Genomic DNA, 72,089 nt, shown 5'->3' with positions numbered 1-72,089 from the left:
TTGTTTCAGCTTTAAAAAAATGGATTTTTTCTTTGTATTTTTAAAAATAGATTTTTCAAAACAGTTTTTTAAAATATTACAAGTTTTTTTTATATTCGTCTTTTTAAAATGAAACATTAATTTTGACATTCTATAACATAAACACACATTATTAAAGACTAAAACTTAGTCAAAATTACAATGTTTTCAAAAAGTTGTATTTCAAAAATAATTTTTATGAAAATCTATTTGAAATAGCTTCAAAATTAAGTGATTTTTTAAAATTTTGATATCCAATTTTTTTTTCCATATATAGATGAAATACCTAAAATTACATTTTAAGAATAACTATTCAAACAAAATTTTCATTAGAAACTTTTATAAATTATAAAGTTTCTTTATAAAAAAATTTTTCACAAAAAATCATGTAACACTATAAAAATCATTTTTAAAAAAAACCAAAACAAACAGGCCCAAGTATCATATAAAAATTAGAAAATATAGTTTTGATTTTGGAAATATATCTCCGATCGCACTCTATATCTTATTAATTCATGCCTAATTGAGTATCACTCTCATATTTTTGTTAAAAGTTTTTCTGAAGATGCATTTTTGGGTTCATTCCATTCAGTTTTAATTAAAATACCCTTTTTGACATAAATTGTTTCGGAAATATATCTATGTAGTCACACTAAACAGAATTCAAAGATGCATTTTGGAACCAACACTAAACAATAATTTTTTTACTTTGTTTTAGAGTTGCATAGATGAAATTGACGATATATTATAATTATATTATCATTTTCAATTTTGTATAAATTAAACCACATTTTTAAAATAATATAAAAATAACATACATAAACTAATAAATTTGGAGTACACAATAAAATCAAAATAAAATACAACTGATAATAGTGTTTCTAATACAAATACTACTATGTATGATAGGCTCATATCTCCTTTGTTTCTACACTGTTGTCTGTACTGCAGTTCCTCCCTTTTCTCTCTGTCATGATATCTTGAACGTCTTTCAAGTAATCCGAAAAGAAAACTTTTTGAAATAGAGATTGAAGTTTAAAGAATTGAAAAACAAAAGATATAGGGAAAAGTATCATCACGGAAAAGAGAATTCCCATTACTCAATTAGTAACAAATTCAAATTGAAAGTAGGATTTGATTAGGTTGGATTCTGAATCAGTTTCTCAAATGCTTATTTATAGTCCACCAAAAATATCAGTAACAAATAAATCACCTTTTAAATGTTTGCTATTATGTAGATAATCTTTAGAAAAATAACAAACACTCCTTTATTTTTGGTTAATTCAGTTAGTGGATCAGCATGTCCACTAAATAAAAATGTTACTATAAAATTTTACTTTAAGTAAAATTTAATAAAAATATTTGATGCAGAATTAGTGTATATATATATATATATATATATATATATATATATATATATATATATATATATATATATATATATATATATATATATATATATATATATATATATATATAAAATTTTTGACTTATAAGTTAGTATTTAGAATTAAAATTAAATAAATTTAAAGTTAATAGTAGTACTATACAACTCTATCAAAATATTTGGTTTTATTTATCTCCGTTATATTTTAAGAGTTTAAAGATAGTGCACTGTCGGTGCAAAATAGTTTTACACATACAACTAATTAAAATGTTTTAATTTTTCATGTAATTTCAATTTTTTAAAATTAAAAATGAGATTTATTCTGATACATATCTCTCATTAGGTGACTGTGTAAAAATACTTTATATTTTCGGTGCATTTTCTTTTTTCTGATATTTTAAATCTACATCTAAATTATAACAATTTTTTTTTAATGTTTAATACATTTAAAATTTAATTTAAGAAATACTATATTAATTAGATGTCCATCTTCGCAATGGTTAAGTTTTATTGAATATAGTTAAAAAATAATTTTAATTATAAGTTATGTTTTTTTTTACTTAATTATAATATAATTAGTATAGAAGTATATTCTGAACCCAGATTTTCAAATGCTTATTTATAGTCCACCAAAAATTTCGTACCAAACAAATCACTTATTTAATGTTTATCTTTTAATGGTTGTTTTTCCCCCAAAGATTATCTATATAATAACAAACACTTGCCTTATTTTTTGGTTAATTCAGTTAGTGGATGAGCATGTGCACTCCACAGAAATATTACTTTAAAATTTTAGTAAATAAAAGTTTAGTTTTTAAGTAAAATTGAATATAAATATGAACAAAATCCAATACAATTCTTTAACTTTAACTGTGGTTCTTACTATTTATCCTATAAATATTTGATGCAAAATTAATGTATATTTATTTATTTTACTTATAATTTAGTATTTAGAATTTAAAAAATTTAAATAAAATTTAAAGTTACTAAAGGTTCTATATAACTATATTAAAATATTTGATTTTATAAGTCTAGTATAATTTAAATCAGCATCTAAATTATAACAAAAAATTTGAATGGTTAATACATATAAAATTTAATTATAAAATATATTTATACTGAGAGGAACTAAAGCGAGAGTAATTTTTTATTTATTTTTAATCAAAAGAGAGAAATAGAATTACGAAAGGAAAAGGTAAAAAAAGTGGGGCATTAGTACCAAACTCTCTTAAAAAGGACAAAATTTAAAACTTGACATACCAAGTTTGTCATGTATCACTAGAGTAGAAAGAAAAGCGGGAATGCCATCCTAAACTAAACGGATTTAAGCATTCAAACTCATTGAAGCGAGTTTGTCTGCACATTAGTTTCCTTTGCAGAAAATGAGTAATAAAAAATAACTTTGATTACAACACAACTTTTCAATGCATAACATTGATTACTGAAATGAACTTGATTTCTTGTATGCCAAATATTATTGATAATAGAAATTATAGATTATGATGGCCAAGAGTTTTGTAAAAAAATCAATCAATTGTTCTTGTAATGGTATAGGCAACAACTTCATAACTCCATGCTTGATCTTTTCTCTTACAAGATGACAATCAATCTCAAAATGCTTTGTCCTCTCATGAAAAATATGATTCATAACTATATGTATGATACTATGGTTATCACAATACAAAACAGGAGGCTTGCAACATGTGACATGTAGATCTCTCAAAGTGTAGAGGAGGCAAATCAATTCACAAGTGGCTAATCCAAGAGCTATGTACTCTGCTTCAGATAAGGATCTGACTATAGTTTGTTGTTTTTTGCCTTTCAAGATACAATAGATGATCTAGGGAACAACAAGTCCTTGCCAGGATTTCCTTTCAGGCACCATGATGACTAAGCAGGTTGCATGGTAATGAACTTGACTTGGATTTTGAAGTAATTGGATCAACTGTTGTGTTGCAAGTGTTATATCAGGCCTAATACTGTTCAAGCACAATAATCTTCCAATAAATCTTTTGTACTCAATGACATTATTAAAGGGCTTGCTTTCATCTTGATGAAGTTTTATTGAAGGATTTAGATGTGTATCAGCTGACTTGGATGCAAGCAAGCATGCGTCCTTCAAAAGATCTAGGCAATACTTTCTTTAAGAGATTATAATTTTTTCCTTTGAGTGAGCCACCTCAAGACCAAGGAAATATTTAAATATGCCCAAGTCCTTGATCTTGAAATCATTATGTAAAATGTGTTTGATGTGATCAAACTCAGAAATAGACATGCATGCTAAGATATCATCCTCAACATAAACAAATATGATTGTGATGTGACCATCTTTTAAAAATGTGAACATTGAGTAATATGAGCTTGATTGAGTATAACCAAGTTTGAGAAGTAACGAGGTGAGCTTCTAATACCACTTCCTACTAGCTTGCTTTAATTTATAAAGACTTTTAACAAGTTTGCGACTTGGTTTGGTTGGCTACATGTAATGCCCTGTGGAACACTCATGTAAACATCCTCACTACTACAAATAACGCTTTTTATGATGAAGCTTACATCTTAAACAATAGAAAAATGAGGGTAAAGGTTCTGGGAGCGCCATGTTTTTTATAAATAAACAACATTTCCCTCACTTTTTAAGAAAATCAAGGAAATATAGGTATAAGAGAGTTCGCTTCGACACCTAGGTGCTGCATTATATGTTTTTTCAATTGTTTAATTAGTATTTTTCACTTGGCGCCTTTCCAAATTTCATTTTTATCTTTGTTATTTCTTTAATTAGTATTTATCTCAACTACATGTTCCAACTGAAAGATTATATATTTTGTATTAACAATTTCAAAATACTATTTTCAAAATTTTATTTTAATTTTTTATTTGATATATCCAACCCATCTCGATTTTCATTAAAAATCGACGTGATATATCTTTTAAATGAATTCCCAGTACTATTGTGTTTTTTATATTTTATATTTTGAATTAATACTGTCAAGTCGATTTTTTTATAAAACCGATGTGACACTTATTTTATATGAAATACTTCGTAGAACTAGTTAGTTTCTAACTTTTCATTTACCTATCAACGTTTTAACGTCATTTCGTCATTCTCTTAAAATAATCCTAGGCAATTTTCATTATCACTCTCATCAAAAGTCTTCTAAGAGATATTCATCAAAACTCAGACATCATCTCTATTCCAACCAAAACTCGTTTGAGGTATGTTTGTTCTTCTTTATCACATTTGAGGTTTATATCACTTGTATGTTTGTTCTTCGTTATCACGTTTGAGGTTTATATCATTGAAATAGTTTATATCACAAAAATAATTTACTGATCACCTAACGATTGGTGCATGACCATGTTTTCATATGTATTAGAAAAGGTAAAAAAATAAATATTAAATATAATAAAAAAAAAGTAAATTGTATGGTCATACGGTATAGTTGTATCATTTTGTGTAAACATATCATTCCTCTTTTATTATTTATCTTCTATCTTGGATTGAGCACCATAGGCCATTTTTATACATAATTTCATGTTTTTTAAACCGCTTGGATCGAGAGAAGCACAAATAGAAATGTTAGGTAGCTATGGGAAGCATCAACAAAAAAACCATATTAGTGGACATGTTGGCCATTAGGCTTAGATTTTAAGTAGTATGTGCAGGAAAAGTGAGGTTATAAGTTGAATAAAAAGTCATGAATTTGGTTGATGTGGCAAACATGTACCAAATTTAGAAAACCACAACAGACGTACGAAAAACCATGTTATGTTCCATTTGCATCACCTTAATATTGTTTCCAAACCGAATCTGGTTTTCTGTTACGCGTTTTGCACTTGTTCCATATTCAAAACACAAACATCCTCAGCAACATTGTAAGGTATAACGCATATCTCGATCCAAACAAACATTCAGTTTTTACCAATTCTCTTTGCTTGTTATTCCCACTTACAACACCTCTCTTCTGTTTTTTAGTTTCATGCATTATAACTTCTAATAACCCTTTTTATAATATTCATCGTTACATGTCTCCATCTTCTTATAATGTTACCTTATTGAATAATTTTAACCTAACATGGAAGAAGAGAATAAAGAGGTTATTATGAAACATTCATGTAATTTCTTCTCCCTCTTTATTCTCCTTCTTCTTCATCATCTCTTCTTTATTCCATTCACGTGTGCTTACAATTCCATTACTACTGATTCTCTTACTGATTCCACGTTCACGCCTTCTGTTAATTATCTAATTGATTGTGGCTCCTCCAGTAAAACTCATCTACGAGACGGTAGAATCTTTAAATCTGATCCTGACACCACTTCTTTTCTTTCAACAACAGAAGATATTCAAATTTCAGTTGATTCAATAAACCTAGCAAACACCTCTTATTCATCGGCATTACCTTTATATGAAACTGCTAGGGTTTTCACAGAAGATACTACGTACAGTTTTTACATCTCCAAAACTGGTAGACTTTGGGTTCGTCTTTACTTTTTTCCTCTTCCTAACCCTACATACAATCTATCTAGTTTTGTTTTCTCGGTTCATACCGATCGCCTTGTACTCTTGCATGAATTCTCTCAGAGAAATAATGATTCACTTGTTTTCAAGGAATATCTTCTTAATGTTACTGACCATAGGTTTTCTCTTAAGTTCAAACCGAGGAAAAGTTCGTTTGCGTTTATCAATGCAATTGAAATTGTTTCAGCTCCGGATATACTTATATCGGATTCAGCAATTCAAGTTTCTCCGTCGCTCGGGAAGTTTAGTGGTTTGATGAATTCAGCTTTGCAAGTTTCTTATCGAATAAATGTTGGTGGCCCGCCGATAACTCCTGAGAATGACACATTGTCAAGAACATGGGAGTCTGATGATCCATACAACGTTTTTCCACAAGGCTCTATGAGTGTTTCTATCCCAAGCAAAAGAATAAAGTATCCTCAAACAAGTGATTTTATTGTTACGCCCTTGATTGCTCCGAATTCGGTATATGCAACTTGTGTACAAATGGAGGATCCTGAAGTTATGCAACCGAATTTCAATCTTAGTTGGATGGTGAATGTGGAAGAAAAATACTCTTATTTGGTAAGATTGCATTTTTGCGACATTGTTAGCCGAGGTCTTGATCAGTTGTATTTCAATGTGTACATCAATGGGATTGAGGGTGTGCCAGCTTTGGACCTTTCATATGAAACCAAAGCTCTATCAACAGCTTATTACAAGGACTTTGTGATTGGTCCCTCTAATATCACAAATGGCTCTATCGTGATTCAGGTAGGACCGACGAATCATAAACAAGACATATCCAATGCAATTTTGAATGGATTTGAGGTAATGAAAATGAGCAATAGTGCAGATAGTTTGGATGGTTTTTTCTCTGTGGATGGAGAATACAAAGGACCAAACTTAACAACCAAGCTAAAGAAACTTGTGGCTATTATTGGTTTTTTTTTGGCTGTGATATCATTGTTGTTACTAGGAGTGATGTATGTTAGGTGGTTAAAGAGACCTTTATGTTGGGAAGAAAGTAGAGATTTCTTTTCATGGCTCTTTCCTCTTCGTTCAAAATGTAACATGAGTTGCAGCATATATTCAAACAAATATGAGTCACCTAAGAGCAAGCATGGTGGTGGTCATTCTATTCATCACTCTCCAAGAAGAGGGTCGAAAAGGTTCTTTCATTTCATCGAATTGCAACGAGCGACAAACAATTTCGATGAAAAGAAGGTTCTTGGTGTTGGAGGCTTTGGTAAAGTGTACCTCGGAACGTTGGACGATGGAAGGCGTGTTGCTATAAAAAGAGGAAGTGGTAGTTCAGGACAAGGGATGAATGAGTTTATAACAGAACTTAACATGCTTTCAAAGCTGAGACATCGCCACTTAGTTTCGCTAGTAGGCTTCTGTGATGAAAACTCAGAGATGGTTCTTGTTTATGATTATGTCTCTAATGGCCCTTTTCGTTCGCATCTCTATGGCTCCAACTATTCTCCTTTGTCATGGGAAAAGAGGCTTGAGATATGCATCGGCGCTGCTCGCGGTTTGCATTATCTGCATACAGGTATTACAGATTTTACATTTCATATTGATTGATTGAAAAAAAATACATCAACGTACATACTCTAAGGAACTTTTATATTTCTAATCCAGGTGCATCTCAAAGTATCATACACCGTGACGTGAAGACAACGAATATCCTCTTGGATGAGAATTATGTAGCCAAGGTTGCTGATTTTGGTTTGTCTAAAACAATCCATGACAAAGCTCAAATAAGCACCGCGGTTAAGGGTAGTTTTGGATATCTTGATCCCGAGTATTTCAAAAGCCAACAACTGACTCAAAAATCAGATATATACTCATTTGGCGTAGTACTCTTCGAGGTATTGTGTGCTAGGCCAGTTATTTGTCCAACATTGCCAATGGAACAAGCTAATTTGGCTGATTGGGTAGTGAAACAACATAAACTAGGTATTCTTCATAAGGCGGTCGATCCGCGCATTTCTTATAACATGAATCCTGAATCATACAAGATTTTTGTACAGCTTGGTGTGAAATGTTTATCGGAAAGTGGCGTCGATAGGCCTAGTATGGGTGATGTGTTGTGGCATTTGGAACATGCTTATCAAGTACAGATAGCTTCACCACAAGTTGATAATAGACTCTCAAGTGCTTTTCAAAATGCAAATGAAGGTGACATAAATAATGATAACTCACATGGTATCACAAGTATTGTGCCTAATAGAATAACTTCTGGTTCTCTTGTGTTTTCTCAGATGGACAATTTTCAAGGAAGGTGAAATTAGTAATAGTTTTGAAAGTAACTTGTTTCCCAAGCAAGGACTTGGATTTTTTGTACTATAGTCCTTATTGCTATAAACAATGGGTGGCTTGGAGCAACCTCTAGGATATATATAGTGTTGCATGCAAGTCCAAATTGGGGTAAATTTTAGCTTTATTTTATGTATAAAGAAATTCTTTTTGATTTTTTTTTGGTCATAATGTATGAGAGTTGAAAAAATCAAAAAGTGTATGGAAAATTATGTATGTTAAGAGCATACCTTATTCTAGTTACATGTTAGGCTCTCATTGAATGTCATGTATTGTATTAATCTCTTAAATACAACGTATTGTGTATCTAAATTTGAGTTTGTTTCACTTTTCCCTGTCATATGTATTGTGTTTTCCCCACTTAGAGCTATAAAGTACATTGATTATGGATTTAACTTCTACTTAAGGCATAAAATTAAATGTATGTTTGGTAATATGGTTAGAGCAAACAAAAGTATGTTGGTGATGAAGCTATTTGGTTGTAGTTTATGTTTGGATGAAAGTCTTGAATGTGTAATCGGACCTTTTTGAACACATAGATGATCTAACCATTTTCAACATTGAGATGGGAGAGGATTTAAACATTTAAATTAGGTTATTGTATATGTTACTTCTATATCTTAATCTTTTAATGATTTGAACATTTTGATAATTTTTTGTTCTAGTCTATTATGATTGTTTTTTATGATCCATCTTATTTTTTTTATTTTGGAGATTAGATCTTCCCCTCGTGTTTCGATGATATAGGTTGAGGTTAATTGGGATGATATAGAATAAAATAAAATCTTATTAATATAAAGTATGAAATAAATTTAAAATATATTTTTGGAGTTTAAAGCTCCATTCTATATTTCTCTAACCCTTGTTACATATGAGCTTTATTTCAAATATGATAAAAATATGGTAAATTTTGTGGTATTCATGATTTTTGGTTGGGTATCCATATTTCTAATGGAAATAAATTTAAAATTTAATTTATTTTAAAAAAATATTAAACATTACCTAATATTGAATATAATTGTTTTATTGGATGAAGGTACTAGCATCCAACTAAATTTAAAAGTATAAAGTACAGAAATGTTCATCTAAAAAAATTATTTGGTGAAGTTTATTAGACTTTTGTGTTTCTTTTGGTCAAGGTCTATGGTCCAACTTATTTTGCTCTATTAGTGCCTAACGTCTAATAGGAGCCTGATAAATGGATTGTCATCTTCCTTTAACACTTGAATATCATATTAGATTAAGACCAATTTAATATGGGAATGGCCTTAAAGATTTGAGATTTATGGAATGGTCTCACTTTAATATCGTATTAGATTGAGACCAATTAAATATTAAAAAGACTGTCAGAGTGTTCAGAGTTGTTGAAACCGTAAAGATTGTCATATCGCACTTTTAAGGACCTTTTAGGCATTTTTTCTCCTAGAAAGTTGGAACAAACAAAAGGTTTTAAGTTTTTTAAAACTCTAGAATTCCACTAAAAAATGCGGACTACACATCAATTTCTTGTACACATTGTTCTAACCTAGAAACCACACACTTACAATCATCACTGAATTGAGTACAATAGTATTTGCAGGACCCCCACCTCTTTGGAGCGAGTTGTGTTAACGCTTCATGGCCCACTTCATAGTGCCTAGGAAGAAACTAAAATTAGATGTAGTACGATGAGAGGATGGAAGCTATTGGACAAGTGAATCCAAAATCAAGAGGGGGTGAATTGTGTTGCGTTAAAAATGATTTCTAATTAAAAAATATTTTGATAGAGCAATTATTTAAAACAATTTCGAAAAGAGTAAGCAACAGAAAAAATAAATAGAATAAAACCAAAGTTAAAAACAGATTTGAACACAATAGAAATAAGCAACCAATGAAAATAAAGAGAGATAAGGGATAAGAATAATGCACTGGAGATTAAAAGAGGTTAAGCCTAACCACTTGGCCTAGGACCTAATCCATTAGCTAAGCAAAAAAGTTTCTTTTTATAATTTTCAGAAAGTCATATAGGCTTTTTGATCATTTGAAGGTGTGTGTGTGTGGGGGGGGTGTGTGATTTGCCTTAATAATTTAAAATATAATCTTATACCTTTACAAACACATATCACTCAACACAGACAATGCGAGCTTTCACCCTTCCTTGCTTTCACAACTTTGAAGATTCAAGATCCCTTACTTGATATATCCATGATTCAACACTTCATCAGGGACTTAACTTCTTCTAACTCATGAGGCTTGATATGACTTCCTTGATAGACATTATCACTAGAGGTTGCTTGAGCAGAGATCTTCACTAACTCCACCAAACTCTTCTTAACATAAGGTTTTGTCATTTAGAGATAGACTTTGACATCTTGATCTTCCATGCATAACAACTTAATGATCACTTCAGATGAAGACTTCATCTCATAGTGTTGACATCATCAAAACCATAAAGGTCAACAGATTGTTGCAGTCATAATACTTAGAAGCACATAGCTCCACATAAGCAAGTAGAGAAATATGAGAAGGAGGACAAAACCTAAGGGATACAAAAGGACCGAGGGAGATAGGAAGATGGAAAAAGAAAATAAGAACGATTCATGACCCGACCGGGAGAACACAAAGGCGTCTTCATCTAGATACTGCTTCTACCCGCCTATGAACACCTCGAGAGATCGTATCCTACAAGAATGTGTCAATATGGATTTATTCAAAGAAGATGTATGTGTTCCAAAAAAAAAGTCTAAGAACGTTTGAGACTAAAGATCAAGATACTTTTGTTTCCACAAAGGAACCGCCCCAACATGGAAGAATGCATGTAGTTAAAATACTCCATTTAGGACTTAATTCAACGAGGAAAATTGTCAAGATTTATGACCTAAGAAAGGGGTATGACAAAAGAAATGAGGTTTGGGGATACAGCTGAATTTTAAAATTGAAATAGTTTATTTTCTCACACTCACAATATATCTCGAACACTAATAAATATTAAGAACATAAGAAACAAGGAAACAAATGGAATTTCAAAATCCTTACTTTTATATGAGAGTATGATATGGATTAGGAACATAAGAAACCAAAACTTAGCAAATAAAGTTATATTGAGTAATTACTAACTTTGAAGATTGCAAATATGGTCGGAGCATCGAAGAAATGGCAAATGAGATGTGTCCCATATCGGTGGTCTTCATGTGCGTTGCTTATGTGATATTTTTTTCAAAACAGATAAAAATTAAAGAGAAGGCAAAGTGACTTTTTTTTTCAAAACAGAAAAATTGAAAGAGAAGGCAACGTGACAAATTAAGCACATTTTAATTGATCAAATGGATCAAAAACTCTTAAAATCAGTCTAATTTTCCCGCGTGAAAGTTAGACAATCCGTTTTGATGAAAAGTGTGTGTATATTAAGTATTACGCATATAGAGGTATATATTTAGATCAAATACTCATTGAAATTTCTTTGAATTTGTAAGTGGGGTCTTCCTTTATTAGACATTTTGCTGACTTAGAATAATATATATTCTTTAATATATTTAAAGTAACTTTTATGATTAGTATGTTATATGGTCGCCACTTCAAATAAAATGTTCATGTGGCATGTTCTTTCCATTTCAAATTAAATTTTAGTAGTGAATTTTATCCATAACTAGAAATTGTTTTTTTAATGAAAAGTATTGAATTTAAAAATAAATAAAAAATCAAATGGATAATTATACTAGATCCTTTATTTTTATTTTTAAAAAACAAGTAAAAATATTAGATAAAAAAGTTTGCTTCTGCTGACGATTTATTTTCACTAGAAATTGATTTTTTTAAATCATAAAATTGAATATTAAATTATTGGAACATTCATGTTCTCGATTATTGGCAGAGAGATATGGGATCTGAGTTTTTTAAAATCAATGAAGTAGAGTTTCAAGTGTTTTTTTGTAAGTTGAAGATTAAATTTTACAGAAGGTTTAAGATCGAAGTTGTTTAAATGTGATAAAATATTGAAAAATAATGCACTAAAACATAACAATAGATTAAACATTGACAATATTAAATAGTTATGTGGTATCATCTATTATAGAAAAGGGTAAAAACTCAACTTAGGTAGCTGAAAGTATAAAGTGTGATTGATTTAAGAGAATTATAAGAAACTCAACTTAGGTGGTTGAAACGTGTAAAGTGTGATTGGTTTAAGAGAATTATAGTCGTGAGTGAAGTGAGATAGAAGTAGAGAAGAAGGGGTAGATTTCTCTTGATTGTTAATGGAATAATGTTTCATTGTTATTGTTGTTAATGATATTTTGATAAGTTCAAATATTTGGGAGGTATGAGTATAATTTGGGGGTATGGTGTAGATATGGGCCTTGAGACCTTGAATCCAAGCCATGTAGTAAGTCTGACACTCCGCATATTATTTTGTTAATATCAAAAAATACTCTATTTTTATTGACAATTTCTTTATAGATTTTTCTGGAGAAAAATTTATGCTAAAACACTCAAAATATCCCTAACTTCGGAGATGCATCTCCGAAGTTTTTTTTTTCTTCATATTTTTCTAGAATTCAGAGATGCATCTTCGAAAACACCAATTTAGGGCTGTTTTCGGAGATGCATCTCCAAAATAACCTATTTTTGGGTGTTTCAGAAATTCACTTTCGAAATAATGTTTTCCACCTCTGCAGGTTACCAGTTGTTCTTCGTCGGAAGGACTTGTGAACTTCTTTTCTTTCCCGACAAATTCCATGTATGAGCTTGAGAAGATTCTTCCTTTGCTCACAGAAAACATGGTTGCATTAGGATCTATTATGACTACAGATTCTAGTAACACCCAAGTCCATTTTGTCATTCTTGTAAATAACTGATAGATTTATGTTCTTGGATGCTTGTCGTTCGTTATGAACTCGCGGTACTCCGTATGTAGTAAAACTTGTTATCTCATGTTGCAGATTGTGGGTATTGATGATGATGGTACGGTCATGAAGCTCGGTAACAAAATTGTAGAGGTGGAAAACATTATTTCAGAAGTGCATTTTCGAAAAACTCAAAAATGGTTTATTTCGGATATGCATCTCCGAATGCACCTTTTTTCCTAAAAAAAAAGTGTTTTCGGAAGTGCACATCTGAAACCACCTTTTTTTTCATAAAAAGGTGACTTCTGAGATGCACTTCCGAAATATAGGGGCGTTTTTGGAATTTCTCCGCGGGTTTTCAAGAAGGTTGGGGGTCCATAAAGAAACTGTCTTTTTTTACTAATCAATCTTTAAAAAAAATTATCTCGTGTGCAGAAAATCAAATAGTGGCTACAAAAAATTCGATATATATTTTGACTGAATTATTTGAAATATTCAGTGGGTAGCAAAAAAATTTATTGGAAGTTTCAAAAAATAAAATATACCAAATATTTTTTCTATCCCTTCAAAATTTGGTAGTATTATTTTTGTGTGGTGGTGATTGTGGTGACCCTTTTGTATGATTTTGATTGCATCGACAATTTTGTGTGATTAGGAATGCTTTAAAACTTTTATAAATATGTCTCTTATGTTGCTAACAAAAATACCTTGCATGAGTGGGAATCTTTAATGGATTGTGATCTTGTAACAAACAAAGCATAAATAATCATTTACATTCAATTAACCCAAAAAAAAAATAAAAAACAACTTAAATTAAAATTTTTATATCTCTCTTCTATAATCTTAATGTCACGTGATTAACATACCCTGTGAGTAAGTGGAGTCAAAAGTCCCTCCAAGGAACCTCTCATATATGCCAACCTGATCAGACACATTTGTATCAGTCTGAGTCGGCACCTTCATATTAGTGAAAATAAGAACCTCTGTATCAGTCTTAATGTGCATCTTAGTATTAGGAAACTTAGAATGCGTTTAGAAAAGGTTTTGTGCATTATAAAAAAAAAATTATGCATCAAAAATCAATTTTTATGTGAAAAACAAGTTCGTGTGTCGACACATACGTTCTATGAGTCGACACATGTGGATGATTTTTAAAGCATGTAGCTTTTGTAATGTATGTGTCGACACATGAAACTTTCCAAGTCGACGCATAGAAGAAAAATTCTTCTATGAGTCGACACTTATGAAGAATGAGTCGACACATGCAGATGATTTTTAAAGCACATAGCCTCTGTGAGCATGTGTCGACACGTGATCTATACAGGTCTACACATTTGTCAAAATGAGTTAACACATGACTTACATGTGTCGACACATGTGCTGAAATTTTTTTAAATCTGCATTATTTTTTAAATCTCTAGTTTTCTTTTTGCCTCCAACTTGCACACATATAAATACCTCATACATGCATCATTTTAAATTTTAAGAAACCATAAACATAGAAAGAGTTATCTTCATCTTCAATCTCACATCTATGCATACACAAAAGAATTACACATAATCATTCTTGTTGGGTGCCATCTAGAGTCGGGTTAGATAATGTCTAATTTAGGTAGTTGAATTGTAAATTATGTTGAGAATATTTAGGGGTTTCATTGATAAAACCAGTTAGGTTTTGTCCTCCAAGATCAAGGTGTTGATTTGGGGGTTTTGCATAATACTTCGCAATTCAAACTCAGCTGAGTGAAGGCTTCGAATGTGGTTTTGTCGAAGGAGTAGAGGTAACTAGAGGATCGTTTGGAAGTCTTGGATCAAGATAATTCGCAATTAAATTCATTCGAGTGAAAGCTTCGAAGAAAATGGTTTTGTTGAAGGAGTAGCGGTAACCGGAGGATCAATTGGTATTATCGGGTTAATTGATCGAGCTCAAGATCAAGGGAAGATTAAGAGTTAGGATCAACATCAAACATAGGGTTTATAGGGTTGGATTGCTACTATTCTCTTGTAAGCGATTTTTGCAAAGTAAGATTGATTATCTTAATTCCGTTTGGAATTGGGGGAAGACATAACCATAGCAAGGACGGTTGGGGAACTGCCTAAATAAATCCTTGTGTCCTCTCTCTTTCTATCTATCTCACTTACTTTCAATTGCAAATTGTTAAATTTGTTGATTATGTAATCGACACGATTATATAAACTTGTTATCATTTCAAAACTGTTTTGTTCAATTTATTACAATCCATAAGATTGTAATTGAATTTCAAATCAACAAAACCATAAGAAATATCTGATGAACATCGATTGCACCTTAAGTGTTTGACAATTTTTCTCTTGGTGTTTATTGATTTATATTTCATTGGAAACACATTACTATTGTAATCATATTCAAACATGTTGTGTGTTTAATATATTGCCTCTATTGTTTTATCATTTTCATTACAATTCTCATAACAAATTTCAAAACAGAACTTTCACTAAGTCATTTTTAACTAGGGAACTATTCGCCCCCCCCCCCCCCCCCCTCCCCTCAAGATAAGTTGCATTCGTCTAACATATTCGTGACACCTATGATGACTAAATTATATGACTTCTTCTAGTTAGAACTAATTTTTAAATCTCATATATTTTTACCTACTTTGTTTTGCATGAAATTTAGTTACAGTCAGCATCATTTATTTTGATGTTCTATCAATTATTTGATCTCTTTGTGTATGTAATTTGATTTATTATGGTTGTATAATTCTTCAGTAATTTGTTTGTAATATTATCCTTTATTTTTTAGACATGTACTTTGAGACACCTCTATACTTTTTCAATTAGAATTAGGCCCATATAAATGTGTTTTTAGCCTTTTGCAGTTTAATATATGTCAAAATATTGAGTGTTACTTGAATCTCAAGTTAGAAGTCTTATATCAAGGTTTTTGAAAGTCTTGGTTCGATTCATACATGTTGTGATTCGAATCATAAACATGCTTGGAAGTGAAATTTTTGTCTCCGCCCGTCTAATTTGAATCAGAGGAGTATGTGATTTTAACCACAGTACTTCCTGACTTAAATCAGGGGAAGTTAATTCAGATCATGGTCATCAAAATTTCTTTAAATCTAAATGTGATTCAAATCATTGAGGATTTTGAGTAGCAGCTGTTGAGTAATTTGCATCAATAAGAGGAAATATTGTTTTGGATATGTGTTGGCTAAGGCACTGTGTTGTTAGTGTAGATTGATAATAATTCGTTGTTCCAAAATACTTGCATCTTGAACTTTAAATATAGTTGATTATGATACATCTTTATTTTGGAGAAAGAAATACCGCACAGATATTAGGGTTCCCAAAAAGTGTAGTTCTTTTCCACCGTCACTGATTGCAGGTAGCATCAAGGGTAATATGGGGACTAGACTGCCACCATTGTCAGGTTGCATATGGTGGTGTGTGGCCAATAACTCAAAGGAAGATTCCTTAATATCTAGGAGTTTTAAGGAGCAAGTAAGAAGATCACCCAGGAAAACTTTTTCTCTAATCCTAGTCGCCGAGGAAGGAAACTAAGTTATCGAATTCATCGATATCATGTTTGAAGGGGGAATCTATCTGAATCTGAATAAATCATGAATAATACCTCAAAGGAGTACACGATTGCAAATTCAAACTCCATGGTAGAATTGTCATGATATAAGGGGAACGAGCACTCACAGCTAAAGAAATCATCAAGAAGTTAAATGTTGTTTGGAGATCATTTCTCTGTGGCAGCTAACAACGTTGGGGAAGTGGTATGTTGGATAAGATTTTATAATGAAGATGACAAAAGGTGAATGTGCTAAATGGATTTATAAAATATGAGGTCGGGAATCATCATTTTTTAAGGGAACGGTATTTTAACACAAATTCACAAAAACTAACTCATGCCCAAATATGGATTCAATTGATGAATTTTCCACAGGAAAATAGGAGGTTTAAAACTCCCATCGAAATTGCAACTGGACTGGGTAGGCCGATTTCAATAGTTGAGGAAACACGGCAAAAGAATTTTGGCCACTATGAACGTGTTCGAGTGGAGTTAGAATTGTCCTCGTGTTTATTCCATGAAATTCTAGTTAAGCGTGAAGGATTTTCCTTCTATGTATAGGAGGTCTATAAACGAATGCAAGAATTTTGAAGTGATTGTGTTATGATAGGGAATTCTATCCAAGTTTGTCAAAAGTTTAATCCTTAACTAGAGATGCTTCTGGAAAAAAAAAATGTTGAAGAAGTTAAAAGGATCATAGAGGGAAATTCAAAAAATAAAAAAGTAAAGTGGGTGGTAATCCAATACGTAGCTAAGAATAATCAACAAGATATTATGCAGCAAGGAACTAGAAGATTAGCATGAGAGAACAAGTGAGACCAAGGAATCGACCAAAAACCTGTCTTGAAGAATAATTCGGGCATGGATGGAATTGTTACAATGGCTCATAAATCAACTGATTTTGGCATTAAGAAAACTACTAATGGATATTAAAGTTTGACCACGTCAAATAAAGGAGAGGACTCAATTTTCAAAGACAAAACAATTGTGGAATTTTCAAAAAATAAAAAGTACATCTTGAAAGTAACCAACAAGTTCAACAAAATGTAACTGTGGATAAGTTGAATCATAGAATCAATAAGATATAGTCAACAAATATTTGCAATAATCAAGCAAATGAAAATGACTGGCACTTTTATATGACAGGATTGGCACAATAGGTTTCGAATAGAAGAACTCTAACTCCCAACAATAACTCAGAAAACAAAGGAAATATGAACCAATAATACTTCAAATAAACTAACAAACATGTAGAATAATAGTTACACTTTTCTTATTTTTGTAGGTACAATAGGGCTAAAGGAGGATTCATCTCAAACAGACTCATTTATTCATAAGGATAATGTAATTCCTGCAAATACATTAGGCGCGGTTTCAAAATCGAACAACCATGGGAAGCAGGATGCCATTTATTTTAAGCCTTCTACAATGAACACGGATGATCACGAAATAGTTATACAAGTTCCAGTTCTGCAAAAGAACTTTATAACAAGAGCTTGGTTAAACACTCGTAAGCTATTTCCAACAAAGAACCGGAAGAAGATGTACTTCAAAACCTTCAAGGGTTGTATTTGTGTTCTCAAATGCAACATCATGTTAGGGATATTAATTCAAAATGAGTTTGGTTAAATTGATTGTCAATGCAACATCTTGTTTCTATGAAAATAAGGAAACATATAGATTGAAATCCATCCGCCAAATTTTTGCTTCCGCTTATCACATTTTGCGTATGCCCTTTAATCCTGATTTTGTATAAGTAATTTTTCTGTCTTAAATTGGTTTTTAAAAGGACGAGTCTCTTCAAACCCCCTCTCTATTCTAGACCGTCTCATCTCTATATTTTTTCCCAACATTGCATCCACGTCATCAGTTTTTTGTTAGCAATTTGATACTCATTGATTGGCCACATGAATTTGAGATGATGTCAATTAGAAAATAATATCACATTATAATTGTATTTATCATCATTCTTATAATATATTTGACAAATTAAAGACAAATAAGGAGTTAGTTTAATCCTCTTAATTATATTTATCATTTTTCGTATAATATGTTTGACAAATTAGAGGAGAATTTTATTCATTTTTAGCATTATCTGTATTTATCATTTTTATTCATTTTTCCTATCCCATTTTCCTATTACATTTTTCCTGTTAAATTTCTTTATTCATTTTTTCTATTGTATTTTAATGTGTTTAACAAATATAACAAATAAGGAATTAGAATAGGTTTAATAAAGTAGAAACAAGTAAGGAATTGGTTTATTCTCCTTAGTCATATTATCATTTTCTATAATAGATTTGACTATATATATATATATATATATATATATATATATATATATATATATATATATATATATATATATATATATATATATATATATAAGGAATTGATTTAGTCTTTTAATTGTATTTATCATCTTTCTTAAAATAGGCTGAACAAATTAGAGACAAATTGTGAATTGTTTTATTTCCTTAATTTGTAATTAGTGCATTAAATAATGGAACTATTATAAATTTAATGAAATTTCAAATTAAAAGGCATCAACACAAAATTATTTACAAGTTCTTTTCAGCATGAATATTAATACTGCTATGTTGATTTACATTTCTTCCGACAGTTCTACAGGTTTGTTATAATCATCCATCTTTTTTTATGATACTCTATTTTAATGGTAGTATTGTAGTATCTTTTTTGGTTGGAAGTGTATTTAATTTATTTACTATGCTTCAAAAGCGATAAGGACTACTAGTACCTAGTACCACTGTCATTTAATATTGTTCATGTTCTTTGCTTGTTTTCGAAGTGCAACAATAGGGCTTATTATGCATAATCTCTCAGGAAAAAACAAAAATTTGTTTTTTAATTTTCTTCACTAGCAAAACTAATTTTAATACTTGCTAACAAGTTAATAGTTTACTTCTGCACAAGAGTCACAAATTTATGTAGCTTCGTTGTACCACTTTTTAAATGACTATGGACAATCAGATGGGGATCTTCTGTTTGACTCAAAAAATGATGAGTATGCATGTGAAACCCCACACCGGTGCCTTCGAAGAGGAAGAGTCAACCGAGTAAACATGTTATGGAAAAACTAAGAAGTTGTTTTGCCGCTATCAATCCTTTCGACATCAAACTTGTTTATTTAAAAAGGGGTCTAGTTGAAAAACTTTTGAGATCAAAGTATTTAGAAGTTTCATAAGAATTAAGTGTGACCCATATGACTACCTACAAAAATACTCACACCAGCTTCTGCAAATAATAGGTGGTTTGATAATTTTTTGTTGATCATTCCATTGCATTCTAACAGTAGGTTATTCTTTTTGTTATGACTTTTAATTGTACACGCTGCTTTTGAAGGTATTCTCATCAACTACATTACACTGTTGTTTATTCTATTTTGACTATGACATTACTATATATCACTTGTTAAGTGTTATATTATTCTAATTGAATGCTTTAGACAATTTACAATATATATCAGTGAACTAAATAATCTTATTCCATTTGATCTCATTATGAAGTCATTTTTAGTGCTACAAATGCAACTATTACTTACATTTAAGTTTATATCATGAGATTTATTTTTCTAACCAGCTGAAAAATAGTAATTTCTTGGCAATATTTTAGGTATAAAGAAGAGCTCGGGAGTGGATGGAGAAATTTGCTTGCAAGCTTCCGGGTTCATTAAAGACATCATTATTAATATGCTATCAGATGATAATTTCTCTGAGGTACGGCTGAACTTTTCTTCCACTAATTTTTATGTACTAAAAAAAGTTCAGCTCCAGCTTGAAGTGTTGAGTTCACCATGTGTAATAATTTCTTTTAATCAATTTCTAAAAAATTAGTGCTAGAAATTGGCTTTTACATAAGTCTGGATTAACTGGAAATTGACTATTTATTTGGTATTTCTGCATGTTGATTCTCTTTAGTACGATCATTACTAACCTACGTAAATAATATACATTTTGAATAATGTAAGGTTTAGTCATGGATATAGCAAATTATAAAACTTAATATTTCAAAAATGAAAATATCTATGCAGCATAAAATTACAACAAATGCTAGTTAAAAAATGGATGGTGGGGAACCGCTATGCATCGTAGTGTTGTGGGGTTGTCTGTTATGCCAAATATTAGATTGACCCTTACATTGTATCAGTTTTATTGTGCTTTAAAATTTTGGTTTTTTTAATATATGACTTTGGTTTCCGGCAGAGTGTGAGGATTTGCATAAAATAATAAAATACGTCTCAATCAAGAGACCCACGCTTATATGTTTTTTTACACTTTAACATTGAATCATTCTGATTAATGAAATTCAAAACTAGAACAATCATTTTTCTTACTGTAAATCTATGTCTAGTGCTCTACTGAATCTAATCATTATGACAATTTTTTTGTTTCATACATGGTAGGTGGATTTGGTCGGAAAGGCTAAATTGTTGCATATCGGTACCACTAAACATGTAAGCATTAAGATTTCATTCCTCGTGCTTAATTTCAATGAATTTTACTTTGCTAATTATTGTGTGGATATCATTTCATAATCTACAAAATCATATGATATTGTATGGATATCATAAACTACAAAAAGAAATTATGATTTTGTATATTATAACAAAATTTGAATATCATATCATTTTTATATGACTTCTTATTGTATGATCTGCTTTGGAAGGTATGCTCATCAACTGCATTAGAGAGTGTTAATTCAATTTATCTTATTTTTAAAATAAAACACATAGGTTTAATGTTTGTGCTTTTGCAAAAAGTAGCAACGGAAAATAAAGTGTACTTATTATGTAAACTTATTTACTTCAAAAAATAGTGAAATCAATAAAGTAGACAACTTGCAACCGAAAGTTGTATCTAGAACCCCGTGCTGAGTAGATTCACATAAATGAAGCAAATATAAGGTTCTTATAGTGTACTCTTTTTTGAAATCACTAGTATAGGTGCTTGATTAGTTCAAATTGAACATATTTTACTATTCAAAATTAATCTGTCAATGATAATGAACAAAGTCGTAGAATACAATGTCTTCAACTTGCGTGGGACTGTGGGTTTCAAATTAGTCAAGATAACCAAACTATGTGTGTTTCTCATTCTCTTTTGAAATCATTACTATGTGTCACGATTTGGATGTTAAAAATTATTCTAATTAAATGATTTCGACAATTCACAATGTATAGTAGTCTTAATCCATTTAGTGCTACAAATACAATTACTACTTGTGAGCTTGGTATGTCAATTGACATTTATATTTATGAGGCAGATACAAAAAATTTAGATCATGAAATTTATTTGTTATAATTAGCTGAGATATAGTTATTTCTTGGCTATATTGCAGGTATAAAGAAGAGCTCGGGAGTAGATGGGGAAATTCACTTGCAAGCTTCTCGTTTCATTAAAGATATCAGTATTAACATGTTATCAGATGATAATTTCTCTGAGGTATGGTTCATGTTAGTTACACTCTTCTTTGGCAAGTCAATCGTAACTTAAGTACCATTGTCAATAGCTTGAACCATGCCCCGCACTTATAATATATAAGTGTTGAGTTCACTCTGTGTAATCATTTCTTTTAATCTATTTCTAAAAAATTAATGATGGATTACTTATTTGGTATTTATGTCTGCTGATTCGCTTTAGTACTGTCATTATCACCTTAAATAAATAATAACTTTTTTAACTAATGTGAGGTTTAGTCGTGGATGTGGCTAGTTATAAAACTTAAAATATCTCATTATTATAAAATTCAATTTTTACTAAAAATGGTAAGGGCCCATATTAGACTGACCTTTATATTATATCAGTTTTTTGATATATGACTTTAGTTTCAGGCAGAGTGTGAGGATTTGCATAAAAGATTAAAAGATGGCTTACTCAAGAAGCCTTCGACTGTATGTTTTTCTTTCAATACTTTGACACTGAATCAATTTGATCAATGGAATCCTTGCAGAATTTGAACAATTAGTTTTCTTGCTGTAAATCTATATCCGGTGCTTTATTGAATCTAAACATTATGACAATTTTTTGGTTCTCCTAGTTGGTGTTGTGGAGACTGTTGGTAAACCAACTTAGTAATGTCTTACTACTTTATATTATTGTATTACATCACAATACTAATTTTTATAATATGTTCACGTTATTTAAATTTTAATATCTACCATTTAATATAAATGTATAATTTTTTTAAATCAAAGAAATTCAATTGAAGAAAAGGGAAACTACAAAGAGAGAGAGAGAGAGAGAGAGAGAGAGAGAGAGAGAGAGAGAGAGGAGAACTAGGTTATGGCATCCTTAAGAAGGAACAAATATAAAAGCTTTCATTCCAAGCATGTTCAACAAGAAACTCTTAGCTATATGTGATGGAATGTCAACCCAAAACTAATATACGTTGAGATTGGGACCAATTTTAGGCAAAAAAAATTAAAGCTCCTAATTTTATACATACAATTTCTAATGTTAGGCAAGGAAATTAAAGCTCCTAATTTTATACATACAATTGTTCTATTTATTTCTAAGCTTCCAAGAAATAGGGTTTGGGAGGTAAAGGCTATAAACACCAACGTTGAATTTGTCTCAATACATAAGGTGTGATAGTTCATCTCCTCAACCACCTCTATTGTCCTAACTACACCACTCAACTCAACTTGATAGGAAAAGCACTTGAAAATACTTCCAAAAAGTTGCGGAAATGCAAAGCCCCGTCTATTTTGCATTTTGTCTAGCCAACAATAAGAGATTTCCATAAGACCTCTTTGACCCGAGAAGCTTTGGGAGGGTGCAGGTCCACCTTGAATTTTTCAAGGATAGAGAAATCAATCATTGACGATGTGGATGCCTTCTTGATTAAATTACTTGTTAGGGATACTTGAAAATAATTAAATTGAGACTTCCAATTATTTCTTGTTAAAGTACCTATATTGGTTCTTGGCATAGTCATTTTGTGTAATTAGCGAAGAATTTAGCGACTGATTTTTAAATTTTTTGTCACTAATTTGACTAAAAATATTAACATAATACATTTTAAATAGTTAAGAGATCAATATAAATATTTTTTAAGTTAAAAGAGAAATAAACTCAAGATTAACTTTCAGATTAAAAAAAAGATCAAATTACATCCGAAGAGTTACACCACGAGTTACACTCGTTCGTAACTTCATTTCAAATAAATATTTTTTAAAATCAACTGTTGGATTGAAACGTAATATCATATAGATCATACCTATAAAGTTTGAGATTAATCTATAATGAACTACTATGTCATTGAATTACATCAAAATTAACGTTATATGAAAGTTTATTTTGATGTTAATCTTTGGATATCTTGATAGTATAGTAAATTATTATAGATTAATTTTAAACTTTATTGGTATGGTTTATATGGTATTATGTTTCAATCCAACGATTAATTTTAAAAAATATTTATTTGAAACAAAATTATAAACGAGTGTAATTCGTGGTGTAACTCTTCATATATAATTTGATCCTCTTCTAAAAAAAATTAAACCTTCTCAAATATAAAATTTTGGCTTTGACAAATTATCTCAGTTAGTTTCGGTTATTATCAATATTTATTTAGATATTAAAATAGAAAATTTCTTTATCAACCCCCATGTCTTCTTGGTCACCTCTGGTGAAAAACTCAAACTACCCCTAACTTCGGAAATGCATTTCCGAAATGCAAGAAAAAGGTGTTTTCGGAGATGCATCTCCGAAAGCGCCTTTTTTTTGAAAAAATTGTCTTATTTCGGAAGTTCATTTCCGAAAACATCATTTCGGAAGTTCATTTCCGAAATACTGCGCGTTTTGCAGATTAAGCAAAACAGCCCCCTCCCCCTAATCATTTACCCTAATCTTCTTCCAAACTCACACCCCAAGAGATTTTTGTGCAAACCAGTTCCAAGCTACCTCAAAGGCTCCATCTACTTGCTCTATTACATTCAAAAGTCCTCCAATCTATTCAATCGGTAAGCATTTTGATTTTAAGATCTATGATTAAAATGTATATTAGGGTGTTTACAAATAGCAAAAAATGTATTAGGTTAGGTTTATACTGATATTTAGGATGTTTAGAATGTGTAGACATAGGTTTGATGTTTGGTTTAGGGTCTGCCATGGAAGTTGCAGAAAACTTCCTCGCAGGGGTGTTTCGGAAGTTCATTTCCGAAAACACCTTCATCCCAGTTTCGGAAATGAACTTCCGAATTGTATCAGAAGTTCAATTTTTTTAGTTTTTTTCTTTTGTCTCGCATATTAATCGATTTCAATTGTTTACAGGAACATGTCAGGCAACCAACCAGCACGCATCAGACAGGGTAGGGAGACCCAGACTGCGTCGGCTAGACGCGAGCGGGCGGCGGCGCAGCTGGCGTCGACACAGGGAGGGGGCAGGGTCGGGGACGACGTGTGCAAGTTCCCGTGGGCGAGGGAGAGGGTACACCTGCTTCAGGATCTAGGAGTCGGCTGGCTCGGGTATCTTCTTCCCGCCAGCGAGAGGAGGATGAGGAGGAGGTGGCGGAAGTGCCCTACCACGAGCCGGAGGGGGTACCGGATGTTGACCATCCAGCCGGGGAGGAGGATGAGCAGGATGACAGCTATCCGGGAGGGCCCTTTGACACTTCCGTGCTGATTCACTACCACGATCACGTCGCTCGGCGTATCTGGGAGGGAGAGGTATTTTTAATAATTTAACCGTTTATTTGTCACCATTTTTTATAATTTAACCGTTTATTTGTCGCTTATTTAATATATGTCGCTTATTTGTTTTTTTTGTATCAGGAGAGAGAGCCCTTGAAAATGGTGAACCACGCACGGAAGATTTTCAGTCTGTTTAAACCAGCAGCTGAGTGGTTTAACGGCCATGTGCGAGGTTCAGGGCTTAGCGGGCTCTGCATGACGGGGTACACCACCATCAGCACCGGCATGCAGGGGGCATTTGTGGAGCGCTGGCACAAGGAGACGTCCTCTTTCCACTTGCCGGTTGGGGAGATGACGATCACCTTGCATGACGTGCAGTGTCTTCTCCACCTGCCGATTAGGGGGCCGCTGTTGCACCACTCCCGGATCCAGAGGGTCGAGGCCATTGAGTGGATGACGCTCTATTTGGGCATGGAGCACGAGGTTGCTCACTTTGAGTGTGTCACGACATCTGGGCCTCATGTCCGGTTCACCACACTGAGCTGCAATTTTGAGCACCACCTGGACGCGGCGGCCGAGGCTGAGGAGGCGGGTGACGAGCTATTTACACACTATCACCGCGGCTGCGCTCTCCGGTGTTGGTACATGCATGTGGTAGGCGTTGCATGCTTTGTGGACAAGAGTGCAAGGTACGTCGACGTGACCTACCTCCGATACTTCATGGACCTGGATACCGTTCACCAGTGGAACTGGGGGGCAGCTACTCTGGCATACCTCTACCAAAAGCTGAATGAGGCCTCCAACTGGAGGACGAGGCAGTTGGTCGGATCCTGCACACTACTTACGGTACGTTTTATTTTAATACATTATCGTATTTATTTATTATTTATGTTTCGTATTTATTTTTAATACATTATCGTGTTTTTGTTTCAGAGCTGGATCATCTCCTACTTCTCCCGCATCCACGGCTTTCACATCGATCCTGCGTACGTGGACGCCATGCCTAGGGCCGCCAGATACGTTCTCCAGAGGGGGAACGATGCGATGGGACCATACCGTGGATACCTGGACCGCACGATGCACGACGACGTCACCTGGAGGTCGTTCAGCGACTACGCTCAGATTGTCCCTTTTGACGGCATTGCTCTATATTCAGGCTGGCTGGCATGCGGGACTACCATCATGGTCCGGTATCTCCCTGAGCGGTGCATGCGTCAGTTCGGATTCGTGCAGCGGATACCCAGGTCACCCTTTGAGGCTGCTCCCGACACAGTGACCCGAGTGCAACTCACTGTCATATGGGAGGACTGGCAGCATCATGTGGTACCGCAGGAGTACCGTCTCACTCGGGTCACACAGGACTGGCACAGTGAGGAGGGATACGTCACATGGTTCTATCGGGTGTCACATCCTCTGCTGAGACCCGGCGCTCCTAGGCCAGCACACGAGGAGATCCTAGAGAACCAGCAGGCCGAGGATGACCACGCCATTGATCTCATGCCGATCTGCCAGCGGATAGAGATGCTTGGGCGGGACGCGTTGGATCGAGGTGTCGTTCAGCAGGGCGGTCCAGAGGCTGTGGCCGTGATGGAGATGATCGTCACTGATGCGGGCCGTGCGGCGGCATACAGGCGGCAGAGGAGGTCCCAGGGAGAGAGGGTTAGGCACACCCAGTAGTGGTCGGGTTTATTTATTTTTTGTTTTCGGATTGTATCTTTAGCACATTATTATTATTATTTGGATTCAGATCGGTTGTATATATTACTTTTTTTTATCATATTAGTATTTTCACCTTTATATGTCTATTTTATTTCCCGGTTTCTTTTAATTAAAAATACAAAACTGTTAAGAAAAACATTAAAAAAAATCTCTGTTTCTGCATAATTCGGAAGTGCATTTTCGAAACCCCTCAAAATCTGAACAAAGGTGTTTTCGGAAGTGCATCTCCGAACACACCCCCATGAGGTGTTTTCGGAAGTTCATCTCCGAACACACCCTCCATGAGGTGTTTTCGGAGATGCACTTCCGAATTGTGAAAAAAAATTTCAAAAAATCAAAGCTTCGGAAGTTCATTTCCGAAGTAGGGGTAATTTGGGTTTTTCGCTGGGGGTGACCCCCATAGGGAGGTGGCTAAAGAAATTTTCTTAAAATATGTTAATCACAAACACGTATTCATTATTTATATAAAATTAAAATATTATTTATTTGTTCTCTCTTTCTAAAGTTCTCAATTATCCTTCGCTATAAACTCTCACAAGCATAATCATCTTCACTTACTATACTTGCTTTGCAATTAGTTGGGCTATCACAATTAGTGAACCACTAGCTTTGGATTGTATCAAATCAAGTTTAGATTGGTTTCTACACAAATACAAGACATTTAATATAAATTCTAATTTGACCGGAATATTTAATATAAATTGACTAAACTAATCTTAACCATAAATAAAAGGAACCGACACTTTAGATTCGTATAAATACGGTGAATGGTTCATAATGCTTGCAATTAATGGGTTTGTGTGAAGACTATAGTAAGTGTTGAAAAAAAATAAACTAAAACATATTAATGTTTGTATTTTTATTAGTTTGTATATGGATTAAAACATTATAAAATAAATTGTCTAGTTAAATAGAGGGGACAAAGTGAGTAGGCTCGTCCTATTTAGCCTCACTCCTCTTAAATCTTTTGAGAAAATGGGGTGGGATAAAATGAGCTAACTTAATTAATCGAATCTAAAAATTTCTCACTTGTATTTATTGGCAGTCTAACAAGTTGATGGATTAGTTAGTTAAACAAAAATATTTAATTAAAAATTATATTTAAATATTTAAATTTTAATTAAAATTAAATATTCATTAATTAAGATATGATGAGAAAAACATAGAGAGAAAACTTTATAATTAAAAATAAACAGCAGAATATATATATATATATATATATATATATATATATATATATATATATATATATATATATATATATATATAGCAAGTGAGAGTATTTTATAATGAGAGATGAGAAGAACAATTATAAATCATTGGATTTATCCAGACAGAAAAATTAATAACCACATTAATGTATTAACATTCTCTCTCTTGATGAATCTAATTGTTAATATTTGTTCCTCTCATCTCTTATTATAAAATGCTATTACTTGATATGTTCCAAAAATATATATATATATATATATATATATATATATATATATATATATATATATATATATATATATATATATATATATATATATATATATATATATATATATATATATATATATATATATAACACTAATTCAACACAAATTTTATAATCAGTGTTTTTTTTTTGCAATTATTTATCTGATTTGCTGTTTTATATTTGTCGTTGATTCTTAAAATTCTTACTACAAATGTGAAATTTTATTTCCGTTACTTATTAGTTTATTATGGTGTTTTAATTTGTCATTGGTTTTACATAAAAATAAAAAAAAAAAAAGGCTTGGTAGATTTTTTTTAGATTTTCATCTTTTTATCTTTTTAGTCAGATTTTGGTCTAATCCCCGCATTTGGGTATTCCTTTTCTTTATCAATTTATGGTCCTTATTTAAATTAAAAAACAAGGGTAGATTCTTGATGATTTAATATTTTATCTAGTTATTATTTTTGTTTTTTATTTTAAATTTGTTTCGAGTATACTTTGTATTCTTATGTATCTGATTCTTTTATCTATAATTGATAAAACCATATATGAAAGAGAAAAGAGGATAAAATAAAGGAAATAAATGAATATAAAATAATATGACTATGATTGATTTGATATGAGAGAAAATAAAAAGAAACAATGAGATAAAAGGAATGTATATATTGTAAAATGATATAGAAATTTGGAAGAAAAAAAATCATATATGATAAAAGAAAAATTATACAATCAAGTAAAGTCAGAAAATATAAAAAGAATTTTTATAAAATTTATTTAATTTATTTTTATTAATAAAATTTATTAAATTTAAAGTTTTATTATATTTTTATTTTTATTCTTTTTTGTAATTCATATTTTTTAATATTTATGGAATATTTATTTATGTGTATTTTCACTTAATGGTTGAAATTTGACACGTTAAAGATAAATAAATGAAATGTTTTACTAAGTCAATTGATAATTGTGCATTAATATCAAATTCAAAGACGCAAATTCGAGCTCTCGACATACCACTTATTCATCTCTAAAGAGAGAGTATCAACTATTAGATCACTTGATAAAAAATAAAATAAATGAAATGTCATGAGATTGAATATGCATTGTTGCATTGTCTTAACTATCTGCTGAGTTGACTTACGGTATGTATGACTAAACAGGCCAGACGCATTGGACTAATTTAAACAATTGGTTATTCGATTCCACTAATTGATTCGTCTTAGACTAATTTAAACAACTGGTTATTTGATTCCACTAGTTGATTCGTCTCGTTGAAAAAAAGTTAAGTAGAGCTGAGGATTGTAACGTCCCAGAATTTCATCCAAAACATAACTTAGAAATTATTAAAATATTTGCTTAAACAAAATAAAATATTTTGAAATTAATCAAACTCAATGACCATTCAAGTTCATAAGCGGAAAAAACACCGCATTTCTAATTCATTCAAAGGAAGATAAATAAATAACTCAAAATATAATATGAGTTCAATTTCTAAATTACCGGAAAAAAAAATTTGAAAATTCCTTCGTCCCTGCAATCACGCATCAAGCAAACACAAACCACTCTGAGAACTCCACATCAGTACCTAAAATGTTGTTGTAAGGGTCAGTTATCCATATAAAAAATAAACTAAACAAGAGTTAAAAGTTAGAAAAATACAGATACACCTCTCATGCCCAAGAGAATTAAATAAACGAAAAATTCACCAAAATTATTAATATAGAAGTATAACCATAACCGAATGCCCATAAATTGTTATTAACTCAAGATTAACAACACCAACAACCACAAAGAGTTATATGCAAAATTAAGCATGCTCTTAAACTACATGATCCGGATATTTCAACCCGCCACTAAGGCACCACACAGATTTCATCTCATATCAATGAGGAAAATAACCCGCCACTAAGGCACCACACAGAAATGCCTATGCCATGTCATGATGAAATGCAAACACACCACTAAGGCAAATCCCGCCACTTAGGCAATCACACAGAAATTTTTACCCATCACTAAGGCAGTCACACAACGCATATGACAAATCATGCATTATAAAAAGTGATAATATATAATCTCGCGGCAACCACAAATTCAAAAATTATATTTACTCTTATTTTTATCCACTTAATTTAAGATATTTTTAAAATAACCAAATCGATTTAAAAACTAACTCTCTATTTAATTACATAAATAAATTATAACACATGTACATGACGATAGTGTATTATAAATTTATTAGGATTTTGTCACTTGAATTTACTAATTATTGGCACACAAAGTATCATAAAGGCTTTTTGGTCCCACCGCATTAGCAAAACCATCTTTACTTACTGCCCTATTATATTAGAGTATCAATCACACATAACAAACACCTCACACCCATGTCTTTATAACACGTCTTATATGTAGCTACAACCAATATAAAATTATAAAGCCAGCAAAATTTTATATATCTAAGACAATCAGATAATATATATATATATATATATATATATATATATATATATATATATATATATATATATATATATATATATATATATATATATATATATATATATATATATATATATGTGTTACTAAGAATTCACCAAACGAAATATTTGTATATTTCTGAAACTCAAATTCCTATATTAATTTTTAATGAAATCCCAAATTTCATACTTCATCGTTGTAAGACTAATCATTCATTCAAAGAAAGAAAATACAATTCCACATATTATTTTAAATTTAGATTTTCAATTATTTAAAATTTCTAAAAGTTAAAATTAAATCTCTAAACATTGAAATGTATAGAATATTCACTTTTTAAATTCATTGAATAATTAATGAATTTAGAAATATATAACCATTAGGGTTAGCCGTGTAGCCTGTAGGTGAACCTTCCGGTTTGTGAGAAGGTCACTGATTTGTCCATCTCGAAACTTGTAGGTTAGAGAAGTGTTTGTCCTCACTCGAAACCTGTAGGTAAGAGTTGAGTATTGTAAGCTTGATTGAAGCTATGAAGCAGATCAAGTATGTGTTCATTGTTAATTGTGTAAATAGTTGTTGCAGGGTTGTAATAGTTAGGTATCACCAGGGAGTGAGCAGAGGTTTTCTTATCTTGGATGGAGTTCTGAGATAAAGGTTGCATTGGGTAGTGACTAGGTAAACCAGAGGTTGTTTACCTAAAATAGTACTACTGATAGTGAAATCTTCTTCCTGACTTGGTAGCCCCCAGAGTAGGTAGTTAAACCGAACTGGGTTAACAATTAACTGTGTCAATTATCTTCTGCATTGTATTGTTTGTTCAGTCGTGGATGTTGTAACATCGTGTATAACACCAGATCCAGGTTTGATAGTTGTTCCTTTACAGAACCAATAAAGTTTACAATCTGGTTATGTTGACTGAACATATATGATTCCAGCTCTCATTGACTTCTTCTAAGGGGTAATTAAAAATTGAGGGATCTTTCTGTTCTGCCTCTGCTACGTTAATAACAGATCAGATGTCTTGACATCGTGAATGACATCATGAGTCTGTCATACCAGAATTTTTTAAAAAAGATAAATATTTTAATGAGTTAATATTACTTATGTGCTCATAGACCTATCATTCAATTTGCTTGTTGAAAAATTTATAATCAACATAACTAATAGTAGCAATGTTACCTTTATAAATTAACGAAATTAAATAAATTCATCAATATAAAATAAATCCAATAACATAAACAAATCTAAAAATAATACTATTAATAATAAATAAATTTTAAAATTAAATTGATTATAATATAATTTTTTCAACAAGCAAACTGAATGATAGGTCTATGAGAGAAGAAAGAGTTCACATCAGGAATATTAACTCTTTAAAATATTTATCATTTTTTTTATTTATTGAATTAATTTATTAATGACTCATTCTGTTGTTTTGTTAAATAAATCATTATTAAATTAAAATATCTATATAAAATAAATATTATTTTTTATTTAATTTGTGGGTCCATCTGCTTCATCCTCAGCCCTACTCAATTTTTTTCAACGAGACGAATTAATTAGTGGAATCAAATAATCAGTTGTTTAAATTAGTTCGAGACGAATCAATTAGTGGAATCAAATAACCAGTTGTATAAATTAGTCCAATGCGTCTGGCCTATTTAGTCATACATACCGTAAGTCAACTCAGCATATAGTTATGCAAGTGCAACAATGCATATTCGATCTCATGACATTTCATTTATTTTATTTTTTATCAAGTGATCTAATAGTTGAGATTCCCTCTTTAAAGATGAATAAGTGGTATGTCGCGAGCTCGAATTTGCGTCTTTGGATCTGATATTAATGCATAGCTATCAATTGACTTAATGAAACATTTCATTTTTTTTTACAGAAAATAAATGATATTCATTCATTCAAATCGATAGAGTACATCGATTCATTTAATATCATTTTATCATTTCATTTAATTATCTTTAACGAGTCAAATTTCAACCATCAAGTAAAAATACGCATAAATAAGTATTCCATAAATATTAAAAAATATAAAATACAAAAAAGAATAAAAATAAAAATATATTTCATAAAAATATAATAAAACTTTAAATTTAATAAATTTTATTAATAAAAATAAATTAAATCAATTTTATAAAAATTCTTTTTATATTTTCTGACTTTACTTGATTGTATAATTTTTCTTTTATCATATATGATTTTTTTTTCAAAATTTCTATATCATTTTACAATATATGTAGATGTTTTGATTGGCTGCATTTTGTGGTAAAACATTCATGTGTATTCTGTTGTCTTGACTAAGGTCATGACATGTGGTGTGTAGTGTTAAAGGTTATGCAGGTTCTGGTTGTGTAAGCTAATACATGCTGTGAGTTGGATGTCATGCTCGACGTCATGACATCAGTGTTTGACAGCAGTAGCTGCTACAGTTTCTATTCTGTTTCTATTATGTTTCCTTATTTATCTTAGTCTTTATTTTGGGAAACTAAAGATTGTGCTGATTGTACATCAGTAATAGAACAAATCATGGGCTGTCTTTTTGGCACCCTGATATGTGAGAAGCTGAGAATTGAAGTGAAGAATACTGTTTGCTGTGATTTATGCAGAACATGGAATGTCACGACATGCTCTGTGACATCAGTATTTGACAGCAGTTACTGTTATATTTAGCTGTCACGCGCCTGCTGAGCTGGAATATAAAGATTCAGTTTTGGTTTTAAAAGATGCAGAATATTCTTTTGAATATTATGCAATCCTATGTGGCAGGTTTAAAGGTCAAGAGAATCAAGATTAGAATATTGGAGAATTATGCAGTTTCCAATTATGAAGATAAATTAGGAAACTTATGATTGAAGACCTTGTTTTTAGCAGAAAGTTTTCTGTGATTTGTAACAGCAAATAATGTTGTGATTGTAAGCCCAAGTCCGGTTGGGAATAGGTTATAAATAGGAAACTTTGTAACCTAGTTTAGAAAAAGCTAGCCGGCGTTTAGAAAGATGTAACTATTAGGGTTAGCCGTGTAAGTGAACCTCCCGGATTGTGGGATGGTCACTGATTTGTGCCTCGAAGCCTGTAGGTAAGAGGTTTGTTTTATTCACTCAGAAGCTGTGAAGCAATGAGTGAAGATTGTGTTCTTGGAACTACGCTATTATGTATATTTAAATTGTTGGTGATTAAGCCGTCGATGCAGTGGCTGAGCTGTTAACTGCTAGACATCATTGCTATGGTTGGGAGTGGAATGGAGATATTCCATATCTAGGGAGAACCTAGGTAGAGGGGTCATTGGGTAGTGATTAAGTGAGGAGTTGTAAACTGGGAGTTTAGCTCTGAATTGATACTGCTAATAGTGGACTTCATCCCTGGCTTGGTATGCCCCCAGAGTAGGTTGATTGAACCGAACTGGGTGAACAATTCTGTTGTGTTGTTTATGTTTCTGCATTGTTTATTTGTAAGTTCAGTTTGGATGTCATAACATCGTGCACGACATCAGTGTGTGATTTAATGACTGTGCTAACACAGAATCTCTGCTAAGCAGATTTGTTAATGTTAACTGAACTGATATGGGATCCCAACACTTCCAGACTTCTGGATGTTAGATGTAATAAATAATTGAGGGATCTGTATGTACTGCCTCAGCCAAGTTGATGACAGACCAGATGTCACAACATCGTATATGACATCTGGGGTCTGTCTTACCAGAATTACAATATATACATTCCTTTTATCTCATTGTTTCTTTTTATTTTCTCTCATATCAAATCAATCATAGTCATATTATTTTATATTCATTTATTTCCTTTATTTTATCCTCCTTTCACTTTCATACGTGGTTTTATCAATTATAGATAAAAGAATCAGATACATAAGAATACAAAATGCTCCAAACAAATTTAAAATAAAAAACAAAAATAATAATTAAATAAATATTAAATCATCAACAATCTACCCTTGTTTTTTAATTTAAATAAGGACCATAAATTGATAAAGAAAAGGAATACCCAAATGCGGGGATTAGACCAAAATCTAACTAAAAAGATAAAAAGATGAAAATCTAAAAAAAATCAACCAAGCCTTTTTTTTTTATATAAAACTAACCCCATGAATGATGGCAAATTAAAACACGATAACAAACTAATAAGTAAGGATATAAAATTTCTCAAATTTGTACTAGGAATTTTAAGGATCAATTACAAATATAAAACAGCAAATCGGATAAGTAAATGCACACAAAAAACACTGATATTTTAATGTGGAAAATTCTTCAATATGAGAGTAAAAACCACTAGTCATCTTGACCAAAGAAATAACTCTACGTACTATAATCAATTGAGGGTACAATAGAGTTGTACAATAGAGTATTAAAGTGATTCACAAAATAGTGATAACAATCGCAAATCACAGAGCAAACTAACTTACAAATAAGCATCAAAAAATTGAAAATTTACCCAAATAGAGTATTTGCAGAAGAATGGTATTCTAGGTTAAGGTTTTTCTCTCAAGTGGGTTTTGTTTAGTCCCCTTTGTATCTTTGTATTGTTTTAGTTTTATTGATTTTTCTTTTGGTTAAAAAAACATCAATCGTTAGTTGGTCTAGTGGTGATTGACGCTGAACTTTTGATCCCTGCAACTACGATCGGGGGCTGGAACCACTTGATGCCAGAATTGACCTCCAAACCAGACTAAATCGGTGGTGATAAACAAAAAAAAAAATGCAAAACAGCAATCAAACAAATTGTTAAAAAGATAGGGATTAAATAGTCTAATTTATTTTTAAAAATAATAATTTTTATTTTAAAAAAACAAAATATTAGGATTTCTGTAGGGATTAAAATTATTTTCACTCTATAGTTAATTAACCATTTATTTACATATTCTTTCCATAGTACTTTTTTATCAATCTTTCCACAATTGAGAATATTCACACCCAAATAGTAATAAATTATCATAAAAATTTTACAGTTGTTGCTTAAAGTTCCTTTTAAGTTTGAAACCGCTTCTTACGGAAGCCACTTTTTACTTTTGCTTTACATGCAGATAAAGAAACAAACCCTAGGATTCCAGATTAACCTTCCAAAGCCTATAATTTTGTATTTAATCACCTAATTGCTAATTGCACTTAATTTTCAGTTGGAATGTCATTAAATATGCTGACATCTCACCAAAGAAGAAAGTGTTGCGAAACTGAACTAATTAGACGTTGTTTAATTGAACTATTAAAAGAACTAGAATCAAATCAAGAAATATAATTTGTATTATTCAGCTAACCGACTAAATCATATTTGTATTATTCTCATGATAATCACCTTAGTTTTCCCTCTTCTTCATTGGGTCACCAATGACATCACTTAATTTATGATAGAAGCCTCTACCCACACCTCATTATTTAATTTTTTTCTAATAGTTTATAAATTAGAATTTCAAATTTTAAAATTGAATACATCGAGTGTCACGGATTTTTGTTGAAAATTTATTTTTTTTAACAAATTATTACATAGAGAAAAAAAGAATATGTACTTGTAAAGTAATTTTACAATGACAATCAATCATATTAAGTTCGTCAAACCACACTTTTAATTTTAAAATATTAATATAACATTATAATTTTATTAGATGATAATGTAAAATTAATTTACATTAACGGTATACGTTATAAATATATATGACACATGAATTTAAATTTTTAATTTGATAGCAAAACAAAATCAATTTAATGATTGCAGTGTTAAACATCTTTAAAGGAGTTCCAAAAGGAGAAGAATGTAACGTAATGCTCAATAACAAATTAGAAAACTAATTAAGGACCAATATTTATATATTTGCCTTAATTCCTTAACTCAAAGCCACAAGTTTTTCATCTACATTTTTTTTCTCATCTCTTCCAAGACCAACATCAGTTACTCTCATGTCCATGAACACTATATTTTTTTCTCAAATCTATGTTGATGATATTGTGTTTGGAGGAATGTCAGACTAAATGGTGGAACATTTTGTCAAAAAAATGCAATCAAAATTTGAGATGAGTCGTGTTGGTGAATTGACATATTTCCTTGGATTTCAAGTAAAATAGATGGATAACTCCATCTTCATCTTTCAGAGCAAGTATGCCAATAAAATAGTGAAGAAATTTGGTATGGAAAATGCAAGTCACAAAAGGACACTTGTTCCTACTCATTTGAAGTTATCAAAGGATAAAGAAGGAGTTGCAATTGATCAAAGTTTATACAGAAGCATGACTGGAAGTTTACTATATCTGACAGCTAGCAGACCATATATTACATTTGTCGTAGGTGTATGTGCAAGGTATCAAGCTGAGCCAAAAACAAGTCACATCAATTAGGTGAAAAGAATTTTTAAGTACATCAATGGAACAAGTGACTACAGGATGTTATACTCCCATGGTTCATGTTCTATGTTTGTAAGATATTGTGATGCAGATTGGGCTGACAGTGCTGATGATAAAAAAAGCATGTATGGTGGATGTTTCTTTTTGGGAAACAATCTAATTTCCTAGTTTAGTAAGAAACAAAATTGTGTCTCTCTATCTACTGCTGAAGCTAAGTATATTGCAGCTGGAAGTAGATGTTCTCAACTAATGTGGATGAAACAAATGTTGAAGGAATACAATGTAGAACAAGATGTCATGACATTATATTGTGATAATCTTAGTGCTATCAACATTTCAAAAAAATCCTATCCAACACAATAGGACCAAGCATATTGACATTCGTCATCATTTTATCATAGATATGGTTGAAGATAAAGTGATCACTCTGGAGCATATACCCACTGAGAAAAGACTAGTTGATATTTTCACCAAAGCTTTGGATGCTAATCAGTTTGAAAAATATGGTTTTGAAAATTGTGTGGTTTGGAAAAATATGGTTTTGAAAACTTTCCAAGATTAAAATCAAAGTTTGAAAATATTTTTTCTATTTCTAAGCAGCGGAATATAAAAAAAAGTGTAGAAATTAGAAGAGATAAGGGAAGAAGAAAAACTATAAGAGTTATAGAGGTTCAGTCAAAATAAAAGACCTACTCCTCTCCACAGGAATTTATCTTGAGAGTTTCAATTAAATACTTGAGAGTTTTTAGTGGGTGAAGCTCACGAAACCTCTTATACAAGGAAATGGTGGTTGCCCTGCAACCATGATAATACAATATAGAAGATATGATTGTTTGCATCTTCTCCGTTGAAATATTGAGACTGAAGTGACCAAGCTTCCTTCTCAACTATAGAGTGAAGTGATTAATCTCCTCTCCACAAAATATCTAAGCTCAGTTTATTTTAACAAAATAACCAATAACCTCTTGAGATTTTAAAAGGCTGATTTTCTAACATATGGTTTTAACGGGCTAACCATGAACCTAATGGTAAGTTCATTAATATTGAGAAACTTCATCGTTCAAATGAACAAGGCTTTCCAAGAGCCTTAAGGGAATTTCATCGAAATTAACGATCTTCAACCTAAATAAATATCAGGAACCGATCACACAATATCAAGAACTAAATAAATATCATTGTAACGCTCGTTTAGTTTATTTAATTATTTGATTATGAGTTATTTGGGGAAAATATGAATTACATGGTGATTATGGTATCGGAGGGTATGTATCCGTAGGATAGAGGGTAGTGCCTTTGATTTAGAAGTTGTAGAATTGAATAAATATAATTAGTTTTAATTATTTATTTCAATTGATTTATTAGAAAATTAGATGATTTAATATGATTAGAATAAGAATTATTATTTAGATTTAATAATAGTTAGTTGGGTCTATGTGTGTTAGCATGAGGAATAATGGGGGTGTTGTGTGTTAAGCCCATTAGTAGAAAGAAATTAGTGAAGGGTTAACTAAAATAGAGAAAAGTAGAGAGAACATGAAATTGGACAAAAGAGAGAAGAGGAGGCTAGGGCTCAGGAGAAGAGGAAATCTTCATTGTTAAGGTTGGGGTTTTTGCAAGAACTCTAAGGTATGGGTGGAATTTTAACCATATAAAATTGGGTATGATGATTAGTATATAGGAATGATTTTGAATTTCTATGTTGATGTTTTAGGTTTTCTTTGATTTCATCTTCTTTATGCTTCGTATGGATTTCACATATGAATGATGTTGTTGATTTGGTATTGGTATGATGATTATCTTGATGAATGTATTATGTTAAGCCCTCTAAATAGGTGTTATAGGTTGTTATAAATGTTAGGTGTTATAGGCTGTTATAAATGTTATATAATCGTAGGATTTCGAATTTTGAAACTGGGACTTTTTACGGAATCAAATTCGGAGGTACGGAAGGCCTCCAATGGCAAAAATCGCACTTTTTGGGTTTGTTGTGCTGTCAGGCTCGCCGGGCGAGGGGTTTGAGAAGGTTAGCTACTGCCTTGCTTCGCCAGGCGAGCCATCCCATTCATCGGGCAAACCAAGTCAGAATCGGAATTTTGTAAAGGCCATAACTTGAGTTTTCGGATTCCGTTTGAGGCGTCGTTCGAAGCGTTGGAAAGATAACGCAATGAACTATAACATGGTGGAATAAAATGATTCATAGGATGTAGTCTCCTAGTAATTATATTAATATTTAATGATGAACTATGTAGTGTTAACATAGGAAGTGTTCCCTTTGTTACGAATTGACGTAGCCATGTCGTGGTATAACTTGATGTGTGTTTTCCTTATGAAGATACGATGTTATGGAGATGATGAGGTGTATTTTCCTTATGATGAGATAATGATGCGTTATGATTAATTAACAATAAATATGATTTTATCAAGAAGTTGAATTAATCGTGTCATGTCGTTACTCGACTTGTGTGTTATAATGTCGATATTATTGTGATGATATATGTACTATGAAGCATGTGATGAAGTATGATTAATATGATGATGTTATGATGATATGTGTAATAAGAAGCCTGTGATGAGGTATGAATAACATGATGAATTAATGTTGTTATGAAGATGAAGTGATGGCCTATATAGACGTTTGTTGAAGGCTTATGCTTTGTGATTACATAATTGTTGTTGTGTTGCATGTTGTGTATCAAACACTGCATTCGCGATGGCCTGGATTGGCAAACTACGATGGTCTGGTTTGGAAAATTACGATGGTTTGGATTGGCAAACGAAGATGGCCTCAATCCTATTGTGTGGATTGAGTGCAAATTGTGATGAAGGTGTATGCCTTGTTGATGCCTCTATTTATTGGCAATTTTGCAATGAGGGTGTATGTCCTATTGGTACCACATGCATTTGCATAGTTGTTGGTCTCATGGCATTTTGCATGATGATGAATGATGATGAGTTGTTTGGTGATGAATCTTTGTATAACTAATGATGTGATGATGATTTGCATGTTGTTGAATACTTGTATACTAATTGTTGATAGACGATATTAATGTGTTGTGAAGTGGTGAACTGTGTATGACCTTATTCTCATATACTTGTTATCATACGCTTCTTTATATTGTTATGATATATCACCCCTTCTGATTGAATGTTGCCTCCACGTGGGTAACGTGCAGGTATAGAGGATTAGTGCGCTTTGGAGTAGCTTAGAAGATGTTGATCTTCCTGTTGCTTATGTTGAGTCGGGGGTGCTCTGATACGTAACATCGGGGGGGATGAACGCTTAGTTACTCTTGTTGTCTTCGATGATTGTTTGGAGTCTTATGAACTCCATATTATTTAAATAAATGTTGTTTATGCTGGATGCAGATGATAACATTATGTGAATCTTTTCTGTTGCGTAATAAAATGAGAAGTTGAGAATTATGAAATTTGTTTTGGTTCATCCGCATAATGTGTTATGTATCTATTTGAATAATTGAGAAAGTTTAATATGTTTTGAGAAGGGTGACATCTTAACTGCATGTTTATTATTTGAAAATTTTGATTTTATATTAATAAATGTCGGGGAAATTAGGGTGTTACATTAAGAAAATTTCATCAATATTAACGATCTTTAACCTAAATAAAGATCAGGAACGGATCACACAATCTCCAACCAAAGATTTTAAAATGTTTAGCTTCTAACCACATATTTTTATCCCTAAATAAGTTGTGTTCATCCAAGATGCATAAATAACATTCTTGGAGAGCTTATACAATGCTACCCATCCAGAATTACAAGAACACCTCAAAAATGTGTCAATCTAATCGATTGAGATTAGATTCAGTCAAAAATATTTTCTGGCTTTTGAATGCTCACATCATTTTCTATGCAACTTCTATATATACTTCTCAAGGTTTATTCTTTTTAAAACATTTTATAAAAAGATTTTGTGTGTGTGCGCGCACTTATAGTCATCTACTTCTACGAAGAAAAAAATTTTGATTTTACATAAGTTCCACTCACTTACTAAATTGGGAGATTAACTCCATTAAGCCTTGTCTAATAGATTTTTTTGTGTTTGACACTTGCTTAAGATTCCTCTTGAGGATTTTGAGGTAATATCTTTGGTTGCCTAGCTTTGTCTGAATCTTTGTTGATGTTTGAAGCTTTATCTGAAACGTTATCAATCTTTTATCAAATCCATGGTTTGCATCTTTAACTACTTAAATGCATTGGTTGACTTTATCTATGTCCGAAACTTTGTCAATCCTTATCAAATTGATGGCTTGCATCTTTAACGCTTAAGTGCATTGATTGACTTTCTTGATTATTACATCTTTACTATGCTGAATGTTATCTTTTTTCTGATCTTTTATAATTGTCATCATGTTGCATATTTATCATGCTGAATATTTATCATCTTCTTCATAGTTGTCATCATCAAAAGAAAATTGATTACCTGCAAAACAATGTTCCACAGTTTCGTCAACAGTGGGGTAAAGGGATTTTGTTTACAAGTGATCATTGTAGGCTCTAAATGGTAGATTGAGAAGTTTTCTAAAGACAATAATTTTTTGTTGTGGAAAGGGAAGTTGCAAGCAATCTTAACTTAAGAGAAGTGTGTTGAAGCATTGAAGAGTGAGCCATCAATGTATGCACGCCTAACAGAAGCATGGAATACTGAGATAGTGGATAAGGCCAAAAGGGCATTAACTTGTGCCTCAAGGATAAAGTTCTAAGGTGCCATGGAGAAGACTACAACTTCACTTGTGCCTCACAGAGCAAAATGACCTTCCACATTGCATGCAGAATAGATGTGGTATCCTATACAAGAGTAGGTGATTTTAATCCAAGATCAATCTAATTGATATTCGCGTTTCATGTTGATAGATCAACAAGTCTTATAACCACCCTACTGTATAAGAGGGAGAACGCGTCATTTATCAAGTCATTCGAATTCAAATCTCATTCACTTTATCTTACTCTCACACTGCCTTAGTCCACCATTGTGATACACAATGATCAAATTGTTCGATCAAATTGAAAAAGCTTGAATCAATTTTAATAAAAATAAAAATAATAACAATAATAGATCTCGATTTGTCGATCATTAGTCTAAGATCTAATATCTAAATTGCTAACATTAAAAAAAATATTATTGAGACAAAAACTAAAACCCACTATGATTGTGTAATGTTAGAATTAATTTTATCATTAAAAAAATAGCGGCAAAATTGTTGTTTGGTTGTTTGTTTTCTATTTCTTTATAATTTTTATTATTTATAAATTAAAAATAATATTATTCTCCCTCAAAATTTAAACCAATTATCTTTGAACACATATGTATCTGTTTTTTACTAGTTAAAAAGTAACACATATGTGTCTCTTTGAAGCTACGTAATCCTCAATTCAGCCATGCCAAAAGCACCAAAACTATCCTCCTGGTCCTACCTTAACCGGTATATGCATCATCACAAACTTACTCCAACTTTACAATAATTAATTTATTATTAGTAACACTTTTTATTCTATTACGACATCCTGAATTTAATTAAAATTTCCACATTCCTTCTTCGTCAAGGTGTATCAATCCTTTTTATTTTACACGCATGTCATAAAATAAAATGACGCTTTAACTTCAAGAATAATGGGACCAACTTCATTACTCCATTTTGTCATGATTTTACAATATAGTTGTTTATAGAAAATTGGAAAAAGTGTTGTTGTTGTTGTAGCCATCATCAATTATATAAGCTATAAAATAATGTATAATCTAAGCAATAAAAAATGAGAAAAAGACCCATCATCATAAGACAAAACTTCAAGACCTGTCATATACCTTATTGTGAAACCATATGCTATTTTTTTTCATCAAATTAATCCATCTAATATCATGGTTGTTATGTGTCCAAAAATTAAGTTAAAAACAAAGTTCAACCAATTTTCAAGGAAATTTTTTTAGATTCTGTGTAGATTGTACACAGTTTAACTATGAAAAAATAATTAAAGGATCTATTTAATCATTTTATAACAAAAACGGTGAGTTTATCAGGCTTTACTTACGTATAATTTAACTGTGATAAATTTTGGACTCTGTGCAGTAGTGTGTCTGACACGCCCTCAAATACGGTCCTGAAATTCACCTTATACAAAGTCAGTTAGTTTCTTCTTGTTGGCCTATCTATTCATCAAAAACACCAACTTTTGATCTCTCTAACCAACCATTATCATAAAAAAGAACAAACTCATTTAAGAAAAACTATGACAGAAAGAGAAACTCCAACACCTCTTCATATTCACACTCATATCCTTTCTATACATACATGAGTATTATATTCTATAGTTTGAACTAAGAAGCAACTTGATTCAAGATTCAATATTCCAATATGGAAGTTTCATGCAAGATTTTGAGAAGATCAGTTCATGGTTTTCTTCAAAACTATCATTATTTCACTTCATATATAGCTTTTCTTGTCTTTCCTTTCTCGGCTTCGATACTTTTGTCACAAGCTTTTGTTCCTTCTCCTTCATCTCTTTTGCCTCAAATATATAACCGTTTGAGGATTCTCTTTGATGCTGCAGGCTTTCCTTCATCTTCACTGTTGTTCAATATTCTTAATCTTAAGGTTTCTCAAACAATCACTTGTTCAATCTTTTCTCTTCCTTTCACACTCACTTTTCTTCTTGTCGCAAAAGCATCGATAATTCAAGCGCTTAAAGTCAATCACAGTAAAGCAGCTTTGTCTCCTTCGCCCGCGTCGATCATAGCACTTTACAAGCCGCTTTTCCATACATATATCTGCAACTGTTTCTTGATTCTGTCAGCAAATGCATCTTCTTTTTGTCTCATGTTTTTGGCTTTCAGTTTCGTTGAAACACTCGGATACTCGTCGCCTGGTTTTGTTCTCTTCATGTCAGCGACCGGAGCAGTTCTCTTTTCTGTGATTCTTGCCAATGCACTTGTGATATGCAACATGTCACTTGCTCTATCTGGAATGGAAGGACACGGAGGATACTCGGCGATTCTTAAAGCTTGTATCTTGATGAAGGGAAAGGCATCAATGGCTTTGTTCTTAGCACTTCCTGTTAATGTTGCCTTGGCTGCAATTGAGGCCTTGTTCCACTTCAGGGTTGTAAGGGAATATCATATTGATGGAAAGGCAAGGCCTTTTGTGGTTTTAGAAGGGATTTTCATTGCATACTTGTACTCAATCTTCATCATCCTTGACACTACTGTGAGCTGCTTGTTTTACAAAAGATTGAAGACAGAATCATGGATTATTCAAGATGAGGACAATTATGGTTATATTGGCGACAAGAATTTCGAAGAACTGCCGTAATTAGTAACATGAAGTAGCATTTTATTAGTTTGGCCAAGGCTTTTTCTTCGTGAAAAAGGAAGCTGTATCAGTTGTTTTAAACAGATATATATCAGGTATTTACCAAATTTATTCTTGTTGGTCGAAGAAATCGAACAACTTTGAAGGCATAAAATGTTTCGGTTGAACAGCCTCAGCTCAGTTCTGTGCAAAGACAGGAAGCTAGAGGAATTCAATTCATATTCTGCAGTGTTTTATATAAATGTCTCTGATATTCTTAAACTTTGTAATTTGATTTCATAAATTCCACTTTGTAGATTAGCAAAAATTTACAGTGTGAATAAGATACATGATTCAATGTTAATTAAAGTTAATTTCCTTATTGTGTATTAATTATTATTATTATGCATCAGTTATTATGGTTTACTAGTGTGTTTTTAACTGTATAAAAACACCAAAGATGATTTTGCAGTCCCAGTGAAGAAAATAGTTAATTGCAGAAAAAAAACTGAGTTGCTATTATTCTGTTGAGTTGCAATTAGCTTATACAATAGCATTAGGTTCTGGTTAATTCATGAGAAAGTTAAAGACTTGGAATTATTTGTGCTCAACAGAATATTACACTTGGTTATTGTATTTCACACAAAAAATGAAATTTGAATTGCATTTCTAATTAGATCTTCTCTAGTTCTCTTCACTTATATATTACAGTTACAACTTACAAATAATACATTGGCCTGATTTCTATTTTCTCTCAACCTAGAAGCTATACAAGAATTTTTTGAATGGTGTCTACCAAAATTTCCATAAAAAAGAAATCTAATTTCTATGTTAGATGAAAAAGAATTTGATCCTAAAGAAAAGGGTTAGTGCTTTGTACAAGGGTTTTATGGTACTAGAGTTGCAGGGCTTGGAAAATCCAGAAAGTTTCTGCTCTGGTTCTGGACAAAATAAGGCAAATGATCGATGCAAGCCGAAGCCAGTTCTACAGCAACAAAAAGCATGTCCTGCCACAAAATTCTTGAACCGTCGTGAGATGGACTGGATCCATCATTTTCATAACATTCATTGGAGGATGCAGATGCATATTTGAGCAATCACAGTAAGCATCCGTGTCAAGAAAAAAGCGCTTAAGTTCCATGATAAACATCCACCACGGCATCTCTTAGCTTGGGAAAGATCCAGAAATCCAAAACTAGTCTTCTGACAAAAAGGATCAACTGGCCATACAATTCTCATTCAACAGCATGCCATCAAAGAATCAACTCCTAAGCTTGTTGTATGTTCAAAGGTTCCCATCTGGCATGAATTTTCTATTCCACCTTCAATAGATAAGATTGAAAGGCTCATTCCCACATCATCGTCGTGGAAAGAGAAGCTTCGAAAGTCGTATGTCAAAACTGGCCTCAGAAGCATTCACCTGGCGTGGTTGGATTCCCGCTCTTCGGTAAGAGCAGGTTGTCGGTGCAAAGGAGCAGAAAACCTAGTCATCAACTATCTTTCCCACTCTTTTTTGTTAAATTAACGCCCTTAGCCTTCTCCATCTCAGCCTCTTTCTCAGCTTTCTTTTTCTCTAATTCTGCTTGTTTGCAATTCTCTTCATGTGCTTTTCGGAACAACCTTATAAAATTTAATAGAGTTGCGGTAACTGCAACGATTAAACCAGAAACAAAAATAGGTTAGCTTTATTATTATCAAAATAAACAAGAGAACATACAAACATCTTCTACATAAAGCCTAATTTAATAGAGTTGCAGTAACTGCAGATTAAACCAGCAATCCTAGAGAAGAAAACCACTTTCTACATTGAACTTAATTTCTAGAATATAAAATACACACATGTCCCAACCATAAATGCAACAGATGATGAAAATGTACTTTCCATACAAACATCAGATGAATAAATTTAACGAAATAAAATCTGGTAAAATAAATCACCAGTAAACTAGACCAACGGCCATATGTTATACCACAACATGAATCCGCATTAATGATCAATTTACCTTGCTCGCATGGGCATCGAGAAGGCTCCTCACCGAAATACAGTGCAAGTGCATCAGCATTTTTACCCTGTCCATACATATTCAAATTACTCAATCATTTTATTTCTGTGTTGGTGTTTAATTTACCAAACGCATGGTTAAGAATGTTACCACTGTAGAATATAATTTTGTTAGATCTGCCACGTCTGACTCAGCTACAGTAATGAATCCTTTCAATGTCTGAACAAAACAACAACAAAAAAATGTAAACCAGATAATATGAAGGAAAATTTGATTACTGGTCAAAAGAAAGTGTAAAACTGTCAGTGCATGTCTCCATTACATTCTTAAGTGAACTTTGTAACTTTCCAAACTGGCAATAGGAAAACCTTATTGGGTAATTATAGATTAAATGTAAATTTTCAACTCAGAATATTGAGATAAAAAATCCAATTCACAACTATTGAATACAAGAAAGAAAACAAGATGCAAATCCACAGATCTAACATGAACTACCAGGATAGGTATGACCATTTGACTATAAATTATTAACTAATTTTTGTATGAAGAAATAATTATTAATTAACTGATTATGATAGTCACAACTACAATCAAGTACATCCAAGACGGGGAAACCGGTACTTTGAATTTAATTTAGAAATTGAATTTTTTTTGTCACTGTTGTTATATTGCTGATATAACGAGGAATCAAGAGACTGAAATAAAATAAAATAAAAAAAGATAAACACCTTACGGAAAACTTCGGATACGGGTCCATCATTTTCTGATCCAGCAAGCTCTTGTTTAACCTTTTCTAATCCCTTGGTGATTGCCTGCATCTCTTCAGCTAATGATTTCAATTGTATCTGAAAGAATTCATGTTTCAATTCACATTGTAACATCATTACCTCATTCTCATAAGTTATAAAGTCCTATCTATCCCAAAAAGTATTTTCTTTTGGCTAAAATGCAAATAGCCATTTCAATTTTGACCAATAGGTAAATCAGGGGTACATTCAACATCAAGAAAATAACTACTTGGATCCATAGTCTTTGCCGGACGGAACTTTATCCGGCATGCTCGTGAAATCTATCTTAAGTTTGTAATTACAGACAATTGCATTATCAAGTAAGGTTTCTGAATTTGGATACTTTATGATTAAAAGAAATAGGAGAACTTATATTTTAAGTAGAATCCAAATTTGAAACCAAATGGAGATATTTGCCAGTGGACCAAAAATGAAAGAAGTTATGTGCATTTTGGTCTTTTTCTAATTTGGTCAAATGGAGCTTGCCACCCTAATTTAAATAAGTCCATTTACATTTTTCCCAAAAATCAGGAAGTTATTTTCTAAAACTTAGTTATATCTTACTCATTAAAACAGGAAGGAATGTGCTTAATGTTCAATTTTACAAGCAAGGGAAAAAGTGAAACTGGACCAACAAACTAGGGTAGTAAACTGCAGTTGATCTTTTTTTAGGGGAATGGGGGGCTATATCGAACCAAACTAAATCATTACCTTAGTGGCGCCTTCCAGACTAACGAGATCTTTGTGAAAATCAAGAAGTCCAGGCGACCTTTCAGCTAGTACCTAGAAAAAGAAAAAAAGGGTTAGCAACCAAATGATATTTTTGGTTATTGCAATTAATACTCATACCTTGCAGAGATAATGCATTAATGTCATCTTATTGTTAGAAGCGCGAGTATCGGTGAGCTTTGAAAGACTGTCCAACTTAAATCCAACTGCAGCTCCTGCAAAAATAAAACATTTGACATTAAAATAAACTGGGCATAATACATTAGATAAGATATAATAGAATAGAGCTAGCACCAACAAGCCTATCTCCGTTTACTATGTCGAGAAATGAATAATGATAAGAAATTGCCACAAATAAAAAAAGACTGACCCCTTGCCGTTCCCTGATTCAATGTATTGCCCAAAAAAAGAATTTTCTTCATGATATCCTTCAGTTTGGTGGATCTTCGGACCTATAACCAAGAAAAAATGCACAAGGTTAACGGAATACAAACATCATGATGTTTGCAGTTGCTTAAGAAAAGTACCTCTTCACAGGCAGAGTTTACCGTGTTTAAACTCTTCCTAAATTCTGTAACCTGCATAAAGTGAAAAGTATAATAATTGAAGAAATATACCGAATCCACAAAACAAAGAAAAATATTACAAACACCACCAAACCTGAGCCTGAAACTGAATTTTGAAAGCGAAAACTCTTAACTTTGACTCCACCCTTGGCACCTTCATCAGCTCCAAAAAAAACTGAAACAACAAAATAAATATAATATGATTAGAAACACATGTATATAATAGGAACTTAAATCAACAAAGACTAAAAGAATTGGCTTATGATCAAAATATCTAAAGGGAAAAATGGAGATTTGTAAATGCTAAATCAATTTTCCTTCACAAGCAACCAAACACTGTCAACTTATCTGTGGATAAGTTTTAATTTCATACACATTACAGTTTTGGTAGCAGGCTATTCTGTCATCATTCGTCCCACCTCCTTCCATATTTTTTTAAATCAATTATGAAGATGAACAAACGAATCAAATGTATTACTTAACACTTTATTACTAATAACAATTAGTAAAAGATAACCAATAAAAGATATCCCATATAGTTTTACTCAACACTTTCTATTAATAACAATCACATATATTGCAGACTAAAATAAATCATTGCACACCTGTTCACACTTTCCCAAGTTCTCCTTGTTGCCAGTGTATGCCTAAACAATTATAAACAGAGGAGGAATCAAAATTTGCAAAGCAAACAAATCAGAGTAGGAGAACGCATTTTTGTGTAAAAGCAGATGCACTGAACTAGAAACATAATTGTCAAAACGAGATAAAAGAAGTATGGATAAAGTTATTAAACTTCACCTTCAAAAGTTCCATTTCCTCTTTGGTAGGACAAAACTTAATGAGATTTTCCACCTGATCAACATCTAATACTGACTCATCCAAAGCTAGTACTGCAGCCTGAGAGTATTCATTTCAACATGTTAGGAAAAATGGTATTTGCGACTGAAAATTACAGGTAGAAATTTCATAAGTTAGAAATTTGTAGTAGATATGATGTGAAAAAATAATATTACTGTCAATATCTCCTATCAGCGGCCTATAGTATTAACATATAATATAACAATCCAATTACAAAAAACATTTTAAGAAACACCCTCAATGCAAACAAAAATAGTATTTTCAGTGTAATGTTTCTTGCAAAAGAATATATGTTTTTAATATAAAATGCTTCGATTTTAATCAATCATCTAGCATAATTAAAAAATAGATGAAATAAAAATATCTGCTTACCATCATATCAGGGAGTGGCATCTTAACCTTAGTAAGCATGATTTCCGTATTATTAGCCCTCCTTAGGTCAACCTACCCATAAATAATACAAACACAAGTTATTTTTCAGTGACAGTTATTTAGTAAGCACCGAATAAAAGATCAAATCAATGAGTTTCTAACGAATATTAGCTTTAAGCACTGATGAATAAAAAGAAACATCAATATGCACCCGACAATTCATATAACTTTAAGCATCAGAACTTTAATCATGGAAAATAAAAGAGGCAATGAACTGAAGGGACAATAATAGATCAATAGCCATTGTGGAGATAATCATCACAGTTAGAAATAAATTACTATGGTTTATGTATCAAAGTGGGCTGGATATTTTTATTTACATATGAAAACTTAAGAAAAGTATGCACGTGTCTCCTTAACAAAGCTGACAGTAATTATCTGATCATTCAAGATAGGTGACAATGAAAACTGCTTACTTTAAGGACCGAATCACCAAGTATAAAATTAAAGATATATAATTCCTATTTGGACAGAAATGTACTGTTTAACTATGAAAAGCTTTTATGAAATAAAGCTACAAATCATGGTGGATTACATTTCTAGAAGGAAAGTCCAAGTGAATAGCATCAAATAACCTCTCACGCATGCCTTATTTCAAAAATCTAATTTCATTAATATTCATATAGAAGAATACCAATTGAACTTTGTCGGGTTTAGATCCAGTAGACTTGCGCCTCCCTCCAGATTTTGTATCGGTGGGTTTTGGAACATTTGTAGAGAAAAGTTTCTCTAGCTCCGAAACATCAAACTCTGGTGCACTAGAAAAGAACACGAAATCAGTCATTACAAACGTGGGAATACCGATAACAAGAAAAACAGTGTACACATACAAAATTTAAATGATTAAAAAAGGCACATGCAAAAGTGGACAAGAATTACATTAGCGGTTCTCCATGTCTTTGTAATTCTTCCCATAAACTTCCTTGCAGTGCCCTCGTAACCTTACTCCAATGTAAAGGCTTTAAGGAGGATCGTCGAGGTGCCACTGCAGCAGGGCGGGCATATCCACGCCCTCTCCCGTTTAGGTCAGCTCCAACATTTGCACCTTTAGAACCCAAGGGCGGAGGTGGTGGAGGTGCACCACCAGGAAAAGGTGGAGGAGGTGGGCCTCCTCGACCACCAGGAGGAGGAGGTGGAGGCGGGCCTCCTCGACCGCCAGGAGGAGGGGGTGGAGGCGGGCCTCCTCGACCGCCAGGAGGAGGGGGTGGAGGCGGGCCTCCTCGACCACCGGGAGGTGGTGGTGGTGGTGGCGGGCCTCCTCGACCACCGGGAGGTGGTGGTGGTGGTGGCGGGCCTCCTCGACCACCGGGAGGTGGTGGTGGTGGTGGTGGCGGTCCTCTGCCACCAGGAGGTGGTGGTGGTGGTGGCGGGCCTCGACCACCAGGAAATGGTGGTGGTGGTGGTGGTGGTGGTGCTCCATGCATCGGAGGAGGTGGAGGTGGCGGGGCTCTAGACATCGGTGGAGGCGGAGGAGGAGGGGCTCCATACATTGGAGGAGGCGGAGGAGGAGGGGCTCCATACATTGGAGGAGGGGGAGGGGCTCTAGACATTGGAGGAGGTGGAGGTGGGGGTGGTGGAGCTCTAGTAAAAGGAGGGGGTGCAGAATGAGATGTACTAAAAGGGGGTGGAGGAGGTGGAGGTGGTGCTGGTGGAGTCCTAGTAAAAGGTGGTGGTGGAGCATTAGTAAAAGGAGGTGGAGGCGGAGGTGGTGGAGCATTACGAAAAGAAGTTGGAGGTAGAGGTGGTGTAGGTGAACTTGTATATGAATTAAAGGGTGGAGGAGGTGGGGGTGGAGGTGGAGGTGGAGCTTTTTGAGATGTAGTTGGAGACGTGCTTGTTGAAGACATGGGAAATGAGGGGGGAGGAGGAGAACGAGGAATTGATGATCCATGCTCTGCAGGAGGTACTGTTGATGGTGGTGGAGGAACGGTTGAAACTTCGTGCCATGGAGGGAGGAATGGTGGTGGTGGAGGACGCCTTAATGGGGCCACTACAGTAGGTACTTCAGAAAATCTTGATGTAATTCCATTGCTTGCAACTATTGATGAAGCCACAGACTTCCAGGAGGGTTGAGGTGGTGGCGGAGGTGGAGGTGGGGGAGAAGTTGCAGGCTGTAAATTCACCCTAATGTCTTGTCTACTAAATGATGTGAAGGGTGGTGGCAAAGGTGGTGGTGGTGGAGGAGGAGGAGGAGGAATAGGACGCTGTGCGGGAGGCTGTAGCAATTGCTCTGAGCTCTGTTCTTGTACTTGACTTGCTGTCTTAAGAGATGTCTCTTTAACTGATGGCGGCGATAATGGACATTTTGCATCAATTTCTGATACTACTTGGCCGAAAGATTTTGAAGTGGTCACCTTCCGACTTTTCAAGTCATTTTTCATGTCAGCAGAAACAGCTGTTGCAGAGCCATATGGAGCAGCTAAGGATTTTGTTTTGTTATCGTCCATTTTCTCCTTTGAAGTGGTTATATTTGACAGTCCAGGTGGTGCACTATTAATCCTTGATGGTGGATAATATACATGCATTGAATTCGTGTAAGAACCCTTGTTAGAAGGAATCCACCTCGTCACTGCAGTTGGTTTAGCTTGTTTTGCCTGAAAAGCAGTGGTTTCTTTAACCTTTTGTTTTCCAACAGTATCTCCTGGCTTTGAGTTTGATGGAATTTGTTTCTTAGCAGTAGATGGAAGTAGTTTACCAGATTTTTGTTTGGAACTATCAGGCATGGGCTGCCCTTCCTTGTAATCTAATTCCTTTTCTGTTACTTCATTATCTTCTTCATCATATTTGTCCTGCATAATTGCCGATCCCCGATTAGCATCCTCAATGATTTCCTTTGTTTCCAGAGGTATCTTCATATCATAAGTTATGGCAGTGGAAGCTGACTTAATTTCTCCATCATCCACGGCAATATCCTTCACTGCCTGAGGATTTGAATCCGTGCTCGCATCATCAACAGAGATATCTTTCACAGCATTAACGTCGGAATCCATCTTTCCAGCCTGTGTGTGAATCCCATCATCTGGCGTGCAATCCTGAAAAGCTTGAGGACCTGAATCCTCCCTCCAGATCCTTTTATGATTTCCATCAGTCACTGCATTGTCATGAAAGGTATGAGAATTATCCTCTGCCTTACTTTCCTGCACATCAGCTGCATTGCTGAAAATCTCTTCCACTTCATAGAATTCCTCAGGTGAAGCACTTTCTGTTTCATTTGCATCTTGACTCACCGCCGTTACTGTGTTCAGATCAGGTATAACAGCATCAGCGTCCAAAAAAAGCACCTGATACAGTTATGAGTATGCGTTCAACTCCTATTGCTTAAGAAAATGTTTTTTTTGCAAGAGTAATCATAACTTACCTCTGCTTTGAAGTCCTTGGGATATTGATCCTTAGCATCCCATAAAATATCAATTTCATCACGGCTCAGCATCAATATATTTGACCGCACAAATGCAGTATGGAACATAATTCTAAACATCGTCTCCTCACTAGTAGAATCTTCGTTTAAATTTATGCACTCAAGAACCACATCGCCTTGAACACGACAACGGAGATCAATCTTCACAAGCATACACTCTGCCTGTGATGAAATTTTATTAAGAAAATACACTCTATCTAATGAATTCACAATTCAGAATTGATAAGGTAAATTTATACAGCACCTGTTGATAGTGTCGAACATGCTTTATGGAGTTTGAGGTTGAGAAAAGAAGCTTCGAACTTCTATTGGCAGGTTTTGAAGGGTCCGGACCATAAACACGCACAACAGGTCTGCAACCTTTTCCATCATCAAATATTGGAAGGTCTCTAAGAATCAGACAGTCCAGATACAACGGTGTGTCAGACGGCGGCCACTCAGAACCCAGATGTCTCCTGGAAATATACTGAAGGTATCTGAACTGAGAAGGTTGCGGGTTCAACGGAGTTAAAAGGTGGAGCAGTTCTCGGGGAGCTTGCTTGTAGACCATTTCAAGAGTCTTTTGCTCCCCGCTGTACTGTTTCCGGTATAACAGAAGACCTGCTAGCATGAATGCCAGCACAGGCCATCCTCCCCTTTCACAATGCATCAAAAGCACATTCTGTTGCCCCTCCACAGACAACCAGCTTTCACTTGATCGAAGAAAGTGATGGATCATTTCTAAAGGCAGAAGAGGACAACCCTCGTATTGCCGAGGGTACTCCATAACTGTCATGTCATACTGAGAAAGTATGTCTGAGACTTGAGCGCGCCTCTCCCCTTCTCTGAAGTTGAACACCATGAAAGAAGCATCCGGAAAGTGATCTTGTAGCTGAGCTACAACTCCCCCCATATAAACTTTGTATTCACCTTCTTCCAATACGTCCGGGGAGAAGCAACAATCAAAAACTGAAAAAATAAAAAATAAAATAAAAACACATTATAAATAATCAAAACTTAAGGATATATAGTAAAGCAGGAGCATAGAACTTAAAAAGTTATTCACTAACTGTTTCCATTTTAACAAGAAGTTAGAAAAGCTAAAAACAGTAAATAGAGAGGATATTAATTTATTCTATACAAACATAACAAGATCAAGCCTACTTAACTACAAATTAACAGTAGAAGCCATTTCATTCTGCCAACTACCAACTTTCCTACAATGCAAAATAAAGCAACCAATACAACTTGCAAGTCAGTTAAGCCTAAAGAGGACAACTAAGCATATGTTTGGTTTTGCGGTGAAAAAAATTAATTTTAAGTCAATTGATTCTGTAAAATTGATTATGGTTATAAGTAATTTGAATGTAAAGTAATTTATGTTCGGATAACTTTATACAAAATTGAGTTGAACAGTACATATCAGTGTAAAAATCATGTTTAAACTCAAAAGCTACAAATTCTAACTTCAAATAGAATCAATTCCAGAGGCAGAATCAATTATATTTTAAAGAGCCAAACACCTCAAAATCATTCCAAACTCAATTCTACACCTCTAAAATTGCTTTTGCCTCTTTTAAAAGATAAACCAAACATACACAAACTCAATTTAAAAAGTCTTCCAGACTTCAATAAAAAAACCCTAAGTGATAAATAACAATGGCAATGGCAAGAGAGAAAACAAGTTAAAAGTTCAAGCAAGTTCCACATTGTTCTGGCACATTACCATAGCACAAATGTTTAAACTTCAAAGTGATATCAGTTAATGTTTACTAATAAAGCTTCTAAACATTAAAGGAACTACCAAAACTAAAAATTCAGTTATTTTGCAATAAGTTCCCTGAATTGATGAGCTGAACTATGCAAAGAAAGAAAGAATCAATTGCCATTGAAAAAAAAAAAAGTAAAAGAAACAAATTTAGAAAGGAAGCACAATACCATAAACCCTCTCAGAGATCTCCAAAAGGCGATCCGGCGGCTTCCGGTAAAAGAACCTTCTGAACAGCGCCATGGGACGGCGCTGTTTCTACCTTGACCAGATCCAAACCGGTAATTCAGTTTGGTAAAGCACAAAGATCAAAACTTTAAACCCAAAACAAACGATGGTGTAGATCTTGGCAATACCCAGTTCAATCCAACTCCAGTAGAATCCAGAAATGAGGAATTCAGAGGAGGAAGTGAAGATTGAAGAAGAGATAGAAAGTAGATGAGTTGATAAGGTCAAATAATTGAGAATACCAAAAAAGGAAGATGAAAGATGAGAAAATCTAGGGGTAAGAATTGTAGAAGGAAAAAACTAAGATTTGATTTGAAGTGAAGTTGAAGTACGTATGTTAGAAAAAAGGTGAAAAAAACCTTTTTTTAAAAAAATAATTAAGGAGAGAAAAAAAAAATGGAGAAAATGGAGTGAAAAGGAAAAGATAGAATGTGTCTTTGTCTGTGTCTTTTATTTTCTGGAACAAGAAGTTGGGAGAGAGCGGATAATAGACAACATGTTTGGGGAAGCTCTGGTGTTTAATGGAAACTCATACGACGTGGTCTGCGACGTGTGGAAGATACTAATAGTATTAATTAATTATTTTTACAAATATTCAAACTAGATATTTTAATATATATGTATTGTTTTTTTAAAAGATTGACTACAATTGATTTCATGAGAATATACTAGTATTTTCTATTTATTTAAAGGAGCTTCTCAATAGTGGTTCACGGTTCAAAATAATTCAGATGATCATACGGTTTTCAATATGTTCAAACTTGGGAACCACCACCGCCCGGATGGCTCAAATGTAATGTGGATGTGGGTTTTAATAAAATTAGAAGAACTTCTAATAGAGGTTGGTGTATCCGCAACAGTTCAGGTAATTCCCATACGGCAGGTACGGCTTAGGATGTTGGTGAGTATTCTGTTTTAGAAGGGGAAACGTTAGCTCTCAAGGATGTCATTCAAATAGCTATCAACATGCAACTAGATCGGATTATCTTCGAAAGTGATTCCCTTCGGGTGGTTCAAGCTTTACGCAATAAAGTTGTTGGTAGGTCAAAATTCTACTCTAGTTTAAAAGTCATCCAATCTATGCTTTGTAATTTTTACAACTTTGAGGTCAAGTTTGTTAAACGTCAAGCAAATATGGTTGTTCATTCCTTAGCAAAGGCGGTCAATTCTTGGGCTATGCGTAGTGTTATTCATAATGTTCCTCCTTGTATCGAACTCTTGATTTATAATGAAAGAAGTTAGTTTTGTTTTGATCAAAAAAAAGGGGAGCTTCTCACTACTTTTTTGTTTTTATCTATCTTCACTGGGCATGACAATAAAACTCGTATTTGCGGGTACCTACCCAAACCTGTTTTGAAGTTAACGGAAAAAATCCGTTTTGACAGGGTTTAAATTTGGGTTTGGGTTTTCCTCAATTACAAATATGGGGACGGGTCGGGTAATAGGAACACTAGTACCCATCCCAAAGCCGCTCCCGAATCTCGTTTATTTCATTTTGTATATTATTATTTATTTTTGACAATTTAGAATATTAAGTATGTGGCCAATGTTTTGATATGTATTATTATTTAAAATATTTTGATATATGTATGAAATTTTTTTAAAATTATTTTATTTTATTATTTATAATGTAATTTAATTTTGGAAAAAAATAAATATTTTTATTAAAAAATAGATTTTACCAAATGGATGGTGGCGAGGATATCCAAACCCGTTTGGGTCGGGTTTGGATTTTAATTATCCATCCCCATTTGAGTTTGAGGCAGAAAACGGGAAATATTTGAGAATTCGGGTTTGTGTTTGAGGAGGTAAAAACCGTCTCCAATCCACCCTGTTTGCCATCCTTAATCTTCACTTCTATATTATTCAATTTTATGATTTAGAATTAAAGGGTTTAATAAAAAGAAATTTGAGGATTCTAATTTGTTTTACTTATTCATGGTTTAATTAATTGTACTAGATGGATCAATAAATATGAGATACTTTAGTTTTAGTTTTTATAAAAATGTTATTTTTTAATTTAATTATGTAATTTAAATTTTTTTAATTTAAAAAATAAATATCAATGTATGTTTATGTTAATATATAAATATAAATAAATGATGACGCCACAAATCAAACTTTTATTAATTTGTTTTTTCCAATAGATTCTTTTATCTAAATAACTGTCGTGATGTGTCACACAATTTATAAGATTAAAGTATATTAATTTATTATATAGTAATTTTTTAAATATAGGTTTAAATATTAAAAAGAAGAATAATAGTGTAAATGATGTGAGGGGACTAGACCAAAACTCGCCCAAAAAGATTAATATCTTTAAAAAAGGTAAATAAAGTCTATTTTTTACAAAATTTGTCTCAGTCTCCAAAAGGATGCTATAAAAATGGTTAGGGAATTAGTTGTGAGGCCTAGGTTGAAAAAAAAAATCAACACAATTGTTTTGTACTTTGTAGATATGTATTAGCAAGAAAGACATATTAGCAGTCAGATCCATACAAGATTTCCAAAGTTTTCTAAGTTGCCAAGGAATGACTGAGGGGTTGGTGTGAGCATGAATAACCAGAGGAGTATGTTTCAATCCATAGCTTCGACTTACCCCTCTCATTTTCACTATAGATTGCTCTAAGGATAACGCAAATTTCATCATGAAAATATGATGTGTAATGAATCTTCTGTAAAAAAGGCAAAATGAAATCTCCATTAGTGTTCCTGAATATGCCACTACATCCAAAGTTTGTGATCTCTTAGTCATGTGCATCGTTGTGATTACATTTAAAACAGTCGAGTATGGAGGCTTCCACATGACTTCTTGGAAAGGATAGGGTGAAAAATGACTTTGAAAGTTTTAATCAGAGAGAGGTCTTGAATTGAGGAGTTAGATGCGAGGTTAGAGTTGTTATTGGTAGTTAAAATTTAGGCTTGTCTTGGTTGATTGTGAAGTTTACATTTGGGACAACATGTTTGTAAATCCTTAAGTTTATAACCTTTCAAATGTTGCATAATGTATAAATAGTAGTTGCTTTAAGGATAACGGGTATGTGAGATATTGGATCGAACTCTAGTATGGTCGAAAGGTAGCTTCTTAGTTCGATAGGATTGAGCATGAAGTCGAAGGTTGTTCACATGCTTGTGTCGAACATGCTAGGGTTGTTAGCATGTTAAATTAGGTTTTAGTGTTTAAACCCTAATTTGTTAAGTTAGCTTGTTTATTAAGTTGGCTTGTATAATGGGTCTTGTGGAAAAAAGCCCATTAGTTAGTATGTTAGGTTTTATTATAAATAGCATACTAGTCTCTCATCATTGCTAAGCTGCAAATCCTAATTTAGGGTGAGAGAGGTTATTTGTTATTCTTGTAAACTTGTAATCTTGTTTTAAGAGAAAGTAAAAGAATGGCAGTTATAACCAATTCTTGTGTTCCTCTTCTTCCTTGTTTTATACTTTGTTCTTGGCATTGAATTCACAACAAATTGGTGCGGTGAGCGTGGAGAAGATGCCTTCAACAAAGTATGAGATTGAAAAGTTCACCGGAGTGAATGATTTCGGTCTATGGCGCTTGAAGATGAAAGCCCTACTGGTTCAGCAGGGTTGTTTGGAAGCGTTGAAGGGAGAGACAGCCATGAATGCAGAATTGACGGCAGCGGAGAAGACAAATATGATCGAGAAAGCACACAGCGCAATTTTGTTGAGCCTTGGTGATAAGGTTCTCCGGCAGGTATCAAAGGAGACGACGGCATCAGGGTTATGGGTGAAACTTGAAAGTTTGTATATGACCAAATCGCTGGTAAATCGACTCTACCTGAAGCAAGCTTTGTATTCATTCAAGATGATTGAAGACAAAGTATTGGCTGAGCAGTTGGATATGTTCAACAAGCTGATTCTTGATCTTGAAAATATTGATGTGAAGATCGATGATGAAGATCAAGCGATGTTACTATTGTGTTCTTTGCCTCGATCACATGCTCACTTCAAAGAAACTCTCTTGTATGGAAGGGAGTCCCTGACGTTTGAAGAAGTTCAATCAGCCTTGTACTCTAAGGACTTGAATGAACGAAAGGAGCATAAACCTTCGACTGTTGGCGAAGGTTTGGCCGTTAAAGGAAAACTCTTACGAAAGGATGGTAAGTTCGACAAGAAGAAAGGCAAAAGTCAGTCGAAGACTTATAGTGGCGAAGCATCTGGCATTCGATGCTACCATTGTAAGAAGGAGGGTCACACAAGAAAGGTGTGCCCTGAACGCTTGAAATATCATGAAGGTAAGGATAATGGCAACGCTGCCATTGTTCAAGATGATTTCGAATCATCTGATGTTCTTGTGGTTTCAAGCAGTGACTCTAAGAAGGAGTGGATTATGGATTCAGGTTGCACTTGGCACATGACTCCAAACAAAGACTTGTTCGAGGAATTATGTGATCAAGATGGTGGATCAGTATTGCTGGGAAACAACAAGGCTTGCAAGATTGCAGGTGTTGGATCTGTGAGATTCAAGCTCCATGATGAGTCAATAAGGTTGTTGACTGAAGTCAGGTATGTTCCTGATTTGAAGAGAAATCTGCTTTCTCTTGGTGAATTCGACAAGAAAGGATATGTTTTCCAAGGAGAGAAAAGTATCCTAAGAGTCATGAAGGGTTCGAAGGAAGTCTTGAGAGGCGTGAAGAAACAAGGCTTGTATACCCTTGAGGCTGAAGTTGTAAGTGGTTCGACAAATGTTGCATCCACGAAATCTTTGTCGAAAACAGAAATCTGGCACATGAGATTGGGCCATGTCAGTGAAAGGGGTCTGGTCGAATTAGGGAAACAAAATCTGCTTGGTGGAGACAAAATCGAAAAGCTGAAGTTTTGTGAACCCTGTGTACTTGGAAAATCTTGCAGAGTGAAGTTCAACAAAGGCAAACAAAGAACACATGGATCCCTTGATTACATCCATGCTGATCTTTGGGGGCCTGCAAGGTGTCCATCACATTCAGGAGCAAGGTATTTTCTATCCATAGTAGATGATTATTCCAGAAAATTATGGGTATTCATCCAGAAGACTAAGGATGAAACTTTTGAGAATTTCAAAAGTTGGAAGACTCTGGTTGAAAATCAGACTGGCAGAAAGGTCAAGAGGTTGAGAACCGACAATGGCCTTGAATTTTGCAATGAGGCATTCGACAGTTTTTGTGCTGCCTCTGGTATTGCAAGGCATAGAACTACTGCAGGTACTCCACAGCAAAATGGTTTGGCTGAAAGGTTTAATCGAACTATTTTGGAGAGAGTCAGATGCATGTTGACTAGTGCGGGGTTAACAAAGGTGTTCTGGGCTGAGGCTGTTTCGACAGCAACATATCTGATAAACAGATGTCCTTCGACAGCGTTAGATATGAAGACACCTGAAGAAGTTTGGTCGGGACATCCACCAGATCTCGACAAACTAAGAGTATTTGGCTGCGTAGCCTATGCTCACATTAGGCAAGACAAGGTCGAACCTAGAGCTCTGAAATGCATGTTCATGGGATACCCTGAAGGAGTCAAAGCTTATAGGCTATGGTGCCTAGAGCCAGGTCACAGGAGGTGTATCACCAGTCGAGATGTAGTTTTCAATGAAGCTGAAATGGCTTTTAAGAAAACTGATGATGTTGGTCGAAGTACAGAAACATCTGACGAAGAGCTGGAACAGGTAGAGATTCCTGTTGAGGTGGAGCATGTTGATGCTGAATTGCATATCCCAAATGAAGTCGAAGAAGAAGCAGAAGATGCTGAAGTTGAGGAAACTGACGATGACTACCTATTGTCGAGAGATAGGTCGAGAAGAGTCATCAAGCCACCTCAAAGACTTGGATATGCAGATCTTATAGCTTATGCCTTAATCTCTGCAAGTGAGGTTCTAGACGAAGAACCTAGAGACTATAAGGAAGTTATGAGGAGTTGAAATAAGACTGAATGGCTGAAGGCCATGGATGATGAGATGAAATCTCTTCATGATAATCATATTTGGGAACTGATCAAGAAACCTGATGGGGCAAGGTTAGTCAGCTGTAAATGGATTTTCAAAGTTAAGGAAGGAATTGAAGGAGTGACGTCGAAAAGATACAAGGCAAGGTTAGTTGCAAGGGGTTTCACTCAGAAAGAAGGTGTCGACTTCAATGATGTGTTTTCTCCTGTTGTGAAGCATAGGTCCATTCGAATGTTGCTTGCCATGGTGGCACAGTTCGATCTTGAACTGGAACAGATGGATGTGAAGACTGCGTTCTTGTATGGTGATCTAGATGAAACGATCCTGATGAGGCAACCTGAAGGGTATGTCGAAAAGGGGAAGGAAGATTATGTGTGCAAGTTAAAGAGATCTTTGTATGGGCTGAAACAATCTCCTCGACAGTGGAATAGGAGATTCGACAAGTTCATGGCACGCATAAGTTTCATTAGAAGTCAGTTCGACCACTGCGTTTACTTCAGATTTCGACCTGGTAATTCATTTGTTATTTTGTTGCTTTATGTGGATGATATTCTCATAGCAAGTAACAGTGTTGAAGATGTGATGAGGGTGAAGGCTGAACTCAATAAGGAGTTCGATATGAAGGATCTGGGAGCTGCTTCCAGGATTCTTGGAATTGACATTCGGAGAGATAGAAAGAAGTCGAAGATATGCTTATCTCAAGAGGCATATCTACGGAAGATTCTTGAAAAGTATGGTATGTCGAATTCGAAGCCAGTTGTGACTCCAACAAACCCTCAATTCAAGCTGAGTATTGATCAGTGTCCCAGTACTGATGTTGAAAGAGCCTATATGAATAGCATCCCATATGCTAATATAGTCGGCTCTTTGATGTATGCTATGGTCTGTACTAGACCCGACATAGCTTACGCAGTCAGTCTTGTAAGCAGGTACATGGCGAATCCTGGAAAGGCTCACTGGCAAGCATTGAAGTGGATTTTAAGGTACATAAATGGGTCTCTGAATAGAGTCCTAATTTATGGTGGAGCCTTGGGTGAAGATAGTAAAGCAGTAATAGAAGGATATGTCGACTCTGATTATGCAGGTTGTATGGATTCCAGAAAATCTATTTCTGGATATGTTTTCATTATGTTTGGCACTGCAATTAGTTGGAAAGCAACACTTCAGAAGGTTGTTGCTCTATCAACCACTGAAGCGGAGTATATTGCCCTAACTGAAGCTGTGAAAGAAGCATTGTGGCTTGAAGGTTTTGCGAAGGAGCTGAAACTTCAAGGTCGAGGTATCACTGTTAAATGTGATAGTCAAAGTGTGTAACACGGTGAACTGACTTTTTAATAATCGAAATGTGCGGATAGCAAGAGTCGCCACCGACTTTTATTTTATCCAAATATCGGAAAGGCTAAAAGAACAGGAAAAACCTTTTAAATAAAAAATAGGGTTCGGGGGGTAATTATGCAAAGGGAAGGTGTAAGGCACCCTTTGCATCCATGGTTTTCCATGGGCTCTTAATTGCTTTGCTCTTTGTTTTCAGAAATGTAGAAGAAAAGAATAGGGACTTTAGCTCGTAAATGAGCGTAGCCCTTTTGAAGATTTATGAGAAAGAATATATAAAAAACTTTTAGAGCAAGGCAAAGCAATTAAGGGCAAATTACCTTATAGTTTGAAAAAAAAGAGTTCTTTTAGCCTTTCAGAGTGAAAGGGTCTATCCTTGCCATAAGAGGGCAGGAAGCCTTTCATTTGGAGGTTGAAGGGTCATCGAAGCATCCTCTGCCATAAGACTGTCCCATGCCATAGAAGGGCAGGTAGTCTAAGGCAAGGACCAGAATAAGCCATTTCGTAGGCAGCCAGAAGATACCTCAGCCTTTTTCCGTAGGCAACTTCCGAGGGTCGAGGTCATTTGTGTATCGAAGGCAGCATCATTTAGGGTCGTGACCTTTTTATCGAGGCAACATGGCTGAGGTATCCTCGTATTCGAGGGACTTGGCTTATTCTGCAAAAAACACAAAGGCAACAGGCAGCAGGCAACAGGCAACAGGCAACAGGCAACAGAGAGGTTACCCAAAAGGGTGCGTGTGTGCAACAATCACGTGATTATGTTCAGATATTTATCTTTTAATTAGTTATTCTAATTCAGCTTAAGGCTTGCACTCCCTAAGATTACTAACCACGCAGTATATAATAACATAAAGCAATAAAGGGGGCGGGAAATTGTAGCCAGCGGATCCCTTATCAGGGTTGACACAAGTAATAATAAAATAGAAAAAAAACATTTAAGATAGGGTTCAGGGTTACCAGACTCGTCGCTTTGGCATTCGACAAACCCTGAAAAGGCAAATAAATAACAAAATTGGGTGAGTGTATGACTAATTCAAAGGCGGGCGGGGGTAACCCTAAAAAATAAAGAATAGATAAATAAAGATAAAAAAAAACAATGATCAAATAGGCGAGGGTACTTAGCTTTGATTTGATCTGATATGGTTGGTTGCTAGGCGCTTTTGGGGGTTGACCCTGAAAAGACAAGGCAGAACGAGAAATGAACGCAAGGCAAACCCTAAAAATAAACCAACATAAATAAAATTTAAATTGAATAAATTACTTAACTTCGGAGGTTCGTTGAAGGCGCGCGCTCGGGGCGAATCATATGGCTAACCCTGCTTATGCACAAAAGAAAATGAAAAAAATCAGTGTAGGGAATGATCGTTGCGAACCCTGATTAGGGTGCCAATTGAAAGGAATAATTTAATTAATTATTGGTCTAATGACCTAATTAATTAAATCGAATCGAAAAATAAAATCGGATACGAAATATATTTTTTGGAAATTTTTTGGGAATTTTAATGAATTTTTATGAATAAAATAAAATATGCATGATTTTTGAAAATTAATATATAATAGATAAATATGTAGACAAAAAATAAAAAAAGAATAATTATAATAAAAATAATTATTGTTAATAAAAGTTTATAATAGTTTATATATAATAAATAGAAAAAGAAGTTAAATAATATATATATATATATATATATATATATATATATATATAATAGGTAACGTAATTAAAAAAAAAAATTTATAAAAAACTTAACTTTTAATTCGGTGTGGCGCAGGCGTGTGGCCTATGGTAGACCTGCAGGTTCTGGTACGTTGGATTGAGAGAGGAGGAGATCTGATGGCCTGGAGAACGCGCGTGCATGGTAATCCATACGTCTTGATGCACTGGATCCTTGGGCTCCTCAGAAACGCGCGCGCGCCAAAACCATTTGAAACCGGCCAATGGAGAGGTGCCACGAAGTCATCTTCTTCGCTGGCCCGTCGTCTTAGGCCTGAGACATGGCTTTACCTACGGACGCGAGGTGTGGCTAAAACCTGCAAGCTACGAATCCAAGCAAACATGGACAAAAACTTTTCGCGAGGCCATGGATCAAATCGTCCAGACCTCACAAACATGATTATGGCCCTTATTCAGACCAATTGTTCCTGCAAACAAAAGCCCTAAACAGAATCCGAAAACCCTAACAATGGCATATGTTTCATATGGTCACCAAAACGTAATTGAAGTTCCAGAAACAGTCACAACATTAAGGCAAACACAAATACACAATCAAATATGAGTAATGATGTTCATGTTATGCAAATCGATGAAAAATAGAAAACGGCAAACCTAGGGGTATATGTGACGATTCAGAGTGCGTTCTTCGTGTGTGAGGATTGGAATAGTTTCACTGAACACCTGGGAACGTTTTGCAATCAACAAGAGCACCTGAATTGTCCTCAATTCCAGAATTGAAGTTTGGATTTTCTTGCTTTCTTGCACTCGGATTCAGAGTTCTATGGCTGCCAAAAAATCCTCCCCTAATGCTTTGTATTTGTTGTGTATATATAGGTGAAGAGATTAGGTTAACAAACTTGGAGAAAATCAGTTTGAATCTTTGATTTCTATTTTAAAAAATTTGATTGAGAATTTGTTCTTAATGTTTCCAATTTTGGCCTAAACTCAATATTTTCTTCACCAATTTGGTTCACACGAATTTGTAATGAATATTGAATATATTTGGTGATTAATGATGATTGTATTTGAAGAGAAAACCAATCTTTCCAATTTTTTCATTTAATTGATTAAATATATGATTTTAAATGATTAAAAATTCAAATAAAATCAAATATTCATTATATTTTCGTGGCAAATAGATTTTGGGCTCTAAATGAATTATGGATTAAGATTGAATCAAAGTTACTTAGGCCCATTTGCAAAAATATTTGGATTTCTTCACATTTTTCCCTCCAAATTGGCTCAACTTTGACAAGGCCTATCTCCCTCAATTTTTGAGGTATGGAGGTGTTCTAAGACATTCTAGAAACCTTGGAGAGTCCTCTAACCAATGTCTTTGGTCCTATATCAAAATCATTTTCCATTCTCATTTTATGACCTTTTGAAAAAAATGTCTTTTTGTTGACTTTTGAAAAGGACCTATAATGTATGAAGCCATATCTCTTAAACCATTGACCTATGGGCTCTGATTCTTGGACCATTGGATAGAGGAATGAATTCTCTTCAAAATGAGCTTTGGTGGGAATTTTTCTGATGAAGTATGAATATTTGGTGAATTTTCAAAGTTTGGTTGACTTTTTCAGTTCATGCCCAAAATAGTAACTCTTGACTTTTGACTTTTCTGATCTTTCCTTGCATCATCATGATCAATCCTTGATCAAATGATGATTTTAGGGTTATGAGGATGTTGTTGACCAAGTATCTGGAACTTTTGACTGTATTTTGGCTTGAAATGACTGTTTTGCCCTTGAGAGTCGACTGTTGACCTAGTCATGATTTGTGGGACTAAGTTTGCTCTGTTTGTCTTGAAACTTTATATGGAGATGCTTTGGGATGTTAGTGACCTTATGGAACCACCTTGAGCCATTGATTCAATGATTTTCCTCTGAATTATTCAAACCCTAGTTTAGAACTTCTGTGTGGGAGACTGTGTTTTGGAGCTTTGTCTTTTGATTTGGTTTTGTGTATGAAAAATAGCATGGGCAAATTTTGGGGTATGACAGCTGCCCCTGTTCAATTATCTTAAACCTGAAGATGTAGAGTGGTTTGCGCGCCAGTCGGTATCTGAAGGTGGAAGATGATTGAACATAAGAATACCAAGAAATTTGCCCTATTTGAAGTAGGGACTTTTGTCGGAGATGGGCTTGTGGATGCCATCTGGTAGTTGAATTTTGAGAAGATGTTGTTTGCGCGTTGATCGTGTCATTACCGTTCGTGGTAGATGAATTAGATCCTTGGGAATTGATCGTGTCAGTATCGTTCGTGATACTTGAATTAGATCTTGGAAAGATGATCGTGTCTACACCATTTGTGATGATAGAATTAGATCTGAAGAGATAATCGTGTCTTCATCATTTGTGATGATAGAATTAGATTCTCTTGTCGTGTCAGCACCGTTCGTAGTGACTGAATTAGACTGGGAAGGCCAGTGATCGTGTCCACACCGTTCGTGATGATAGAATTAGACCTCTGATCGCTTGATCGTGTCAGTACCGTTCGTGGTAACCGAATTAGATCCTCGAGCATTGACCGTGTCAGTACCGTTTGTAGTAGCTGAATTAGATCTTGAAAATGATCGTGTCATTACCGTTCGTGGTAGATGAATTAGACCTTGGAGCATTGACCGTGCCAGTACCGTTCGTGGTAGCTGAATTAGATCTTGAAAATGATCGTGTCATTACCGTTCGTGGTAGATGAATTAGACCTTGGAAAGTTGGAGTTTTCGTTCGTTTGTCTGTACCTGTATTCTGCAGAAGGTAAGATTAAATTTATGCAATGTCATGATGCATGGATTACATAATGAGTCTCTCAAAATAAATGAGAAGCTTCGTATGTTATGTATGGATTTTTATGAGGTAATGTATGCAAGGTATGAATGTGAATATGATTTATGAACTATGCTTTATGATGTAGTCTTGACTGGGAAAGTAAGTCTCTGTTTCGTTGTAGTTTTGATATCTGGTTTCGTCTTGAAGATGCTCAACTGGGGATTTATGATTTCTGCTTGGGGTGATCAGTAACTTGATATTCTCTGATTGGGATACAGAGAAGATAGGGATGCAAACCGTGTTGGGGAGCCATGCCTTTATTGTGGGAAGACATCTTCTTAGTGATTGCTCTGTGGGGATATGTCAATTGATTTGCGGGAGGACTTTTGATTACCTCGGACATTGTCTCTTTGCCTTTCCTACTAATAGACTATTAGATATTTTATGGAAAAGGAGAAAATGATAATCACATTCATATGCATATGTTCATTCAAAATTATCATTGGACGTTTGCGTATTCGAAAAGTAAAAGAGAAGAAAATGAATTTGGAAGGAAGAAGTAAATTATATTGAGAAGAGCCATAAATAGGCAAGATAAAACATATTGTGTGTTTTTTGAAAAGGTACAAAAGACAAAAGAAAAAGTAGCTATGTAAAAGTAATCCTATTGAGTTTCCACTCTGCTATTGCTATTATGTCCTCGAGTATCTCATCCCATGCTTGTCGGAGAAAGATGACTAAGTTGATCTGAGCCTTTTGAACTTGTTGTCGTAGATGCATCTGATTGATGGATGATGTGAACGGGACATAGTCGTACGCTTGATCCTTAACTTTTGCCTAGACCGCCCTTTCAGGTTTTCAGTCTAGCAGGATACCCTTTTTTGCCCAAGTCGCCCTTTCGGGTTTTCAACTTGACGGGTGTACATATTTTTTTATATATATATCCCTAATTTTTGCCCAAACCCTTTTGGTTTGCCGGGATGCCCTTACTTTTGCCTAGGCACGTCGACCTAGCGGGTCATGTTTATGCGTAGTATTTTTTGACTATGTCTGCGTTCACAGGTTGTGGGAAGTCCTCTCCATCCATAGTAGTGAGTATCATTGCTCCTCCAGAGAAGATTTTCTTGATGACGAATGGTCCTTCATAGGTGGGAGTCCACTTGCCCCTAGGATCACCTTGTGGCAGAATGATTCTCTTTATGACCAAGTCACCAACTCGATAAACTTGTTGTTTGACTCTCTTGTTAAATGCCTTGATCATACGTTTCTGATACAGTTGTCCATGACAAACAGCCGCGAGCCTCTTTTCGTCAACCAAGTTTATCTGATCTAGTCGAGTCTGGATCCATTCATCTTCATCTAGCTCTGCTTCTTTCATGATCCTTAATGACGGTATCTGAACTTCAATTGGTAATACAGCTTCCATACCATAGACTAATGAGAACGGGGTTGCCCCAGTTGATGTACGTGCGGAGGTACGGTAACCATGAAGAGCAAATGGTAACATTTCATGCCAATCCTTGTAAGTCACAGTCATTTTCTGCACAATCTTCTTGATATTCTTGTTGGCAGCCTCTACAGCGCCATTCATCTTTGGCCTATAGGGAGATGAGTTGTGATGCTTGATATTGAATTGTGTGCAAAGCTCAGTAATCATCTTGTTGTTTAGATTGGTACCATTATCAGTGATGATCCTTTCGGGAATGCCATACCGACAGATGAGGTTATGTTTAATGAATCGAGCCACCACATTCTTGGTTACGGAGGCAAATGAAGCAGCTTCTACCCATTTAGTGAAATAATCGATGGCTACTAAAATGAAACGGTGTCCATTGGAAGCAGTGGGCTTAATTTCTCCAATCATATCAATGCCCCACATTGCAAAAGGCCAGGGAGCAGTTAGTACATTTAGAGGAATGGGAGGCACGTGTACTTTGTCGGCGTATATCTGGCACTTGTGACAAGTTCTTGAATGGTGGTGACAGTCAGTTTCCATAGTAGACCAGTAGTAACCTGCTCTTAGAATCTTCTTGGCCATAGTATGTCCACTAGAGTGGGTCCCAAAAGTACCATCATGCATGTCTTCCATGATCTTTTCAGCTTCTTTCTTGTTCACACAACGAAGCAGGGTTGAATCATGGTTGCGCTTGTATAAAGTCCCATTGCTCAGAAAAAATTTGGATGCGAATCTTCTTAAGAACTTCTTGTCATTAATGGATGCCCCTTCAGGGTATTCTTGAGTCTCGAGGTACCTTTTTACTTCGTAAAACCATGGTTTCTTTTCAGCCTCGTCGTCAACTATCTCATAACAATATGCGGGTTCGTCATGTCTTTCAATGATGACTATGGGAGCCTCATTATCCCATCTGACTTTGAACATGGACGACATGGTAGCTAACGCATCTGCCAGTTGATTCTCTTCTCGGGGAATATGTTCAAAAGTGATCTCTTCAAAATATGGAATTAAAGATAGTACAAACTCCTTATAGGGTATGAGATTAGGATGTTTTGTATCCCATTCCCCTCTGATTTGACTGATTACTAGGGCTGAATCCCCGTACACTTCCAAGAATTTGATCCTTAAATCGATAGCAGCTCTGAGCCCCAAGATACACGCTTCATACTCAGCCATATTGTTAGTGCAGTCGAAACATAATCTTGCGGTGAATGGGGTGTGTCCACCAGCAGGAGAGACTATTATAGCGCCAATGCCATTACCAAGTGCATTCGAAGCTCCATCGAAAACCATAGTCCATCGGGATCCTGGTTCAGGTCCTTCATCCGGGCCAGGTTGCTCATAGTCAGTAACAAGCATCACATCTTCATCTGGAAATTCAAAGTTCATCGATTGGTAGTCATCTACCGCCTGTTGTGCCAAATGATCTGCTACTACACTACCCTTGATTGCCTTCTGTGTAGTGTATTGGATGTCATATTCTGTTAGTATCATTTGCCATCTTGCTATTCGTCCAGAGAGAGCAGGTTTCTCGAATACATACTTGATGGGATCCATTCGGGAAATCAACAACGTGGTATGGTTCAACATATACTGTCTCAGTCGGCGAGCAGCCCAAGCCAAAGCACAGCAAGTTTTCTCGAGCAGTGAGTATCTTGTTTCACAGTCGGTAAACTTTTTGCTAAGGTAGTATATTGCATGCTCTTTTCGACCAGACTCGTCATGTTGCCCCAGTACGCACCCCATTGAGTTCTCTAACACTGTTAAGTACATAATTAGAGGTCTTCCTTCTGCAGGTGGTATCATGATCGGAGGTTCTTGCAGGTACTTCTTTATTTTGTCAAAGGCTTCTTGACATTGGTCGTTCCACTTCACTACTTGATCTTTCTTCAGTAACTTGAAGATCGGCTCACAAGTAGCGGTCAGATGGGAGATAAATCTAGCAATGTAATTCAGTCGGCCCAGGAATCCTCTAACTTCTTTCTCGTTTCGCGGAGCGGGCATTTCTTGTATGGCTTTCACTTTAGCAGGATCAACTTCGATACCCTTGCTACTAACAACAAAACCCAATAGCTTGCCAGACCTCACGCCGAAGGTGCATTTGTTTGGATTCAATCTCAGCTTGTACTTCTTCAACCTATCAAACAACTTCTGTAAATGGACCAGATGTTCTTCTTCAGTATTGGACTTTGCAATCATATCATCAACATAGACCTCTATTTCTTTGTGGATCATGTCATGGAATAAGGCTACCATTGCACGTTGGTAAGTTGCCCCAGCATTCTTCAACCCTAATGGCATGACTTTGTAACAGAAAGTGCCCCAAGGCGTAGTGAAAGTCGTCTTTTCCATGTCTTCGGGTGCCATCTTAATCTGATTGTAACCTGAGAAACCATCCATAAAAGAAAAAACTTTGCATTGTGCAGTACTATCAACCAGGATGTCAATATGTGGTAATGGGAAATCATCTTTAGGACTTGCTCGATTCAAATCTCTATAGTCTACACACATTCTGACTTTTCCATCTTTCTTCGGTACGGGCACTATATTGGCGATCCATGGCGGATAACTCACTACTTTCAGGAACCCAGCATTGAATTGTTTCTCGACCTCTTCTTTGATTTTCTGAGCCATGTCTGGTCTGCTTCTTCGTAACTTCTGTTTAACTGGAGGACTATTCTCTTTGATAGGTAAACGATGAACCACAATATCAGTATCGAGCCCAGGCATGTCTTCGTATGACCAAGCGAAGATCTCAACATTGTCTCGTAACATCTGAATCAACCTTTGCTTGACAGCATCCTCTAATTCAGCCCCTATCTTGATTTCTTTCTTTTCTTCATCGGTACCTATGTTCACAACTTCAATTGGCTCTTCGTGCGGTTGTATAGTCTTTTCTTCTTGCTCTAGTAAACGGGCAAGTTCTCTAGGCACTTCACAACCTTCCTCACCTTCATCCTCAGCTTGGTAGATCGGATTTTCAAAGTCATATTTAGCAATAGCAGAATCGTTATCAACAGGATCCAGAGTGAATGTGGATCTGCAGTGCATTATGTGGGTGTGTGTGAGAACGCATACCTATAAAAAGTAAATAAAAGCAAAATAAAGGAAAACACACAATTTTGAATACGAAACGTCCAATGTTTTATTGAATGAAAATATGCTTATGAAATGACAAGCCCTAACAAGTGGACCATTGTGCCTCGGGCAGGACACATGGCTTTAGAGTTTATTGTCTTTATTGAAGTACAAGAATTAAAATTGGAAATGAAAGAAAAGCAGGAAATAAACTAAGAGTGGCAATTACTCCTGACTATAGGAGATAGAAACAATGTCCTCGGCCTTCCAGTTGTCCAGCCCCTTGTCTGATGTAGGGGAGATCCACTTGTCCAGGTTGTGATTATCTTCGTCTTCTTCAATGGCATTAACTCCCTTGCTGATGAAGTGATGTTTCAAGTCTTCTGAACGAGGAGGTGGTGTTCCCTTCTGATCCTTAGCAGTGCAGCCTAAACCCCATTTGTTGGATTTATACGGAAT

The 72,089-nt window shown here is 34.2% G+C and overlaps 3 protein-coding genes across 3 annotated transcripts; 2 read left to right on the top strand and 1 right to left on the bottom strand.

The window, feature by feature from the left end:
* Positions 1 to 5,244: 5,244 nt before the first annotated feature.
* Positions 5,245 to 8,471, top strand: LOC131604713 (probable receptor-like protein kinase At5g61350). Its single transcript, XM_058877139.1, has 2 exons — positions 5,245 to 7,459; positions 7,549 to 8,471. The coding sequence occupies exons 1-2, from the start codon at positions 5,479 to 5,481 to the stop codon at positions 8,193 to 8,195; spliced, it is 2,628 nt and encodes an 875-aa protein (XP_058733122.1). The 5' UTR covers positions 5,245 to 5,478; the 3' UTR covers positions 8,196 to 8,471.
* A 34,973-nt stretch (positions 8,472 to 43,444) lies between these two features.
* LOC131635047 (uncharacterized) lies at positions 43,445 to 44,965 on the top strand. The gene has a single exon (XM_058905653.1). It carries the CDS (start codon positions 43,640 to 43,642, stop codon positions 44,591 to 44,593), a length of 954 nt encoding a protein of 317 aa, XP_058761636.1. The 5' UTR covers positions 43,445 to 43,639; the 3' UTR covers positions 44,594 to 44,965.
* Positions 44,966 to 45,222: 257 nt separating this feature from the next.
* LOC131635039 (formin-like protein 20) lies at positions 45,223 to 55,887 on the bottom strand. Its single transcript, XM_058905645.1, has 17 exons — positions 55,287 to 55,887; positions 53,614 to 54,317; positions 53,310 to 53,531; positions 50,831 to 53,232; positions 50,586 to 50,709; positions 49,892 to 49,963; positions 49,460 to 49,558; positions 49,264 to 49,305; positions 48,753 to 48,833; positions 48,620 to 48,670; positions 48,463 to 48,544; positions 48,213 to 48,307; positions 48,075 to 48,146; positions 47,304 to 47,420; positions 46,726 to 46,794; positions 46,576 to 46,642; positions 45,223 to 46,220 (listed from the first exon to the last, which is right to left on the bottom strand). The coding sequence occupies exons 1-17, from the start codon at positions 55,357 to 55,359 to the stop codon at positions 46,063 to 46,065; spliced, it is 4,530 nt and encodes a 1,509-aa protein (XP_058761628.1). The 5' UTR covers positions 55,360 to 55,887; the 3' UTR covers positions 45,223 to 46,062.
* Between the last annotated feature and the right edge of the window lie 16,202 nt (positions 55,888 to 72,089).

The sequence above is a fragment of the Vicia villosa genome, linkage group LG1 (assembly GCF_029867415.1).
Source record: "Vicia villosa cultivar HV-30 ecotype Madison, WI linkage group LG1, Vvil1.0, whole genome shotgun sequence".
Lineage (NCBI taxonomy): Eukaryota > Viridiplantae > Streptophyta > Magnoliopsida > Fabales > Fabaceae > Vicia > Vicia villosa.
Note: the sequence above shows the minus strand (reverse complement) of the source record. Positions and strands in the feature narration are given on the sequence as shown.

Excerpts from the sequence above, each read along its gene's own strand:
- LOC131635047 (XM_058905653.1), top strand. The coding sequence starts at position 43,640 with ATGGAAGTTTCATGCAAGATTTTGAGAAGATCAGTTCATGGTTTTCTT.
- LOC131635039 (XM_058905645.1), bottom strand. The coding sequence starts at position 55,359 with ATGGCGCTGTTCAGAAGGTTCTTTTACCGGAAGCCGCCGGATCGCCTT. Across the intron at positions 49,306-49,459 it reads AGGAAATGGAACTTTTGAAG|GCATACACTGGCAACAAGGA; the intron begins GTGAAGTTTAAT and ends ATAATTGTTTAG. Across the intron at positions 48,308-48,462 it reads GAATCAGGGAACGGCAAGGG|GAGCTGCAGTTGGATTTAAG; the intron begins GTCAGTCTTTTT and ends TTATTTTTGCAG.
- LOC131604713 (XM_058877139.1), top strand. The coding sequence starts at position 5,479 with ATGGAAGAAGAGAATAAAGAGGTTATTATGAAACATTCATGTAATTTC. Across the intron at positions 7,460-7,548 it reads TTTGCATTATCTGCATACAG|GTGCATCTCAAAGTATCATA; the intron begins GTATTACAGATT and ends TTTCTAATCCAG.